General features: G+C 32.1%; 4 protein-coding genes across 4 annotated transcripts in view; 2 read left to right on the top strand and 2 right to left on the bottom strand.

The window, feature by feature from the left end:
* Positions 1-5,374: 5,374 nt before the first annotated feature.
* Positions 5,375-12,862, bottom strand: LOC132716832 (prolyl 4-hydroxylase subunit alpha-3-like). Its single transcript, XM_060700177.1, has 11 exons — positions 12,639-12,862; positions 11,590-11,750; positions 10,679-11,001; positions 10,276-10,449; positions 9,899-9,958; positions 9,039-9,091; positions 8,451-8,541; positions 8,000-8,047; positions 7,579-7,620; positions 6,198-6,266; positions 5,375-5,679 (listed from the first exon to the last, which is right to left on the bottom strand). The coding sequence occupies exons 1-11, from the start codon at positions 12,839-12,841 to the stop codon at positions 5,524-5,526; spliced, it is 1,380 nt and encodes a 459-aa protein (XP_060556160.1). The 5' UTR covers positions 12,842-12,862; the 3' UTR covers positions 5,375-5,523.
* A 1,934-nt stretch (positions 12,863-14,796) lies between these two features.
* On the top strand, positions 14,797-15,459 carry LOC132716835 (keratin-associated protein 5-1-like). The gene has a single exon (XM_060700180.1). The coding sequence runs from the start codon at positions 14,797-14,799 to the stop codon at positions 15,457-15,459; it is 663 nt and encodes a 220-aa protein (XP_060556163.1).
* A 16,422-nt stretch (positions 15,460-31,881) lies between these two features.
* LOC132716834 (anti-sigma-I factor RsgI-like) lies at positions 31,882-33,210 on the bottom strand. Its single transcript, XM_060700179.1, has one exon. The coding sequence runs from the start codon at positions 33,208-33,210 to the stop codon at positions 31,882-31,884; it is 1,329 nt and encodes a 442-aa protein (XP_060556162.1).
* An 11,118-nt stretch (positions 33,211-44,328) lies between these two features.
* Positions 44,329-54,765, top strand: part of LOC132716837 (myosin heavy chain, striated muscle-like) — a 19,695-nt gene continuing 9,258 nt past the window's right edge. The window contains exons 1-17 of the mRNA XM_060700182.1: positions 44,329-44,478; positions 46,651-46,942; positions 47,272-47,415; positions 47,885-48,041; positions 48,828-48,855; positions 49,130-49,253; positions 49,410-49,502; positions 51,139-51,202; positions 51,418-51,516; positions 51,722-51,825; positions 51,951-52,089; positions 52,234-52,502; positions 52,663-52,833; positions 53,023-53,202; positions 53,419-53,542; positions 53,745-53,812; positions 54,289-54,494. Coding sequence (XP_060556165.1) covers positions 46,745-46,942; positions 47,272-47,415; positions 47,885-48,041; positions 48,828-48,855; positions 49,130-49,253; positions 49,410-49,502; positions 51,139-51,202; positions 51,418-51,516; positions 51,722-51,825; positions 51,951-52,089; positions 52,234-52,502; positions 52,663-52,833; positions 53,023-53,202; positions 53,419-53,542; positions 53,745-53,812; positions 54,289-54,494 — 2,168 coding nt within the window. The 5' untranslated portion in view covers positions 44,329-44,478; positions 46,651-46,744. The remainder of the gene's footprint in view (positions 44,479-46,650; positions 46,943-47,271; positions 47,416-47,884; positions 48,042-48,827; positions 48,856-49,129; positions 49,254-49,409; positions 49,503-51,138; positions 51,203-51,417; positions 51,517-51,721; positions 51,826-51,950; positions 52,090-52,233; positions 52,503-52,662; positions 52,834-53,022; positions 53,203-53,418; positions 53,543-53,744; positions 53,813-54,288; positions 54,495-54,765) is intronic.

Here is a 54,765-nt window from a genome sequence, read left to right as displayed (position 1 = left end):
ACTGCTACTGCTGTGCTACTGCTACTGCTAACTTCACGTTTCCTACTGCTGCTACTGCTACTGCCTACTTCCCATACATATGATCAGGCTATTTCTTATATAATTAAAATATAAAAGGAAAGTAAAAGACGGAGTTATATGAATAAATATTAGTAATACATGTAGTTACACAGTTATGTAAGTTGGGTTTTGTTGTTGTTGATTTTTATGATGGCTAATTTTAAATGTTCTTAGAATTTCATCCATGTTTGGAAGAATTTTCTTTCCGTGTATTCTTAATTAGCATCATCCGTTATAAGACCGCATATGTAAGCACGCGGTCTAGAATGGAAGCGCAAGTCGTATTTTTGGTACTGGTATACAAAATCCAAATTGTAATGTAAAAATAACTGGGAAAAATGAGAAAAACGGTCGTATACTTAAGATGAACTATACTCTCACTGAAAGTAATATTTTGGGAAAGAAAGATGCAGAAGTTGACTTTGATTCGATATGCACCAATAATATAATCGTCGTATATATCCTATAATGCAGAATTGTTAAAATAATGCAGGATTGTGCAAATTCAGACATAGTTGTGGAAATAAATGCCGAAAACTAGTATCTTATGAAGCTATATAGTTCGGCAAATGTGTTAGGTATACCGAAAAGCAAACTTTAAAGAAAGGCTTTATATGCGTTGTTATACTCATTAATATGGCGAAACACAAAACTTCAACACCAGAACAGTAGCCAGTTCGTTTTTCTCACAAATAATCTGGAATATAAGTTATGAGGGTACTTACAGCCGTATGCGCTAATTTATTTCGATTTATCTTTAAAATATATATCGACCCTTTTTCCTATTCAAAGTGGTCATTATCCCCACCCCCCTCCCCCACAATTCAGCGTTATTTTACGGTGAATATTGTGTACTGTAATGCACGAGTTTCTCGACTTCACATATTTTCTATTGTATAGAGAACAATAGAACAATAACCGGTCGGTATCTATTTGCAGACCTGTTAACCGGTCGGTAAGTGATTTACTAGACCGCTTTTAACAAAGGAGCCGGTAGGTAACGATCTTTCTGTTTAGGAAAGACCTGGTCACGAATTTCATGAAACACCTCGAGCGCTACGCGCTCTCGGTGTCACATGAAAGTCGTGACCAGGTCTTTCCTAAACAGAAAGACCTCGTACTCGGTCGATATCCTATACATAAACACGCATTATACGAATTTATGTAAAACTATGATAACATTCATACAGCTGTATATATATTGTTTTGCAGTATTGTGACAATACTGAAATTAGAATATGAAACAATTCATTATTACGCCACATGACTTTATGTAAATACGCTTGGTTATATTCTTTAACTAGAAAGAAATGAGTCGGAGAAATATATTTTATAGAATAACATCTCAATGTAAAGTGTTTACTAAATACACCGGGGAGTATTGTACAACAACATTGACCTGGCACTCTTGCATTTGACCCTGTAGTCGGTATATTCCGTAAACGTTACGATCCACTTGTAAATCGATATAAATATAGATATCAAAATTTTCAATATTGTAAAACAAAAATCCCTCTTAGCGCAGTTGGTAAAGGTATTTCATTTGAGGAATGTAGACGTTAACTGGTAAGTTCGAAACCTAGTTCAGCGAATTATTTTTTATTTTAATTTTTAAATTGCCATTCTCTTAAAACTATTGCAAACGTTTTATCTGTGTTGTATCTTAATAGCGTGTATGCGCTAAAGTATATACGATTGCATAATGTCAACAAGAGAAACGTTGAAAGATACTATAAATACAATAAAAATATATGACTGTGTATAAAAACCACCACTTAAAATGTATTCTAAAAGCAGTTGTAGTAAACCGATTTCAAATTTAATTCTTGCAAGTAAATTAAAAAAAAATAATCATAACATGGTGTTGGTAAGGAATCGAACCAGTGACCTTCAGATCATTAGTCCGACATCTATACCAATACACCACGCCTCTCTGACGAGTGAAGTTAGCAAATATATCGATATATTCGATAGATACTGGTCAGTGTGTATTCAAATGACCTTTACGAAAGTTAATGAGGTGCGAGGTCAATATTGTTGGACAATAGCAATAATTCGATGTGCTGATAACAACTAATCGTAGCTATCATAGTAGCATAATATACGTGAAATTCAGACACGTGGTAGCTTGACACATGAAACCAGAAGTTCGTCTGCTCTCTGTATTTTTGTTGTTTTTTTATAAACTCCAGATCTACTTCTCGTTTTTCAACCCATTTTTTGTGATGCGAAAAATGTGAAGAAAAACATACAATGTAGCTCTTTGTTACACACAATCTAAGCCCTGTGAAACAAGTGTATATTTAAACGTCGTTTGATTTATACATGTATATAAACAATATCATCATTACATCATGTTTTTGAGCGGGATAGTGTGCAGTTCTATGATGTAATGTGTTTCTACTGTTACAGTTAATATAACAATATTTAGGTAATAAAAGAAAAAACAATAAAAAGGGTATAATAAAAAGATGTACGCAAACTAAAAAAAGGAGAGCAATGTTCATCAAAGTGTTTTATTGTCAAATAATGAACAAAAATAAGATAGGTCAAAGAAACATTTCCTCCCCACCCCCCCCCCCAAACAAAAAAGAATTATTCTGTATTTGAATACTAATAAAAGGGTATAGTGTAATGAACAAATTTTCTACCAAATTTCAAATAAATCTCTTCAAAAGGTATCTTGAAAATAAACAACTCAATTAACGGCGAAGAAAATTTCGGCTTCTTTCTCTTTTAATAGTGGTAAATAAAATAAACAGAATTATATATATGACAGGGTATACGGGGTTCTGTGATAAAAACATCTTGATACAGGAGTATCATCCTGTTCATTTTATGAAACCACTGGTGAAGGAAAATCTTCCTAAATGGTTTCTAAACAAATTCATTTATTTGAAATTCTCTCGAGTCCGCATCCTGAAACAAACTAGTACCGTTGCACTATGGGAAACATGGCCGTCACCTCTTTAAGGCTCGAACTCTAGACCTCTGGGCTGAGAGACAGACACCCTTAACCATTACATCTCCTGGTGAGTTGTATTATATGTCTGTACTAGTCTCCTCCGTCCCATATCGTTATACGAAACACATATAGAATGAGATCTGTAACATTTTTTTTTAAATATTTTCTTTATTTTAGCAAAATACGTATCGTTTTCTGGTTCAAGAAATAATATTGAAAGTTTTTCAAACAGTCTTAATATAATTATAATGATGTAAATACATTGTATTCATACATAAAATTTTCAGATTAAAATTCATGACTTGTCCATCAGTTAATTTCATTTTCTAGACAGCTTACAAAATTATTGAAAAGGTGAGACCAATGAACCGGAGATCAATGTAGACAAAATTAAATAAATTAAAATTGCAGAATCGTATTGATTGATTGGTTGGTTGATTGATTGGTTAATTGATTGATTCATTGATTCATTGAATGATGCAACATCTCTCATGACTCCCTACACAAGTTAAGACATTATTATGTCCTCAACAATAAAGTAATTAGTTTACAAAAAGCCGCTCCTGAGAAATCTAAATTCCCACCAATCCTGATACATGAACAAATGAATTCGCACCTTGTCAGTCAATATATCTAGGCAAACAATACATATATACTCGTATGGCATGTGAAACGTTTCAAAATTCAATAAATCTATTTTTGCCTATATCCAATATTTATATTGTATAACTCTAATTTTATACCACGATATATATTCAATCCTACTGAATATTTGTTCATCATAAAAAAAATATTTGTGTGCGATAATTTTCTATATATATGTTCTATATTTAAAAATATATATTGTTTAATTGAAAATATTTATTGTAGTATTAAAATATTGAAAAAATATTTATTCGATAATTTGAATCATGGGATAGAACACTTAGCATATTAAGCACCGCCTATAAATTAAGCACGAATTTCTGATAAAGCGTTATCATCCTGATTAAACTGTAGTGGCCATGTGAATGTCACTTGTAAATAGTGCATGTTTAATCCTCCTTATAAATATATACGTATGTCTAAAAAATGGAAATAAATTTTAAAGTCTTCAGGACATACGAGGGATGATAAAAAATAAACCGGACTTGGGCTGTCAATTGAAGAATGTTCAAACTATCACTTATTGTTATATATCACAATTAATTGGAAAACAATACCTGTAAACTGATGCTTTATCTAATCTGATAACGCAAAACACTTGTCCGTAACAGCGAATTAAATTGCGCTGACAATAGAAGCTTTATGAAGCGTATATTTTACAATATGGCACACTTTGATTAAAATACTCCGAAACGTTATAAGCCATATTTGACGTTGTCGGAAAAAATGACTTCACTTAAACCGCATTTATCGTTGCAATTACAATTCATATGTCACTTGTAAAAGAAAAAACTCGCGCCGGAACGTACATATGTGGGCTCCAGTCTCACTAGGTGTTTCCAGTAAAACATTAAAGAATAAAGCAAAATTCAGTAATAAACCTACCGACAGCAACAAACGGCCATATTTTATCCGCCGCTTCTTGCGACGAAATCTCCATCGCCGCTGCGATGAATCCACCGCTTATGCGAAAGCTATGGCCAGTGTGATAGTTTACAATTATATAAATCATTTTACTATACTACGTAATGGTCTAATGGTGAATTTTTTTTAACAATGTAACCGTCCCGTTCAAAATTGGTTATGCGTAATATTTTTGTTTTAAATGATGACAATTTTGTTCTTAGTTGTATTTTTTTTTTATTTTCTCGTATGTATGTTGCGTTATCATGCAACAAAATTATATTACAAAATGTAATATAAGACATATAATAGTTTATTGAATGTGCGATTTTCCAAAAATCAAGTTACAGAAGGAAAGTACGGAAGTTTGCGTCATTACAAGAGCTCATTTATAATCATACAGTCGATTACAATACAGTTTGATACCGATTTGTACAGATACATATAGTACAGATACATATATATATAGGCTGTGGATCCGCCGCAACCAACAACATATGAAACACGTAATGGCCTACTTCGTAAATGAGTAAAGAGGTGCCGTTTTATCAACGATCGTACGCCCGGTTGTAGCTCTAAGATTTGGTAGTTAAAGACAATACGTATGCGACGTCGTTAACGTCAAATTTTAAAGTTATACCGTGCGCCATACAATATATATTTTCAAATATAGAACATATATATATAGAAAATTATCGCACACAAATATTTATTATGATGAAAAAATATGTAGCAGGATTGAATAAATATTATGGTGTAGAATATAGAATTAGAGTTATACAATATATATATTGGATATAGAACAAAATCAATTTATTGAATATTGCAACGTTTAACATGCAAAACATATATATAATAAACAATATTTTGTCTCCACAGAAACTTATCAACACTGACCATATATTTGACCATCTCAATACTATACATGTGCAGTCAATTAAAATAAATTGTCAGTTAAACAAACGATTAATAGTGCATTGTTTGTCATTTTGTATTACAACAGTAGCTACCCATTTGTCTTGTTTTGGTGCAGGGAACTCTGTCATATTTCCACCGTTTATCGTTTTATTGTTGGACGCATGATTGTACCAGAATACTGCAGTACCCTGTAAAAATATAAGGTAACCCTTAACCTGATTTATATATGTGTAATGAATTTACTAATGTTAGCATTTAGAACAGTTAAGGATTTCAATATCAAAATAAAAGATCCTGTTACTTAAATTCTTAATGTTTTATATAAAAAATCTGATTCTGAAACTCTGAAAAAGGGAGGTAATTAGAAAATCTATTTTGGATAAAGTCAAAGCTAAATTGTTCAATAAGTTTATGAATGCATAAACTTAAATGATTACTTATAATGCGAATAAACATTTGCAGTACATATTTAACACATTCTTGTATGTTTGAAAATTGTTTCAGATACATATATAAAATTTCACTTAAAGTGTTACATCCTTAATTACAACGCACAGGATCTTTAAGCTGCTACTGACAATATTAAGCCAGACCCGACTGCAATGATACGCAGACAGACCCGGTTTTGCACTTGCGGTTAAGGTAATCATTTTTTGTTTTAGAAATTAAGGCATAGTCTAAAATTTCACTTCGGTATTTTACTTACCGCTACAGGAGACACAACGTGTCCAAGATCTGTGAACACTGTTGCTCCGCCCATTTGTACGTCAGTCAGCTGTTATTAAAATCATTTTATTTATTGATATAATTTTCAGTTAGGCGTTTATCCTTCAGCAACAATCAGAATGTGTTAACTGTATTATATCTTTAAGTTAACCGAATACATTTTAGAAATGAAAACTGAATAGTTAAAAAGACCTATTCATTTAATCAAGTTTACTGCAATTTAAATCACAAGTTCTGTTTCATCTCGCTATTACTACTGTACAAATTATTATTCAAACTGACTGCCATTATCCGTAGACCTATTTTAAAGCTGTATTCCTCCAGATGAGCGAAAATATCACACTTTAAGTTTAAGGAAAAAAATCTAAAATTAAGGTAATCATTTACATGTTATGTCCGACTGATTTTGCACTATTTATCACCACATGTCTACTGCCTTACTCAAACAATAAGGGCTATTTTTACATATTTTGATCTCTTTTTGGTAATTTATATTTGTTCCGTGCCGTTTGCAATGTGTAAATTATTTTCTTTGTTCACTTCACAATATTTTAAATTTTAGATACATTTTCAAAATTTTCATGAAAATTAGCATGAATCTGGAGGCGTGCTCCTTTAAATTCAATGCTTTAAATAATGTAATATATTTGTAATATATTTGTATTTGTATGTCAATGATTACATTTTTAAATATAAAATATGATGATAGATTTATTTTTTTATACTTTAATTTTCATCATTTTCACTTATTACTTTTTTTTTATTTTCACTACAACAACGAAAGCTCTTTAAATTATTTTTACTAAGTTCAATCATATTCAATTATTTTTAAGTGTATAAAGCTATGTATATATTCCACTTGTAGCTTACAAAAATTTGTTCAAGGTCGGGAAAGAAATAATTCCGAAATACCTGTTTGAAAAAAGAAATAATTTTGTATGATTGTTTTCCCTTAAGAGCCAATGGCGCATATACGAAATTATTGCTAAACGGTTAAAACCCTACTTAAAATGGCAGCATAATATTTTGCTTTTACAGTACTCTTTACATTAGGTGACGTATGCGCTTGCTTATATAAACTATATAATATATTATGCAGCTGAAATTGAATCACCTCATCGGTGCATGTACGTCGCGTATCGGAAGAAGATTTGGAGAACTCGGATAGCGATATATAAACAAAGTCCAGAACTTGTACCTGCGGACCAGCTGCCGATGTCCTGACTAAAGTCGAGAGGATTGGCCCTACAAAGTAGCCAGGGATGGTAGGGGCGCGCGAATGTCTTAACGGGCGGATGTACCCACATTTAAACACAAAATACATGTACATACATACAAACATGAAACCGATTGATACATACATATATCCTGAAACTGGCTATATCAATGGAGTCTCGTATTACCTGTAGGAAAAATAACATATCCATATAAATCAATAAGATTTCAGAGTATACGTCCATTTAACTAAACTCGTTAAAGTTCGGAATATTTCGACAATTTCAATGTCTTACAAAATTACAATGATAGTTTAGAGGTAGTTTAATAGTATTTTATTGCAAGTATTTAATAATAAAATATGTAAAAATACATTAATAATACAAACAAAATTAAAATTGTGTAAATGAGTAAATTATATTGATAACATTAACAGCAATCTTCTAACAACATATCCCACACATTCATTCAGAGATTTTTGAAACAATATCGATGCTATTTCTGTCTCATATTAAAAAGACTTTCATAGTTGTACTTTTCTTATATATTTCCACATTTATAACATACTTGATTATCTTGATAGGAGAGATCCTTGTAATACTTGCCACCACTTATCTGGAAATGAATTATATAACCATATAAAGGGAGGTAATATATTGCTTTAAAGTGCAACACAATCCTACAAAGTTAGTACCCTTTGTATAATCATGTAGGGTATTTTAAATAAATTAACGGCGAGAAATATTTGCAGATTGTGCAAATTTACATCGGACGCATCCTTAATCAGTTCATGTTTCATTAAGTATTTATCTTAATCTGTGTGACAGAACTATGTGCATGCATATATCGAAAGATAAACTGTATTGAATCATTTTATCATCAAATAAATCGTTATTATATTCTAATTATTGATTACCTCCCTTGATGACAAACTCGTTCATCATTAATACCTTCATAAAGTTACTTGAAATTAAATTGAATGTTGTTGTTTGAAAATACATATACATCGGTAAAATACCTGTAAATATTTGAACGTGCCAGATTTCAATGACGTCAGTGCTTCAATATATCTGTATATATATTCCCTCTCCACTGAATGCTCGACCGTCCTATCAAATTAAAAAGAGGACTATTCTTTTAGTTCAACACTATTTTCTGCTGGTCTCCGTTTCATTACATTTTGCAATTACATGTACCTTTGTTTTGCAAGAAAGGTGTCCGGTTATCAAACGTTATATGTGTATTATTTTACCGGGAAAACATCTGCTGTAAAATATCGTTTAATCTATTATAGTTATGGGTACAGATTATAAATTAAACATATTTATGTCAATTGAAACTATGAAAATCGTGGAACTAAATAGAATTAAACAGAAACTTATCATATGAGATGAATATGGTGGCTGATTTGTGCCATTTGTGTTTTCGCTCCGCGCCCCCGCCATCTGCTCGATAATTCTTGACTTTTCGCTTGGCGGGGTCGCGGGGCGAAAACACGAATGGCACAAATCAGCCACCATAGATGAATACATATTTTTTAGCATTCTCTGGGCCACTGATTTTCCTGGAAACAATATATTCGTCCGATACAAGAAGCACACTTCACCTTACACCTAGTTTCTCTTGATCTTTTTGTTTCTGCCACGTGGACTTGTTGACCTGTTAGAGATAATATATATAAAATTGAATTTATTTTACTATATTTGATAACATTTCTTTTCCTGTAATCATATACATAAATGCCATTAGACATCTTACAAAATACCTGCTTATATTTCAAGGCATTATGTAAAATTCCAGAAAATTTTAGTTATTTTATAAAATGACGAAAACACCTAGTTATTTTACAAAATATTTAAACATTTCAGGGATTTTTACAAAATGCCTACTTTCTAAAAAATGCCTGTAACATATATAAGATTTAGACGCGATATTAAATTTTTAACAAGGTTGACTGATTATACAAATGTCTATATTTGTGTGTATGCAATCACGTGCATACAATGTCCCTATGAAGTTCGTAAAGTGATGTTCAGTCATTACTTATGGTTGAAGATCTACTGTAGCTTTGGGTACGAGCGGAAATTTAAGTAAAACCACTCATATTCAATTGTAGTAGATCTTACGGTGACGTTTTAGGTTAAGTCTGCATTCAGGATATCATATAAACTTTCTCAAACTCTAAAATAGTATTTGCATTATTTTTATTATAAAGAATGATTTGTTATGTGAATCGCATGACGATATAAATAATATGTTGTTGTTGTTTTTGTTGTTGTTGTTTTGTGTGGGGGATATAACTTAACAATAACAATATAAAAAGTAAACGTGCATTCAATTTGCAGACATGATGGAATTTAGCGGAGTATTTAAAATGTATCTCTTTTTTAATCTAAGCATTATACCACGTTTATTTTAAGATATAAATCAGTAATTAATAAAGATGATGGGTTAATTAAAACCTACCCGTACTCGACGAACGCCTGATTTCGAACTAACCGTTTTCCGAAATGGTTGTCTGTTTTGCTTATAAGAAAAAAAATAGCATCAATTTATACAGAATAAAAAATGCATTATACAAACAAATAAACCCAATGATAACAGGTGTACTCTTTAAAAAAATTGACTAATTGAAAAATATCTCTGATAACTAATTATTAGAATAGTGTGCGAAATACATGGGATGTTCGAAATATCCTATATTTTATTCCAAAATGATTTTGTTACTTATTTGACTGAACTAAATATTTTATTAGCTGGTTATTCCTACAGCAAGAAATAATTGTTTACTTAAAATCTTCTACAATTACTGTTGCTATGAAACAATTAAAATAGCGTTTTACCCCTTCTGTGACGGATTTCATCAGTTTTGTTAGAATATCTCGGCTAAACAATTCGTGATACACAGCAATAACAGGGTCCAAGGACAACAGTTCTGTTTTCACGGGGCGGTAAATAAGTAAAGGGTGATTGTTTGAGATATATTGACAGAATAGTAGTGTAGTTTGCGCTTGTGGCTGAAATGGATACATGTAAAACATGTTTTAAAAACCAACTTGAATTGTTTTAAGTTCTTATCATGAAAGTAGAAAATTATACATGATTATATATAATACGAATCAAAAGTAACGATAAAAGGTACAAAATGTAAGCTCTGACTTTCTAACTTTCTATAGTTGTTATTCTTAGGTTTTATCAAAGACGAAAACATTTTTTGAGAACTGTCGTAAAGATGCGTTATTATACCTTTGCAGCCATCTCAACAGCTTTGTTTAATATGACATCTGAACTTGTACTGGTATCCCCTCTAGATGTCTTCATCAACGCCTCCCCCATCCATTCGAATGCCAGGTCATGTTGTTGTAATTGATAAGCCCCCACCATCATATCAAAGCATTCTTGTGCGGTCATCATATATCTAATATCCCCGAGGGATATACCGCCAGCCATATCATTTGTGTGTATGTCATACTCTATTTGTAGCTCCAATATACCACGAACTGTTTCTTCAATGTCGTCTGCTTGCACGGCGGGTAAATTGCTTGTGATTTTGTCCATTTCTTCACGTTCTGTTTAAATGCATGTTATTAAACGCGGAAGCTGAATATGACTTGCGATCAGTGCCGTCTGCTAGTCGCCATTCAGTCAGTAAATAACAAGAATTTTTTCTCCTAATACATGTATTTGAAATGTTTTTGTCCAGTTTAAAAGGACAAGTCCATTTAAAATATTTAGCGTGATAAGAGTAAAGAATGCGAAATCATAGTTATAATTCCAGCTTATATTTTAAACAAAACAATAAAATAAAACACACAAATACAACAAAATTATGAAAAGGCTTCTAAATTTTTTACAGATGGCTCCATAATTTACAAAGCCATTAGAAATCTTACAGTGAATAATTTAGTTTAAAATGAAGGAAAACATTTATTTTTTTAATAATATTTAAGCCGGATATTATCTAACGCTCAGAAACTTGTTATCATTCAAGTAAAAACGATCCAATACGCCAGTAATAATATTGTCCATTTAGATACCCCCAATAACAACTATTACCATAATTTTATGTATGAGTTATATACCATTTTTTAATTTACATAGAAAAGTAGAAAAAAAAAAGATAATCAAAACAACAATAAATAGACAATATAAAATACCTTGCTCGTATAGGCTAACTTCTTCAAGCAGTTTCATGGCCGTTTGATTGTAAATAACTGAATGGTTCCTTATGAACCTGTAGGCGTTCAGTGGGTGATGAACTGTGAAATTAGGGTTCCGGATCTCTTCGCCTGATAAGTCATCTAACTCGTTTACTAATCTGAAAAAAATAGACCAGATCTGCAGTTGTTTACAATGGTGAGCGAGTTAAAGAAACTTTAATACACAAATGTTTGCACCCATTTCTAAATCTACAACCTCATACACATATACAGTATATCTTGTTTAGAATATAATAAAGAAGGTGCATGTATATAATTTGAGGAGCTATTTTGAATTATTATGAATAAAAAAACAAAGTGACATATTTGTCTTCTAAAGTCATTAAATTTATTCATATGGTTGCATTGTCTTTCAATTCGTGATCCGTATTCTTTGGTGACTGATTTGTGCCATGTCGAATTTTCGCTCCGCGAGGCGTCAGCCAACATTTTGCCTAACTTTTGTAATGCTAAAACACGAAAATACGACAGTCGCCACTTTGTCTTATTTTCGTGTTTTCACCTGGCCTCCCGCGGAGCGAAAAAACGATATGGCACAAATCCACTATCATAGTAGTCCCCGAAACACCATCATCTGTTTCATAAAAACAAAATATACTCTGAATATTCCATATGGTGACTCTGGAGGTTTTCACTGGACAGGTTCATAATGTTGCACATGAGCGGGAAACGGGTAGAGTCATCTACCTGCCGAAACCTAGCAGTGTAGTATCATTACATTTAATGGTATTATTGTAACCCCTAGCCGTGAGGGGAAGTTAAGCAATGGCAGTGACCTTTACCTCTCTCCCACAGGATTTGAAGCAGTAGTTTTGAGGGCCTGGTGATTCAAAACCAGCGGCTTTTAACTTTATTAATGATGATATCTGCCGTATTTCTTAAAAGAAGATATGATTTGATCTATCATTTCAAATGCTTAGAATTCTAAAAATGCGGGTTGATCTATTATCTTAAATGCTTTAATTGATAAGAAATTATTTACGTACCCCTTTATAGTATTAAGTCTCCGTTCATGATTATACACCAGCTGTCTAAGCTCAAGAATTTGCCCCTGTCCGCCCGACTGTAGCTCCAATACCTTGGCTACAAACTGTGACATTGATACACATTCTTCAATCAACACTACACTAAATATTCCAAGTACCAGTAACAAGGTCAATGAACGTATTTTGAAAATTTTCCCTATCATTCCTTCTTATTTTAGATTTTCTTCGCGATACATTTATTTTATCGATCGAAAATAGCGAAATAATTATTATATTTTATACATATGGTAACATATGTAGTGTCATTTATAATGAGATATTTCATATCTTTTTTATCATTTATTTAATGTTTATTTTCTTTCTTCTTGTATGTCTTCCTTTTTTGTCTTTTTTGCTTTTTTCTGTTTTAATTTATTTCTTTTTCATGCTCAATTTTTGTTTGTTTGGTTTATCCTCGGTTAGGATCGTTCTGTTATCAACACACATATAAGCTGCGTCATGACAAAACCAACATAATAATCCGCGCAGTCTGATCAGGATCCATGCTGTTCACTATCAGTTTCTCTAGTTATCATAGGGTTTGTAAGCAAACAGCATGAATCCTGATCAGACTTCGCGGATGCGCAGGTTGGTCTGGATCCATGCTGGTCGCAAACCCATTATGTTGGTTTTGTCATGGCGCTACTCATATATGTAAGGGATTGTAAGTCACATAAATGCATGAATAAATAAAACCTTTGTAATAATAAAGAATATATTTGTCTGTTTCATTCAACCTTGAAATATTGAAGAGACACTTAAATATAATGTGCAATGTTAAAGTGGTCTACGTTTGTTTCGTTCCAAATAAAGTAAAGTCATGCTGCTTTACATACTGTTTTAGGAAGATACTGAACACATGAATGAGATTATGCACCAAAAGAAATCAACGTTTAATTACTTTCTTCTAGAAAGTATAAGACATTTTTTAAATTTGAATTTTGTACTAATTTAAATCACCTTGGCATAATTATAGTAGTCATTTTGCATATGGATGTTTTTGTACAAACAATTTAGATTGTTTTTCTTTTTAGGCCTCTACAATTAACATATATACTTTAATTGCTTTAAGCATTTCCTTTTTCATCTCAAATAAATTCACATACACAGAATCAACAAGAATGACACATCTTAATTGCACACAACCAAAACCTGGTGTTCATGTGTTATAGCACCTATAAAATCACCCGTAAAGATATAACCATGTATAAAAATGTTGAAAAAATACATTCTTGATTTGGTTAAACTATTTGTACATCAGGAAATTTTCTACAATTTAGTTCTATCATTCAAACATAACCATATTGTCTTTTCATATATTGGCTAATTTCTTGGAAATTAGATTTTAAAAATGTTTACCTCACTTAAAAAGATACTAAAAAAATTTCGGTTGCTTGCCACAGACTACTTAACATTCTTAGGAAAAATATCCTATCCCTACAATATAGTTATCGGGAAAGAGTCATAATCAACCCAAACTATTATAAATAGGAAATATATATACATGTATATTTATCATTTCGATGTATGATATATATTACTTCCAAAAATAAATATCAATGTCATTAAACTAATCTTTATATTACAAATAATACAGGCTTACATAATATCTGCAAGTGTCGACTATTATTTTTGCGTGCATGTCTGTATTGCCATTATCGATTATCGATTATTAAACTTAATACTTATACATCGTCTGTCTGTCCTTATTTTACAATACTGTATTTATAATACGATTTAAATATCATAATACTTGATTGACCACGTGTATATTTATGTACAGTAACTAACCAAAAGGTATAAATATTTGGTAGGATACTCTCTTAAATATAGAAGGATACTATATTTCACTTTGTTTTTAAAAAAGATTTATGTAGTGAACGGCAATTTAAGCAGACGATACATTTAAATTCGGTATATACATTTGAATACAATACATTCAGAAACGGAAACTTTTATGTTTCAAGAATGAAAATCCTTGAATTTCAATTATTTTCAAGTTCTAATCAAAGAAGAATTAGTGTGTCACATCAGATAGATATTAATTAAATGTGACAGTTGGTTACCGCGCGGTCTTTCATATTGACAGAAAAAGATACAAGTAAAGAACACCTTGGTAATGACGTCAGTTGCACCAATTACAACACAACCTGGAGCGTTCCCAGAAGGAATAAGTTTAGAACATTTAGTTAGCGAGCAACCTGTATCAGGAGAGGCCTTGACAGATAATGACGTCATAACACAACAACCTAGAAGACGTTCTTGTGATAAAAATAGTGCTAACTCGGGATGTGGTGATTGCTATGGACCCCATAATGACAATTGTTGTTGCTGTTGCTGTTGTTGTTGTGTATGTGAATGTCATTGCGATCAACATCATTGCTGTTGCTGTAAATGTGATGATGGTGGTTGTTACTCAAACTTTGTAGAGAAGTCATGCTTTGATAGTTATATTGGGTGTTTAGCGGGATGTTGTGATTGTATACAGTGTAAATGGCACTGCTGCGATGGATGTTGCGATAACTGCCAGAGTAGCTGCCCTTGCGGACATAACTGTAACGACAATGTATGCCACTGTCATAACCCGTGCTGTATATGTCTAGATAAGTTGTGTAGTAAAGGATGTTTCGGATTGTGTGAAAACGATTGCGATTCGTGCTGTTGCGATGGGTGTAATTGTTGCGATGGTTGCGATGGTTGTGATGGTTGCGATGGATGTGATGGTTGCGATGGATGTAGTGGTTGCGATGGATGTAGTGGTTGCGACTTTGGTGGTTTTTAATTCATACATGACTATGATTTACATGTCCTGAGATTCAAAACATTCAAAACAATCAACGGTGACGGCAGCAGTTCGAATGTATTGAAATATGACACTGACGATGTTTAATGAAGGAGTGTTGGTGCACATGTGCCAAATGTAACAGACAAATAGGTTGTAGATCTTGTTTTTGTAATTATTCATGAGACGATTGAGATTATCTAAAGGTCTCCTAAACAAATATGGAATTCGTATCAATGTACAAACAACAAAATGCCAAGTATTAACGGTGTGCGCAAAGTGAAAGGGAGACAAATGTATAATACCTGTCCTTTTAAACAAAGTTAAAGTTAGACATTGTAAAAGACTTTTTTCATATTTATATATTGACTATGATCATTTATTTGTTTTCTGTGTTTCTTTTATATATTTATTAACGCAATAATATTTGTGAAGCTAACGTGTTCAGTTTAGAATTTTTGATATTCACTTATTTTAAGTGATTTTTACAGATAGACTAGTTTACGTAAAATAACTGCTACTACCTGTATTTATTGCAGATTTAGCATTTTTATAACATTTATACATTAAGATCATAAAACTATTTAACTTTTAAAGAATCTGTTGTTTTTGAACCCATACATTTATATACAATACAATATAGGCTGAACTTCACATATATATTGTGTGTTGCTTGAGAAAGATTGCATTATTTATGCGGTTATTGTAAAGAAGTCACTGTCAATTGCAGAGGTTGAATTTCATTTCTAATCGAATACACGTGGCGACTGGCGACAAGCATTGGAAGTATACTTTTACGAGCCTAATATATGAAGAATCTATAAATTTAAAATATTAAATATAACAGTAAAAAAAAATCTTACCAGCTGACAATATACTCATGTAGACTACCTTTTATCACCTATAGTAATGACTAACGTTAACTTCGTCGAATTATAAAAATTACATCAGCAAGAGGAAATAAATGTATTTCGAGTTTCAAATTAATAGCTGGTGCAGTTCTAGTTTTGGTATAAAAACGCATATTTTTAATTTGTTCTTTCATTTTTACGGCACCTGCACCCGTCACAGTAAAAAAGAACGGTAACGCTGAAAATCTTGCTAGTTAACACGTTGTAAGGCAGTAGTTATGAGTCATAATCGATTCAGAAAATTATCAAAATCAAACTAGAAGGAAGTATCTACTAGTATCTTACTCTTAAACTGGTTAATACCCAGTTACATACCATACCGCTTGTACGTAATCTTTCTTAAGCCCTTAAACACTTTCAAAACACGCGGAAGATAAATTGTTATTTGGTTAGTGATATCCATTTAAACAGGATACTCGTTCAATAAATTACACTACGAAACATTACATATATCCTCCATGGATCATTTATATGAGTTTATAATTATGAATTACTGAAACTGTTTATTGAATGGACAACAATCAACCGTTCATTGTTTGTGTAATGTCTTTATAGTATTTTTTGATGGACTATACTTTTGTGACACATTATATCAAAGCTTAAGATCTAAAGGACGTAAGATGGCAAATGTTCCGTGAAAAAAAGGCAAAAACATATGATATACATGTATTCAAATCATGGAAACAAGTGGAAACGATAATGAAATTATTAATAACGAAGAAGAGAACGTTATTTTAAACCAACCTGGGGATACGAAACCACAAGGCACAGTAACATCAAATACGACAAATAGTATTACCTCTACCTGCCATACTTGTGCCGAGTGCTGCTTTGACTTTTGTTGTGGCTGGACATTTTATTTCAGTTGTGCTCTCTGTTGTTTGGATTATCGCTGTGAAATTGACATGTTGACTAAATCATCATCGTGTAAATGTTGTAATCATGATGATTTATCTGATCTGATATTAACTTATGATGAGGATAACGTGATTTATTAGGTAAATGTTTGATAATTCGGATATAAAGTTGATCGGATGGGTAATCATGGATTTAAAATCAAGTTAATGTAGTTAAAATAAACTTTAAGTGATAAACATGTATATTGATTTGTTTTATGTACAACTGATATATTCACTTATCTATCAGTTATGATAAAATTTGATCAACATATAATTAAATAGCGAATTGTAAACAGGATTAACACCTGTGCTACTTAATTAACATATTTACACTTTACCTACATGTTTTTGTTTGTTTTACTTAGAAATTAAATGGGATTAAAAAATGTAATTTAAAAGAATAAGTTTTGTTCAAAAATGTTATATCTGAATATATAATGAGAGGAAGCCAGTTAAACAATAGCTAGTTTAGTCTGTGTTGAGCAAATCAGCTTGTGTTTGGAAATAAATAGTTGTAAGATAAATCCTTTCATTCATCAAATGACCTCATTTTTATGATATATTTCAGATTCAAACAGTTTACATACTAAAACGCGTACATAAATGTATAAGAGAAATGTCAACTGAGAAAGAAAATACAACTTCTGAACAAGGTGTCTCACAAGAAACGTCTATCTCGGAAAATTGTGTTAATGATTGTGACATCATCAATGACCAAAAACATCTCGCGGGCCCTTGTACTGAAGCAGACGACATTGTTGTCATGCAGCCGATAAGTGACTTGTTGACAAACGCCGAAGACATTCACAGGAATCCTGAAAATGTGCCTCTAAATCAATCACCAGTTGTTACAGATCAGCCTCGACATAAAAGAGAAAGAAAAATTAGAAAACGATTTAAACAATACAACACAGAAAATATAAAGTGTTTCTGCTGTTGCGATAAAACATGTCAAAATCATTGTGAGTGCTGCGTTAAATCATGCTTCCGGTCACATATCCTGTGTAGTTGTAGCCATGGTGACGAGGAGTGTTGTACATGTATGATAACCATTTTTGATCTGTGCTGCAATGAAGTTTGCTGTACAGGCTGTTCCAGTAACGATAGAAACCGTTCAAATGACAGTACCGGCTGTTCTAATTGCTGTACAAGCTGTACAGATTGTTGTAACCTCTGTTCAGATTGCTGTGACGTCTGTGCAGATTGTTGTGAACTGTGTGACTGTGATGATTAAAAACTTTTCAAGTTATTCGATGGAAAATACTAATTTTTTTTCTGAAGATGTTATACCATAACTTCCATTTCAACATACATTACACAAACCTAAAAGAATCGGGAGGTGTGAAGCAAGAGCTGTATAACAACTTCGTACTAGTACACGTTGAGAGACACTGGGTTTCAATTTACAACAATCACTACATATTGGTCATAAATGATTCTATTGGAATGGAATCATTGTTTTTTTATTTCCTTAAAACACAATTTAAAATTTACAACAAAATATTATTATATTTTATCTACAAAAAAACTGAGTTATTTTATTCTATGTTCCATACTTATTTCTGTATTTGCATCCCGAAATATCAAAAACAGATTATAGATCAAGACCCGTGATGAATGTAAATATCAAAATAACTGTTTACACCACCCAGCTACACCAGTCCTGAAATTATAATAAAATACACCTGCTTGCGAATATCTTTTACACATTGCAATTTCTTTTATCTGTTATATGTATCTGTTTGATAATGATTCTGGTTAATTTTATACCAAACGATGATAATTTAATATAATGATCATTATTGTTTGGATGATGGTGATGACTTTACATGATAATATTGGTTGATGATGATGGATGTTGTTATGATGACGATGAATGATAATGACTGATGATGATGATGATGATGATGATAATGATAATGGTGGTGATTGTGATGATGATGATGATGATGATAACGATTATGATGATGACGGTGATGTTGACGATGATGCTGCTGATGATGATAATGATGATGATAATGATGATACTGGTGATGATGATGATGATGATGATGATAATTATGATGATGATGATGATGATGATGATGACGATGACGACGACGACGACGACGACGATGATGATGATGATGATGATGATGATTATGATGATGATCATGAAGGTGGATGAGATAATTGTGTTGAAAATAATGATGACCTTAATGATGATGGTCTCGATGAATTTCTTATCTTATAATGGTTATGAAAATGGTGATGATGATGATGATGATGATTGTTTTAGTTATAAAGTAATTATGGTGATAATAACAGGAGTGATTATGATGTTGCAGAGATATTGCACATTAGAAAGGAAAATAAAAACAAGGTAAGTAATTCAGGTTAAACATGTTGAGCTTGTAAGCTAAGAGTTACTTTTCCTTATATTTGAAGAGACTGCTTGAACTAGTGAAGCATTTGAAGCCGTTATACATTTTACATTTATTTGAATGTTCTTATGCTTATAAACACGATAATACCTGCTTTAGCAGCAAGTTCAAAAGTTTGGGTGTTTAATAAATTATCAGTCTAATTTGCCGGTATAGGCCATTGGTTTTCTAGGACTAATCATTTGCCCCGATGATGCACCTTATTTTCTATATGGTAATTTGTTTTATAAATATTTTAACCAGTGCTCAAATATTTAAGTCAATGAATTTATTTAAGGGTCAGTGAAGTTCACACGAAGAGAGAAGAAACCACAAAAAAAAACTTACAGTGGCATCTCGAATCTTTCTTGTATACAATTATAAGCTTGGTTTATGCCAAACTTGATTTAAGCAATTTTGTAAAATATTGTGATTTAAATGGCCATTTATTACCGGAAAGTATAGTATTTTTTTACACATTTACACATTTGTAACACACGTAAACTAATGCGTATGATCAGTTTCGTCACAGGTGTTGCACAATATGAATACGAGATATTCACTCAAAGTATAGTTTGCTTTTCATAAGATATAACTCTCAAAACATTAATTCAGAAATTACTATTTTATACCTATAAAGGTGTTACTGCAGATAAATCAGCATACTTATGTATCAGTTCTACGTACTTATTTTATCTATCCACGGTTATCTCCCTGTGTAGACATACCATATAGTCACAGACAACATTGCAGAGAGATACCAATCAGAATGTTTGACATTGTAAATAAGCCACCAACCATCTATCAATAAATCAAACTTGTACCTAGTCATAATGATAGCAAACAGATCACTGATGTTACTGTAATTCTGGAAAATGATACTAAGTAAAATATATTAGCATACATCACTTTAGCTCTTTGAACCCTTTGACCGGTCACCGGTCTTTGGACAATCAGAACTGCATGACTGTGCCGTCTGAAAAAATACGTCGTTATATAATGATTTATTACTTTTATGTTACTATTGACAAGGTCTTTTTCATAATATAAGTGTGATAATTATTAAATGATATATTATAATATACACCCAACTTGTAGTAATATGATACATGTTGTCTGCTTCCCACGTAATACTTCGCATTGTTTTGTTGAATCATCAATACTGTATATGTGCATAACACGTTGCTCTTTACAGCGTTTTGATCATTCCAATCATGAATGCTATATCAATCTCAGAATAACCCTTTCCTGCCGATAATATGTAAAGGACTGATATTGATTTGGAGTTGGACCTACTTTTTACTTTTTTATTTTAATTTTTTTCATAAATTTTATTGAGTACCATTACAAAATTTCAAATCATAATTTCATACAAAGAGAACATTTTCTATACACTTACCCGAATTATTTACTGTTGAACTGACAATGCTGCTCTAAAAAAAATCGTCCATACCTGGCGACATGTAAATATCATTTTTGACATTGTCGACAAATGAATTATAAGTTTTGGTAAAACAATATACATGTAGTTTAGCACTAAATGCAGACGGAGAGTACATAAGCTCTTAATGCACACCCTTTGAAAAACTCTACCACTTAATACTATTTTAACGCCTAGAGCTAAACATATCTTTGCTTTACAGAAACCTTTTTCTTAGAAAATGAATAGAATAATGTAATGGAAAATCAGAAGAATAAGATAAAATTGAAATATTCACATCACAGAAATTCTCTAGCATTTAAAGTTGATATGTCTACAATGGGTACATTTACCATTAGTATTCCAAATACATGTATTGATAAAAACAATAGAAATGTTTCATTTAGATATTCGTATAAAATGCTGCGTGGACAAAAATGAATGTCGAGCTCAATATTGTGCTGAATGTCTAGCCATCTTCACATCCAAGCTCGACATTCAAAATGAGACAAAAAACGAATGTCGAGCTAGATTTTGAGCTGAATGTCTAGCCTGCTTCACATCTCAGCTCAACATTCAAAAATATACAAAAAATGAATGTCGAGCAGTTGGTGACCGCGCGGTCTTTCATAATGACAGAAAAAGATACAAGTAAAGAACACCTTGGAAATGACGTCAGTTGCTCCAATAACAACACAACCCGCAGCGTTCGCAGAAGGAATAAGTGTAGAACATGCAGTTAGCGAGCAACCTGTATCAGGAGAGACCTTGACAGATAATGACGTCATAACACAGCAACCCCGAAGACGTTCTGGTGATAAAAATAATACTAACTCGGTATGTGGTGATTGCTATGGACCCCATAATGACGATTGTTGTTGCTGCTGTTGTTGTTGTGTATGTGAATGCCATTGCGATCAACGCTATTGCTGTTGCTGTAAATGTGATGATGGTGGATGTTACTCGAACTTTGTAGAGAAGTCATGCTTTGAAAGTTATATTGGGTGTTTAGCGGGATGTTTCGATTGTATACAGTGTAGTGCCATGGATGTTGCGATAACTGCAAGAGTAGCTGCCCTTGCGGACATAACTGTAACGACACTGTATGCCACTGTCATAATCCGTGTTGTATATGTCTAGATATATAAGTTGTGTAGTAAAGGATGTTTCGGATTGTGTGAAAACGATTGCGATTCGTGCTGTTGCGATGGGTGTAATTGTTGCGATGGATGTAACGGTTGCGATGGATGTAGTGGTTGCGATGGATGTGATGGTTGCGATGGATGTAACGGTTTCGATGGATGTAGTGGTTGCGACTTTGGTGGTTTTTAATTCACACGTGACTATGATTTACATGTCCTGAGATTCAAAACATTCAAAACAATCAACGGTGACGACAGCAGTTCGAATGTATTGAAATATGACACTGACGATTAAGGAGTGTTGATGCACATGTGCCAAATGTAACAAAAAAATAGGTTTTAGATCTTGTTTTTGTAATTATGCATGAGGCGATTGAGCTTATATAAATGGCTCCTAAACAAATATGGAATTCGTATCAATATATTTATCGCGAGTACAAAATAACAACAAAAAGCAAAATATTAATACTTAAAGGGAAAGGGAGACAAATGTGTAATATAGTTGATAAATAGGAAATCACTGATTACCTGTCCTTTTAAACAAAGTTAAATGTAAAACGAAAAAGTTAAACATTGTAAAAGACTTTTTTCTTATCTATATATTGACTATGATCATTTATTTGTTTTCTGTGTTTCTTTTATATATTTATTAACGCAATAATATTTGTGAAGCTAACGTGTTCAGTTTCGAATTTTTGATATTCACTTATTTTAAGTGATTTTTACAGATAGACTAGTTTACGTAAAATAACTGCTACTACCTGTATTTGCAGATTTAGCATGTTTATAACATTTACATATTAAGATCATAAAACTATTTAACTTTTAAAGAATCTGTTGTTTTTGAACCCATACATTTATATACAATACAACATAGGCTGAACTTCACATATATGTTGTGTGTTGCTTAAGCAAGATTTCATTATTTTTGCTGTTATTGTACAGAAGTTACTGTCAATTGCAGAGGTTGAATTTCATTTCTAATCGAATACACGTGGCGACTGGCGACAAGCATTGGAAGTATACTTTTACGAGCCTATCATATGAAGAATCTATAAATTTAAAATATTAAATATAACAGTAAAAAAAAACAAATCTCCTTCTTACCAGCTGACAACACCCATGTAGACTACATTTTATCACCTATAGTAATGACTAACGTTAACTTCGTCAAATTATAAAAATTACATCAGCAAGAGGAAATAAATGTATTTCGAGTTTCAAATTAATATCTGGTGCAGTTCTAGTTTTGGTATAAAAACGCATATTTTAATTTGTTCTTTCATGTTTTACGTCACCTGTACTCGTCACAGTAAAAGAAAAACGGTTACGCTGAATACAATAAGCTAATGCACACGGAAGTTATCGATGTAGAAAATTGTCAAAATCAAACAAGAAGGAAGTATCTTTTTATTGACTTAGTTCTCTAAAACTGTTTTATACCCAAGTTACATACCATACCGCTTGCTACGTAAATCTTTCTTAAGCCCTAAAACACTTTCAAAACACGCGGAAGATAAATTCTTATTTGTTTAGTAATATCCATTTAAACAGGATACTCGTCAAATAAATTACGCTATGAAACATTATACTTTTCCTCCATGGATCATTTATATTAGTTTATAATTATAAAATACTAAAACAGTTTACGGTTTATTGTATGGACAACGTTCAATCGTTCATTGTTTGTGTTTTTGGTAATGTCTTGTTAGTATTTTTGATGGACTATACTTTTGTGACACATTATATCAAAGCTTAAAATCTAAAGGTGACAAATGTTCCGTGAAAAAAAGGCAAAAACATATGATATACATGTATTAAAATCATGGAAGCAAGTGGGAACGATATTGAAATTATTAACAACAAAGAAGAGAATGTTATTTTAAACCAACCTGGGGATACGAAACAACAAGGCACAGTAACATCAAATACGACAAATAGTATTACCTCTACCTGCCATACTTGTGCCGAGTGCTGCTTTGACTTTTGTTGTGGCTGGACATTTTATTTCAGTTGTGCTCTCTGTTGTTTGGATTATCGTTGTGAAATTGACATGTTGACTAAATCATCATCGTGTAAATGTTGTAATCATGATGATTAATTATCTGATCTGATATCAACTTAGGTTGATCGCGTGATTCATTAGGTAAATGTTTGATAATACGGATATAAAGTTGCTCGGATGGGTAATAATGGATTTAAAATCGAGTTACTGTTACAGCATATTATGTTTGTTAAAATAAACTTTAAGTGATAAACATGTATATTGATTTGTTTTGTGTCAAACTGATATATTCACTTATCTATCAGTTATGATAAAATTTGATCAACATATAAAATAGCAAATTGTTAACAGGATGAACACCAGTGCTACTTATCTAACATATTTACACTTTACCTTCATGTTGTTGTTTGCTTTACCTAGAAATTAAATAAGTTTAAAAAAAAGATATGATTTAAAAGAATAAGTTTTTTTTTCAAAAATGTAATACAATGTATCTGAATATATAATGAGAGGAAGCCAGTTAAACGATAGCTAGTTTAGTGTGTGGTGAGCAAATCAAATCAGCCTGTGTTTGGAAATAAATAGTTGTAAGATAAGTCCTTTAATTCATCAAATGACCTCATTTTTATGATATATTTCAGATTCAAACAGTTTACATACAAAAACGCGTACGTAAATGTATAAGAGAAATGTCAACTGAGAAAGAAAATAAAACTTCTGAACAAGGTGTCTCACAAGAAACGTCTATGTCGGAAAATTGTGTTAAATATTGTGACATCATCAATGATCAAAGGAATCTCACAGACCTTTGTACTGAGGCAGACGACATTGTCGTCCAGCAGCCGACAAGTGACTTGTTGACAGACGCCGAAGACATTAACAGTTATCCTGAAAATGTGCCATTGAATCAATCACCAGTTGTTACAGATCAGCCTCGACATAAAAGAGAAAGTAAAATTTAAAAAAGATTTAAACAATACAACACAGAAAATATAACGTGTTTCTGCTGTTGCGATAAAACATGTCAAAATCATTGTGAGTGTTGCGTTAAATCATGTTTGCGGTCACATATGATGTGTGGTTGTAGTCATAGTGACGAGGAGTGTTGTACATGTAGCATAACCAAATGTTTGATCTGTGCTGCAAGGACGTTTGCTCCATAGGCTGTTCCAATTATGAAAGAAACCGTTCAAATGACAGTACCGGCTGTTCTAATTGCTGTACAAGCTGCTCACATTGTTGTACCCTCTGTTCAGATTGTTGTACCCTCTGCTCAGATTGTTGTTCCGTCTGAGCAGATTGTTGTGAGCTGTGATAATTAAAACATATTCAAGTTATTCGATGGAAAAGACTAATTATTTTATTATTTTATTATTATTTTATCATATTATTTCCTGAAGATGTTATAGTATAACTTCCATTTCAACATACATAAACCTAAAATTAAAAGCATCGGGAGGGGTGAAGCGAGAGGTGTGGATGGGTGCTGTATAACAATTTCGTACGAGAACACGTTGAGAGACACTGGAGTTCAATTTACAACAATCACTACATATAGGTCATAAATGATTCTATTGGAATGGAATTGTTCTTTTTTTATTTCCTTAAAACACAATTTAAAATTTAAAACAAAATATTATTATATTTTATCTACAAAAAAACTGATTTATTTTATTCTGTGTTCCATACTTATTTCTGTATTTGCATCCCGAAATATCAAAAACAGATTATAGATCAAGACCCGTGATGAATTTAAATATCAAAATAACTGTTTAAACCACCCAGCTACACCAGTCCTGAAATTATAATAAATTTTAGAAAACAAATACACCTGCCTTTACTGTTTACACATTGCAATTTCTTTTATATGTTATATGTATCTGTTTGATAATGATTCTGGTTAATTTTATACCTAATGATGATAATTTTATATAATGATTATTATTTTTTGAATGATGATGTTAACTGTTTTTTGATAATGATGGTTGATGATGATGATGATAATGGTGGTGGTGATGGTGGTGGTGGTGATGATGATGATGATGGTGATGATGATGATGATGATGATTATGATGATGATCATGAAGGTGGTTGAGATAATTGTGTTGAAGATAATGATGACCTTAATGATGATGGTCTTGATGAATTTATTATCTTATACTGGTTATGAAAATGGTGGTGGTGATGATGATGATGATGATTGTAGTAGTTATAGTAATTATGGTGATAATAACAGGAGTGGTGATGATGTTGCAGAGATATTGCACATTAGAAAGGAAAATAAAAACAAGGTAAGTAATTCAGGTTAAACATGTTGAGCTTGTAAGCTAAGAGTTACTTTTCCTTATATTTGATGAGACTGCTTGAACTAGTGAAGTATATTTGAAGCAGTTATACATTTTACATTTATTTGAATGTTCTTATGCTTATAAACATGATAATACCTGCTATAGCAGCATGTTTTTTAAGAGTTTGGGTGTTTAATAAATTGTCGGTATAGGCCATTGGTTTTCTAGGACTAATTATTTGCCCCGATGATGCACCTTATTTTCCATATGGTGATTTGTTTTATAAATATTTTAACCAGTGCTCAAATATATAAGTAAGTGAATTTATTTAAGGGTCTGTGAAATTCACACGAAGATTTGTTTGTTTGTTTGTGTCACTTTACGCCTTTTTCCAACAGTATTTCAGTCATATAGGCGGGTAGTTTCTTAACCATCGTTCCTGGAGAGTTACACCAGTACTTGACTACCTTCCTCCGCGCTAAACTACCAAAGCATCTCCCGGGGATCGAACCCACGCCAGAGAGGTAACTGGATTAGAAGTCATCGACTCTAACCACTCGACCACGGTGGCGCACGAAGAGAGGAGAAACCAAAACAAAACTTACAGTGGCATCTCGAATCTTTTTTTTTACAGTTATTGGCTTGGTTAATGCCAAACTTGATTTAAGCAGTTTTGTAAAATATTGTGATTTAAATGGCCATTTATTACCGGAAAGTATAGTATTTTTTTACACATTTGTAAAACATGTTAACTAACGCGTATGATCAGTTTCGTCACAGGTGTTGCACAACATAAATGCGAGATACTCAACTCTCTTAAAAGTATAGTTTGCTTTTCATAAGATATAACTCTCATAACATAAATTGAGAAATTCTTATTTTATACCTATAAAGGAATTCGGCGTTACTGCAGATAAATCAGCATACTTATGTATGTATCAGTTCTACGTACTTGTTTTATCTATCCACGGGTATCTCCCTGTGTAGACATACCTTGTAGTCACAGACAACAATGCAGAGAGATACCAATCAGCATGTTTGACATTGTAAATAAAGCACCAACCATGTATCAATAAATCAAACTTGTACCTAGTCATAATGATAGTAAACAGATCACTGATGTTACTGTAATTCTGGAAAATGATACTAGTTTTATTTGTTTATTTACGTCTCATCCATGCATATTTACATAGTACAAAACATTTACATAATACATATATAAAAAGCATGGCCAATCTATCGCAGATTTATAGGAGACTATCGTTATACAACTTTAAAAATACTAGATAAAATCAAAAATACAAATGATTAAACATTTTTGATTGTTACTGAGTATATTCTTTTCTTATTTATATCTTCAAAACTCTTAATGATATACATTTTGTATTCCATCCTGACATATAAACATAGATAAAATATCATGTTGTAATAAATGATGTGTGAGACAGTAACATTTCTTTACTTTTACTTGTTTAAAAAAAAATAAAACAAATAAAAATAAATAGAATAAAATTTAGATTACCATTGCTAATCCATACTTTAAGATCTGCCCTATAATCATGAAGATTAATATAACTGTTTAAAAAAAAAAAATAAAAATAAAAAATAAATAAATAAAATACACCTATAAAGACCTATATCAACCCTGATCAGACCAGAGATGAACTGATTAGCAATGACTAAATGGTTATCTACGTTTAGCTACAAACATATAAGAAATTTCCTTTTAAAAGTTAATAAAATGCTACAACATTTTATGTACATTTTTAAAAGAATTCTACATTTAGATAATATATATTTCAGTAAGCGTAACCTTATTAATGATACAAAGTATCAAAACGTGAGAGAAGTATATTATAGCAGGTTTTGGCAGTTATTTTGGCAATTTCGGGATTTGAGAGTACAAACATACTTTTTTGTTCATCATTCATATTAATAAAATCAGCATTGATATCTTTGGCTTTATCAAATAAGACATTTCTAAGAAGTTGGTACGCAGGACATTGTGTTAACACATGTATTTCTGTTTCAACATTTTGTTTACAAATTGGACAAATCCTGTTATTAACATCTAAATTCTCATATCTTCCTGTTTCCAGACGGAGGGGTGCAACTACACATATAAATTTTGCTAATGCTATCAATGTTGTGTAGGCATTGGTAAATATACATATTTTTCAGTTTTATACTGATGTTTAAACAATTGATATGTGTGTAATTTCACTAATTTGTTTCTTGTAGAGCCGTTGGACTAGATTAATGTAGTTTCCATTTATTAATAAATTCATACTATTTTGCCCAAACATGTCACAAAATGTACTAGAAGTTTAAACTTTTACAGGTATCTAATAGATGCGATAAATTAATCAAGTTGAAATGTTCTACAAAGTTGAACTGCCAGTTTTTACATCCAGTGCTAGATCTAGTACAACAATATGCATACACTTTATAATTCAGTCTATCTCTATTCATTATATGACATCTATGCCACAGCCTAGCTACCGATACCCACTGTTTCACATGCGGTGGTTGCCAAGCAAGTTCGCCATATAGAGCTGCAGTTGGGGTGTACTTTCCCAAACCTAAATAAAAACGCATGGCTCGATTTTGCACTGCGTTTATACATGAATAAGACTTAGTACCCCATATGGAAGCACCATAAGAAATAACAGGCCATACCATGCTGTCGTACAATTTGGTGAAAACATTGTATGGCATGCCACCAAGACTTTTGGACTTTGCAATAAGGAGACCAAGTGCTCTTCCAGCACTTTGTGCAACAGATTTTGCTGTTTTACAAAAATCTAAATGTTCATCTAAAAGAATGCCTAGATAGGTATACTGAGTGGCAACTTGTAGACTATGGGTACCGCAAGTGAAAGCATGAGTGGTTTTTACAACAGATGGTGGTCTAAAGTGTACAATATTGCTCTTCTGTGGATTAACTATCATAGAGTTTACATAACACCAATTTGACAAAACATCTAAGAGATCTTGTAAATCATTTTCATTTTCAGCTATAAGTACAATATCATCGGCATACAGTAAAATACTGACAATTTCATTATCTATAGACACACCTTTTCCTAAAGCTTTAATCTTAGTGACCAGGTCATTTAAAAACAAATTAAACAATAAAGGTGACAACGAACAACCTTGACGTAAACCACATGTATTTTCAAACCAATCTGTATAATGACCATTTATTCTAACACAGGATGACACCATTTTGTATAGGGATCTCAAGGCATTAAACATGCTACCCTCAATGCCAGTATCAAAAAGTTTTTTTCCATAACAGACTACGATTAATAAAATCATATGCTTTTCTAAAATCGATAAAGGCACAAAAGGTAGACTGTTTAAGCTTTTTCCTTGAATCAATAATATTACTTAGTGTTGAGACATGATCTATGGTATTTCTATTTTTTCTAAAACCATTTTGTTCATCAGCTAAGATGTTATTATTTTCCGCCCAACTAGAGAGCCTATTATTTAATATAGAACAATAAATCTTATACATAGAGCAAGATAGAGCTATACCCCTGTAAGATAGTGGATCACGAGGATCAGCAGTACTTGACTTGGGTATAGGGGCAATAACAACTTTTCCCCAATTAGTAGGTATAGTTCCTGTTGTAAAACACACATTAAATAAAATATGTAAAAATGAAACACAACCCTTATTTCTGAAAATATCTAATGGAATATTGTCAAACCCACTGGCTTTACCTTGCTTAGCTTTAAAAATGGCTGTTTCTACTTCTTCAACAGTGATGCCACAATTTAAAATCTCATTATCAGCATCTAAATCATTTTCTTGACCAGTAAAAGCAGATGAACTGTGCGTAGACTTGTTTATTCTTATTTAAAAGATTACTAAAATCATTTTTCCATCTGTTCATAACATGTAATATATTGCTAGATATGCTACCATCAGACATTTCTACCTCCATTGGTATCCCTTTATTTCTTGACTGTGCAACACCTATTTTACCAATGGATTTCCAGAATTCCTGTTGATTTATATCACAGTCCGAAGCCAAATCTTCTTGAAATGAGACCCAATAGGAACGTTTTGCCCGTTGGACTGCTCTGTCAAAAGTTTTACGGGCTGTAATAAATACATTTTTTAAAATTGCTTTTTCTGACTGCGAAACATTCGGACATTTAAGCCAGTTTTTTTTCTGACAAGCATAGGGAATTCCAGAGGTAAGATAAGTTATCGTTCCACCATGGTTTAGCAATACGGCGCTTTTTATTATAAGTATTCGACAAATGCACAGTTTTATATTGGATATTCTTATACATTTCATCTTTCAAAATCTTACATAGATCATTATATGCATTATCAACATCAGACTGACATCTCATACTTTGCTCAAGTTTAAATACAGTGTCATGGAGCTCATTTACAACAATATCCGAGCTCAAAAAGTTAACAGGTATTTCTTTCAAATTAAACTTATCATACATTACATCCTGCTCATAAACATGTACATTTGTGTTATCATGATTAGTGCTATTCACTGGTAAATTAAATGTACATGACAAAACAGAATGATCAGGTATCGAAGCTGGTGTTAAACCATTTAATGTATGAATGCCTGATATTAAATCTGTAACTCGTGTGACATTAACTTTGTCAAACATACTTAAATACTCTTGCTGAACAATGAAATAGTCTACCACTGAACACCCTTTAGTTGATATAGAAGTGAAATCATTGCGTATAAAATTTCGACCATTTAACACACATGTGTTACTATCAATTAAAAATTGTATTAATTTTTCACCGTGATTATTTGTTGTAAAATCAACAATATTTCTTTTTGGTAAACAATCTACCCCAGAAATAAAATCATCATTATCTCCAATTCTACTGTTGAAATCCCCGCCTATAATAATTGGCCCATCATTTTGGTATGTGTAAAAAGATGCTAACAACTGATCATAAAAATTTTCAGCTTCTACCTGCCTAGATGAATTATTAGGCGGCAAATAAGCCACACATGTCAAAAACTTAAATTTTGTCCATTTACTTTCAAAAGATAACCACAATATACCATCAAAAGTGTTATCAACAACATGTACCATAAAATTTCTTAAAAAATCATTTTTAACTAAAAAACCTACTCCACCAGATCCAGATCTGGCATTAACATGTAAATGTTTTCTGTTATTACCTAACCATGTATAATGTTCAATATCTAAAACATTTTCATTTTTAAGATGTGTCTCTGCTAAACCAATAATATCAAAATTTAAATGATGTACACAATGTTTCCTTAAATAAAAGTTATCACAGTTTTCATTAGAACTCCACCCATTAATGTTCCAAAACCCGATGTTGACCTATTGTTGTTGTCTTCTACCTCTGTTGTTATTATTGTTCTGGAAGCCACGTCCTCGAGCTCGTCCACCTTGCCCGTGATTTCCACGACCTTGACCCCAATGACCTTGGTTGGACCTATTGTTTCCACTACTGTTATATGACGGATTTCTATTTGAGCATTGTGAGTTTAATATTGAGCTGTATAGACCACCATCGGAATTTGAGGTATCAGATTCACTGCTTCGATTATTAACACTAGCTTCATTAATTCGGTTATTAACACTAGCTTCACTGCTTCGATTATTAACTCTAGCTTCACTGCTTCGATTACAAACACTTGCTCTATCGGTATTTACATTCACATTATAATGATTATTACTAGCTGCAAGAACAACTCTGTTTCCCCGTATTGACATTTGCGCGCCCTTATTCATTGCATCAACCACAGTACGAAGGTTCTGTGTAGCAAGCCTCTCCTCTCTGGTACGATCTACATCTATATATATGTCTTTGAAGGGAGTATTACGGAGTGCTGACTTAGCTTTCAGCACTTGGTCTCGTGCTTCACTGTTTTGAAGAGTTGCAACAACTACACCAGGATATTTGGAACTATCATTCTTCACACGCCTTGCAGTCACAACTTCAATATTAGATAATTTCAATATGTCATGTATCAAAGTCTGGACCTTATTCACAACATGTTCATTATTAGTCTCTGGTAACTTTCTCAGTATAATGTTATTGGAAATATCTTCAGTAGCTTTGAAAGCTCTAACAGTATCACTGATTGATATGAGCTTAACCTGTATTTCATCCATATCATTATTCACATCAGCACGAACAGTATCAAGTTTTTCATCAACAGCTTTATTCACTCGTTTTATTTCTGCATTTATTCTCTTATCAACTTGCTGACAAATCTTATCAGACAGTTTTTCGGTCAGTCTTTTTTCAAGTTCTATTTCTAGCTTATCGATTCTATCGGACAGATCATGGTTTACCTTTTTGATGTCATTCGAAATATCATCCAGTTTCATCATGATACACACTAAGCTTGGCTGATCACTGCTTTGAACTGCACGTTTCCCTTCATTAACTATGAATTTTTCAGGTGTATTCCCATATAAAACTCTCCGTGCATTAGCCATGACTCTGTCTGACACGTGATCATCATCTGATTTAGCCTTCTTTGTAGATACCATATTGCTACGCACACCTGAATCTAAACAATCAATATCAGTCTCTGAAAAGTTTCTCTTTCGTTCACTTTGAGCAAATAGCACGGACTGTACTGGCTGAGTTGATGGAAGAATATTAGAAACATAGTCTTTTGCTCCTTCAGGATCCATCATTCGTGGTTATTTAATATCAATATCAATATCAAAACAATATCGGGAAAAGTGTCCAAACTATGTTCAAATACTGTGTCGAAAATATTGTCTATCCGAATACTCGTACACCATAAAGGTAATAATTAACCTTTACACCGTCTGCGCTAAATGTTCAAAATTTTACTTTTTTCCTCAAGAAAATCAATCTTGACAGCTCAACAACACTCTCCGAAAAAGTATCTTTACCATATGCAATCATATAATAACCACCACACTGTCTGCAAACTTACTAACTTAATAAATTTTTCTGCCACGTTTTTCGAAATATGTTTGTAAGGTTTCACACCACATACTAAGTAAAAATATATTAGCATACATCGAACCCTTTGACCGGTCACCGGTCTTTGTCATTAATGTTGAGTCAATGCCGTCTGAAAAAAAGTACGCCGTTACATAATGATATATTATTTTTAGGTCTAATATGAGTACAAGCTGGGATGTATCGTATGTTCCAGGAACAAGTCAATTTCATAATTATTAGTGTGTGAAAATTATTTACTGATATAATATATGATATATCCACATTATTGTATATCACATAGTAATAATATAATACTTGTTGACTGCTTTCCATGTAATATCTTTTGATAGTTTTGTTAAATTGTCAATACGTTGCTCTTCACAGTGTTTCGATCATTCAAAACATGAATGCTATTTCAATCTCAGAATAACCCTTTATTGCTTTGGATTTGGACCCACTCTTTTCTTTTTTATTTTGATTTGTTTGTTTTCCACTTATTTTACTGAGTGCCATTACAAAATTTCTAAATATAATTTTCATACAAAGACATTTTCTATACACTTACCCAATTATTTTCTGTTGAACTGACAATGCTGCTCGAAAATAAAGTCGTCCATACCAGAGAAGTGAAGCCTAGCAGAAAATGAATATCATTTATGACATTGTCGTCAAATGAATCATAAGTTCAGGTAAAACAATATACATGTAGTTTAGCACTAAATGCACACCCTTTGAAAATCTCTAAAATGCTATTTTTAACGCCAAGAGCTAAACAGATCTGTGCTTTACAAAAACCTTTCCTATAATATGAATATAATAATGTAACGGAAAATAAGAAGAATAAGATAAAATTTAAATTTTCTAGGCCAATTATTCGCTAACCAACCAATGTCACAGAAATTGTCTAGCATTTAAAGTTGATAGGTCTACAATGGGTGCAATTTACATTGGAATTCCAATTGAGGCGCGTCACGACAAAACCAACATAATGGGTTTGCGACCAGCATGGATCCAGACCAGGATCAATGTTGTTCGCTTACCAACCCTTTTACAAGGAAACAGTAGCGAACAGCATGGATCCTGATCAGACTGCGCGAATGCGCAGGCTGGTCTGGGTCCATGCTGGTCGCAAACCCATTATGTTGGTTTTGTTGTGACGCGGCTCAATTTTTGATAAAAAGAATAGAAATGTTTCATTTAAATATTCTTATAAAATGATGCGTGAAAAAAATCTTGATAAAGTTCTAAGCGATTCAGAATGAACATCGAACATTTGTTAAGTCTAATACTAAATACTATCAGTGTAACTTTTCACTGTATTACAGACCTTAGTCACTTTTATAATACCGCCATATATTTATATAAGCAAGAAAAAAATTTTTATGTTTCTTATATTTTAAAAGACTGCTACTCTACTGTGTATGTATTCCTATAAAAAGCTAAAACAATTTAATCTAAACATTTTCGCAGCTAGAGTGATATCACCATAGAAAGTGATTTTTCTATTAACAGAAAATGAGGTCTTCTACTTTGAATTAGTGATGAAGGAAAGTATCAACATGATAGAAAAATATCCGGCATGATAGAGTCTCGTCGTCAAACTGCTGGCTTGACAATGTTATTTTATTATTCTCTCTTAAGATCGATTGGTTAATACCACACTTATATGTACGTTCCATTAATCACTGTATAGTACTATATGAATATCTACAGGTATTATAATAAGACAACTGTTTGCTACATATCTTCAAGTCAGGCAAACGCTTGTTTTTTCTCCCGACAAGCATGATTTTGCGTGAACGCGCAGGTTTACTTGGTTATGATATCACTCCTGACTTTCATTTCTGCTTATTACGCAATGAGCTTCTGTGTCGAAAAAGTGATCCCTATATAATATATTATTTAAATACATTGTATGCAGTTATATCGAAATATGTATGACTCATTTTTACACAATAAATTCGTTGATAGATTTAATAATAAATTGAAGTTCTTTGTAAAAACCTATAGAAAGATACATAATATGCATATGTTATTTTTGTTACTTACACATTATCATTATTAAGAATCTTTTGTCAACTTATTGACGTTGTTCTTACATATTTCAAGATTTTCTAATTCAACCTTTAAAAAAAATAACTGCGAGATTTAAAGAGCTCATTATTTCTTTTTATGCTACATGTATCGTTTTAGAGACTTCCTCGCATAGTTCTAAGTATACACAACAAACAAAACAATTGGACAAATACAACACAGATCGAGTGACCAATATTCATTATATTGCACGGGTGAGCTGGACCATGTGAAGGATAAGGTTGAGTTTCACCGATTCAACACCGGAAGTTAAACGTACACAGTAAAAACTAAACACATCCGAATAAAATAGCGCGCGTGCACGATGTTTCCGCTCTACTAAAACTACGGAAAGCTACAGCTGCTATTAACAATCTGTGAAAATTGTGTATTTTAAATAAACGATTTTTACTTTTGTTTCCTTATTATTGCACAAGATCCTCACAAAATGTTTTATTTAACTGTTTTATGCTGCCCATGTACGCCGACGATCTATGGTCGTTGTTATCCTTTTAAAAGATATGGACTCCTGATATCGTTACTCAAATTTCGAAGACATGCCAACTCTTATACATAGAAAGCATTTTGGAAGCCTTGATTCGGAACATTTAATGACAGAATAATGATTGTAATACATCATATCAAAAAATGACTCCCTGTCATTTGTCATTTCAACTAGAAAACGCATGTGACTAATTTCGCAAAATGCCTCATTTCATTATTTTGTAATTTTGATCAAAATTCTTGTAAAATTATGCTTTAATAGGACCAGCTGTTTGTTAGTATGATCATTTAGAGCTTAATCTGCATTTTACCAAATTATAGTGGAAGATATAAAAACAGACAAATACTCACCGTCTTTTCTGTACGAAATCTGCTGTGGTCATAGTATTATTTTTACAATAGGTTTATCTCTTAGATTTGGTTTGCTACTGTATTGCTAATCATGGTCATGCAACTACATAGTTAGGTGAAGAAGCAGGCGCTTGTTTTGGTTGAGTCTATTATGTTTTGTTTAGGGGGTGAGTTGTCATACACAAATTTACAATTTATATGCATTTATTTTTTTCCAATGATTGTTATTATCTTAAATGCTTCTGGGATTATTGTTTTATCAATTCATTTGTAAATAAGATTGTTATATGTCTATTAACGGAATAATTTTAATGAACACGAAATTAGTTCACACCTTTATGTGTATTGATAACGTGATGGTTTAAGCCAATGAAAACACATCAATATTATTACAATCAGGCAGAGAAAAAGTGTGCAAAGAGTAAATCGATAATCTTTATGTAGCAAACAAACTTTGAATTGCAAGTATTTTTTCATATCTTTTCGGCAGGATAAACTGTCCGAGGAGGGCCAGGCATTTTCGTATCTTAAAATGGCTGCCATTTACAGTATCAAGTGATTATCCCAAGCACCACCGCGACTTTGCGCGGGAATTTTAATTATAGCTAACCTCGGCGCGTCGCATAGGATGGAAATACCCTTTTCATATTTTATTGTAATAAATATTTACAAACTGTGTCTTTCGTTTTTTTATCAATATATAACCAATAATGATGTTAATATAAATAAATAATAATATCTCAAATTTGTGACTATGATTTACAATGAAATTCTACCTTAAGTGTATTAAAAAGGTTTTTTAATTTCCTGTAATTTTATTTTGTGATTATGCTTCAAAGCAGTCAATTGACCGTGAATTTTCTTTTCATATTTTGATTTTCTTGAAATCATTTTTCTCATCTGAAGGCATGCAACTTTAATATGATGATACATTAATTACATTCCATGAAAATGTTTAAAGATATAAAATATCTCATGACATGTTTGTTCATTTTACATTACACCTTTAATTCAGCAAACATAAAGTCTTCACAAAAAGTAGTATGCAATCGTACCTATATTACATACGAATGTATGTAATATTTTCTTGTTATACATACCCTCGGTGTACATGCATGTAATAGTACTGCCGTTGTCGTCGCATTTAATTGTATGAACGTCAGTTTGGTAGGTTAGTTGATAGAAGGTAGTTGGATATTCAAATAAACAACTACCTACCAGCTTGTAGTTGCTTAGTCGTAATACCCAACTATTTAACAGCTGGTAGTTGGTAATTCAATCCACTATCACCAGCATAAAATGTTCGAACATATCATACATTTAAACACAGAATAAAGGAGGGGATCTAGCTTGTTATACGCGTTAATCCCTAACTACCTACCAGAAGGTAATTTCTTATTCGAACATTACTCATGTTTCTCTCTAAAACACAAAGTTATTTTCAAGAATAAAAGTATAGATGTATGACATGATAGATTAATTCTACCAAATGGTAGATCAGCGGACTCTAACTGTTGCCATCCTTCTCGAACCTATATATTTAAATGTATGATGATTTACATGAGAGGTTTGACATATATTAGAATACCTAGCCTGGGTTCCAGTCTGTCGATTTTTTATGTGCTTCTGTTCGGCAAATACTATCAAAACAAGAGATGTTGTGTTATCTATGACGATTGAGCATGTTAGATGTGAGTATGTTATGAATAAGCAAAAAATATCAACGCCTGAATCCCAGGCTATAGAATACCAACAAATGGCTATAATGTTCAGTTTACAATACATGTTCACATTATGTAGAGCTCTTCAGACAGATATAATCTAAATGCATGGATAATGTTCCGAGATAATTAATGAAAAATCTAGTTACCTGCATCATTTATTAATTCTTTGGCATGGTTAAAGCAAGTGAATTTCCAACTCAGTTACGTTTCGTTAAAACGTTACTAATTCTTAAAACTGCCATTTATTTCTTAAATCAAGCCAAGTATTTATTATAGCAAGCCAAACAGCTTAGAATCAGCATCATTTAAACAAGCATTAGGCTATAATATACACTATATTGGCACGCCACTTAAATGTTAATAATTGAAGGTAAGATGTTTGCAAATAGACCCAGTTTCTCCCAATTATGAAAACAATCGTAATATCAAACACTGCTATACCTAATACATGGACTACTGATACAATTTATATTTAAATAAAACAAATATTAATATTCATTATTACTATTAAAGACAATACTTCATTATACGCACAAAGTAAATGTGTGCAATTTCGAATGAGATAGAGAAAAAAAACATGAATCAACGCTTGAACAAATTCAGGAAGAAATTTTGCAAATATTTGAGCTCTATTCACCATTCAATTTCGATGTTTGTAACCCTCATTCAAATATACAAAATATATGGCATAGAGATGTACTGTGATCTAAAAATACATGTGCCTCGTGTAATGAAAATGAAGTAGAAGATGAGTACCACTTTGTTTAATTATTTACTGTTTAATTACTCTGTTGTAGTAAGCAAACGAAGCTATTAAAGTTGAAATGTTTAGACATCCCGAGGAGCTGTTTTTTAATCACTCAAGTTGAATGTGATGGGAAAACTATTCAAGATTGACTTTATCTACTGTTAATGTTGTTACTTGGAATTTATCATCCCCATTCTTTAATTATGTTGTGTATATATCTAATTGATTATAGTTGCATTAGTTTCTGTTACACATAAAATGTTATTCAGAAAGTTTATTTATCTCTCTCTGTACTCATGCTGTAATTGATTTGACTTTTGTATTATATGTATTGTATTTATATAGACGAGGAGCGTAGTGCTCAAGTCTACAATAAAGATTTTGTTCTGTTGTTCTGTTCTGTTCTAATTGATTATAAAAAGTCTGTGACAATGCTACTGCATCTAAGAAAGTTCATAAGCTCTGTTCTGTGAGAAAAGTACATCTGATTGACTGACTATACACAAGCTATTGTATTTAGTTTTAACTGTATTATTAATACTTTAATATTGATATTAATTTCTTACGGATTCTGAAGCTTTTATTCAGTCTCAACTTTGCGCCAAAGAAATTTAAGTTCAAGGTCATTTGTTATTTAGAGAAATGTTGACTAGCATATACTTCAGAAAATGTTGGCACTTTCTAAAACTACTTAAACATCGCTGCCAAAATTATCTTGGGGAAAAAAAGATTCGCTTTTCACTGAATATCCTATCTTAGTTTAATGGAAGCATAAACCAGTAGTAGGTAGACAAAACAAATAGGATGCTGTGTGTTTTAATACAGTTTACAGGTATGTTGTTTGTACTTTAAACCAGATAGGAAATGGAAAGAAATTTTCGAAATAAATTCATGCTTTGAGGAAAAGTTACATGCATAATTTATATTACCTGAGATATTAAAAGTTTTATGGAAGAACAAGAACCCTGAAAGAAAACATTTTGACGTTTCGATGTAATGAAAAAACGTATGAAAAATATTTAATAAAATGTTAAGACATTTAAAAACACTTTCATGTTTCCTATTCATCAAGTTCAAAATTAGAAAAAACTTTTCGAAGATGTCTCAATATTTGCTGAGAACACCTAGGTCTTCATCCAACGTTATAACCTGAAAGTAGCCACACGGTCCCATTGTATTGTGACATGAAATTGAAATTATAAATAGAAGCAGAATAAAAACTAATTATCTTACAATATCTTTTTTTTTAATCATTCTGAAGTTCATATTTTATTTTTAATGCCAGTTACTCTTTGCATAAATTGTGTTATTTTCAAAGGCTTTAATATGGAAAAAAGTTTAAAAAATATACAGTGTATATGTAAAATAACGTATAATCACTTTGCAAGTACATGTCATTATGTATACCATGAATATTTATATGAACATGGGCATCACAACTTCACAAATTCCACGTGACCGTAGAAAACGGCACGTGACTTCAAAAATGGAAGTTACGTAAAAAACTGTTAAGTCGAAAATGTCATCTTTGTAGCTGAAAAAAGCGAATGGAACGAAACTTATCTATAAACTGAATACAATTTTGAAGATTTTTTCTTGGATTTCAACTGACCGAAAATGTCTGCATAATAATATACATGTTGTCCTTTTAATTTTTTTATTGCATTTTAGCAAGCTAATAGCGAAAAGCTACCTTTATAAAGTATATCGCAATCAAAATATTTTTTGTGTATTACATTTTGTCTAAATTTTGATAAAATAACTTGTGAGAGCAGTGCTCTGTGTAGGAGTTTGAGGTAGTACAGAGTAGGATGGTAAATGAATTATCTAGCTAATATCTCGTCAGTTATGATAAAATGAGCGTCCATGTTGCCGCCACAACTTCAAACAGATTATCATCTACAGGTTAGGCTAGGTAAATAGTATAACACCGTATCAATAGGCAGACTTTACGTTGATCCGTACGGTACATGAGATAAGTTGGACTTGATCACAGATGTATACCACTGATATAGTCAATACACTGTTAGGAATCTTGTTAATGTTGCCAGTGCAATAATGTCATTGACACATAATCTACATAGAATGCAGAACTCTTTTAGAATCAAGCTTTCTCTTTTCGTTCTATTATCCATGCTTAAAACTATATACTGAGATAATATAATTACTAAACAATTCTTTTACAAAAGATATTTATTCAAATATTCGAACAATCTATTTCTTATTTTATTCAGTATACATTGAACTGGACTTTGTTACAAAGAATCGCGTTTGCAAAGAGAGTTTTGTTGGGTGTTTTATTAATTACTCCTTAAGTCGTACTAAACAGCATGATTTTTCAAATTTAAAAAGAAATGGTCATATCTATAAAATAAACATAATAATAAGTAAAGATACATGTCAACATCCCACTAGCAATACATATATAACTTCTTAGTATCAATTATAACTTAAGGCAATGAATAACTCGTAATTATCGCGAATTTAAATATTTCATATTGGAAACAAAATTAGCCTAGTGTAAGCAAATGTGTTACATTTCGGACAAAAAAATATATGTTAAACCCATCTCATTCCACGCTAAATTGTGCCGAAACTTTCATATTTCATGTCATTTATTTGTCTTAAATACAGGCATTTGGCACTTCCTTCGTTAAGCTTTAAACTGCTGCCAACAGTGTTCTACGAAAGAAAAAAAAAATGATTTTTTTTACGCTCCATACATTCCAAACAGCATGCAAGTTTTTGCTTGGTACTGAACAAGATTATAATGATTTTACCCAGAATCTGCTATACGCTTGTAAAAGATTAGTCCTGTGTTGAATTTTTGGCTGTCCATCCAAAGTTAAGAGATTTCAAAATACAAAAATTGAACTAAGTACATTCTGGAGCCTGGTGGCTTAGATTCATCACTTTCGGTCCCACAAGTTAACTGATGAATCTGTAAATGTATGTACATTGATAAGTACAACTAACTTTATAGATGATATTTTTTATGTAGAACCACATGCTGCATTATCATTTTTTAAAAGCTGAATTCGAAAGAAGATAATTGTATGCTTTCAATGATAAAACAGAAATAAGTAAAGAATATATTAAATCTACATTTCATTGCAAAGGTTAAAGTTCTTAACACATTTCCTCACATTCGACGGTAACAAATACATTTTGACTTTGCTTTTTTAAAATTAGATTTGCTATACAACTTATATAAAGCAAGTGTTTTTGTTGTTTTTTTTTTTCTTAATAAGTGCATATTTCCAGAAACTCTTTCATTTTTGTTTAAATTTTCAATATCTGTTCCAATAAGCATAATTCTGATATAAGTGTGAGAGCTATATGTAATTGAGTATGCAACAAACATTTTCGTTCTCGTGTGTTAGAATACCTAGCATATAGGAAAAATAACTCCCCCCTATTAACACCCCTTAGCGCTGTCAGTTTAGCATATTTTTATGGAGAAAAAGATGCCAGCTATTCATACAAATATTTATTACAATACAAACACCTTTCATATTGTTTGTCTGATATTGCCTGTATTGTCTGATATATTTCATTGTAATGATATGTTTCGGAAAGATATAATGCCTGTAAATTCCAAAAAGTACTAATTTCATTTTCTTCAAACATTATTCAAGCGAAAGTATGCTTGTTTTCAAAAAGTATCGATTTCATTGTTTGTTTAATTTTATTATTATAATAACTAAAGTCAGATATTTGCTTACATTAGCAAGTCTGTAAATATACATCCTAAGGCATTTATGTGATCTAATGTAACCGCTATCAAATGGATTCGACACAAACGCTGCACGTGCACCTAGCAGTAGATGTAGTTTATCAGCTTTCATCATCAACCCCGCGGTTATCATCAGTTACGATCTGAGACAATATGAACTGAAGCTGTGCCAACTAACAAAAATATTCCCCGTGTTATACACGATCTTTTCTCGAATAATCATTTTATTTTCCCTCCGAAGTGTAGATTTCATACCTCGACCTATCAAAAGGGCTAGTCATGACATGTATTGTTCTATTTCTCGAAAGTCATGAAGATGAACACGACAAAAGCAGCACAGTTAGTGTCTGAAAAAATTACCTTTAAATTACTTTAATGGAGAAGAATATTTTACGAATGATTTATCTGAAGAAATAAAATATGAACGACGAAATGAAATAATTAAGCGCATTTCGTTCTCGTAAATATACCCAGAGTTTAGGACTTCCAGAATAAATGAAGAAACCATTTTTACCTAGGTGAATAAAGTAAACATTCTTAAATAAAAAGATGTTATTTGAAATGATCTTAAAACAAATTTCGTATTTCTTTCAAATCTTTTCTACACATAGCCAACATCTGGCGAGAGTCTTCCCTTTGACCTTTCTCAAACAAATCTCGAAATTCTGATTATTCACTTAGAAACATATTCACTTGTTTTTTATTTTTTGTTATAAAAAAATAAATACCACGCATACTTTTTACAAATGTGACCTTGAACAAACGAAATTATTCATATTTTATTTCAATGCTGTTGATGCCAATATCTAAGAATTTTATGCTTTTATATGCCGCCTACGTATACTTAGTGTAGCTTATTTTTCCTTGCATATGTTAAACTAATTACATCTCTTTGGATGACTAAATTACTAAAAACGTCTTATATTTACCTTTATTTATGTTCTGGGAATATTTAACGGTAAGTATGTCTTGTAACTATGCCGAGTAAATTGTCGAGAGACACAAACGCATTGCGCTCTTCCCTATTGTTAATAAACAATAAAAGCAGGTGTATCTATACAAATAAACGTACGATTAAATGTCTTAATATTATTATTTCAAATAAACAAATCTTCTATATATGTAGTGAATATAACAACTATTTGTAAACATTGAAACTTAATTCCAAAATGTATTTGTAGTTTGGGATATTATTCTACCAAGAACAATTATTTAAAATAAACCCGATATGTTATTTCAAATTAATAATATGAAGGTTCTGAGAAAAAACAATGGAAGTATTTTAATGCACATATTTGTGACGATTTTCAATTATGAAAAACTATGCAAACATTGACTTAAAAAGAAATGACAAATCAAGGAAAATATTTATTTCAGACTAATTTGTACTTTTCTTAGATATCTATCACATATTCTATTATTATAGTTAAGCAATATATCACCAAACTTATCAAGACAGTCATCTTTATTTCCATGTTCCTTATTACCGGTGAATTATCGTTTTATATCTCATCACTCATATTCTTCAAATAATCACATGTGTAGCCCCCAGGTAAGTTATCTTTATTCCAAAGAGATCGTCTGCAAGTTAAAAGTAAATCTGATCAGAAGCAGACGATCATATGACAGTAAAATTCTTGTTTTCTTGCAGCAGACGATAATCGGAAAAGCCAAATAGAGAAATCCCGGGTCCTGTCATAAGATACATTTTGATTGGCCGAGATACATCGCTTTCAACGGCTCGACCAATCAGATTCCGCGTTACTTAAAATACGGAAGTTGATACCAGGAAGCGGTATAAAACAGATTGATATCCTAGCAGCGCTCACAAGAACTAGCTCTTCCAACCGTAAGTACAAGTTATTAATTTCACCCTTTCTTCCTCTGTGTGCCCATTTACCTACAACAAATCCTAACTCTTCACACCTAACTTTACTCACACTCTTCCTGAAATTTTCAAACCTTTGTAATTTGAAACCTTTGTACATTTCTTTTACTTATTCAAAAGTGTTTTAATGAAAGGAAAAAGCAATGGACATACTGTGTTTATTAATCGGATTTTGGATTTACAGTTATTCGATTATTTTCTCATAAATATCCTAACGTTTATCTCTGTTTAAAGCATGTCGCATTTTAAACCAATTAAAATGTTTTAATAGTCAGCATAATTTTATAATTTGATATGCAGCGATTGATACAATATGATTTTATACGATGTAAAAAAAACACACACTTCTTTATATAACGAAAAATATTTTAATCATATTTCATTATTAAAATATTATGACTTAATTTTTGAAGAAGAAAAAACAACTAAGTTCATGGTCACAAATGAACAGTGCAAGCGCTATCAGTTAACAGAAAGTTGTACCTGCTACTGAACATACGAGTTAATGCTGATGCGATAATGAACATTAATGTACAGGTTTTGCCATGTTGTATTCCTGATGCATATCAATTAATTAACAAAAAAAAGTTAATTTTATTTTGCAATTCACGTGATTCGAGAAATCCTAGTATTACAAAAAGTTCATTTAGTTGTTGATATATCATAATACTAGATATAAAAAAATCCAAATGTAACTATACATATCACGTGGATGTTAATTAAACTTTATAGAGTTAGAACAAGAGTTTCTTTCATGCAACATCATCGTCAAGATAAGCGTTAAATGAAAAAATTTAACATAGCAAACGATCGGTCAAAATAATAATGGTGCAATATTTCATTTTCTATTGAACTACGCGTAGCATTAACAAGAAGAAAGAATTCGTATTGTTATTATAATATAAGCAAGCAAAGAGTAAGATTATTTAAACAGTCAGTATGTATTAAGATCGTGCCAATTATTGGTGATAAGTAGTGAAATGTTTTATAAAAAAAATTATCAACCATTATCCGGATGAAACCGGAAGTGACCTTTATCAGCAGGCCCATTCTATAGTAATTTAAAAGATATTATATAGTTATTAGTGTTTATCAAATAACAAGAATGTTTATCTGACTGAACCGTAAAATGATTAGAATCGTCAATGATTAGCCTTTACAAACAGCTTGTACAGTCGTGCAATCTGGCCAGGCTCTTTACTGTTGCTACATTTTATTTTATTTTTTTTTATTTTTGTATTGAAAACCTTTAAACTTTGAATGAACTTGTCTTAATTCAAGGGAGGGCAAAGCCATAACATAACACAACAGCAGGCTGTAGGTTAATGTTCACTTTATGACAAATAACGGAAACGAACAATTTAAGAGTTTAACCAAGTGGTTGTTGTTTTAAAGATATTAAACCATGTAGAATTACGTTTGTCAAAAAACAAAAACAAAATTCAAATTGTAACAAAATAAAATTCATATATATAATCTCTAACAGCCCTTCATATATGCCAATCTTAATAATTACATATGATGTTTCTTGCAGATTACTACATTAAGTAACAGCATTAGTCCATCTGCTTAGCTAAATATGTAAAGCATCAAATGAGTAATCCTGGGGTCGCTGGCTCGATCATCGGGGGGGGGGGGAGCAAAATTTCACCGTGTCGATAAGTCAGATATTCAGTCTAAAGAGTAGTTGTCTTTCACCATTGAGTCAGAACTCACGTGTTATTTGTAGTCGTTTTAAGCGAACAAATTTTGTTCTCTTTCTAATAAGTTATCCAAGAAAACCGGTTAGTTGGATCGACCGCCGATATATGAGCCGTGTCACGACAAAACCGACATAATGCGTTTGCGACCAGCGCAGTCTGATCAGGATCCATGCTGTTCGCTATCAGTTTCTTTACTTGTTATTGGGTTTGTAAGCGAACAGCATGGATACTGATCAGACTGCGCGGATGCGCAGGCCGGTCTGGATCCATGCTGGTCGCAAACACATTATGTTGGTTTTGTCGTGACACGGCTCATATGTCAAACATGTGTTTAAATAGACGTATAAACCAGGAAAATTATCCTGTAATATTTTGCATTTTCTTCAACGCAAAATTATTGAATAATCTTAAATTGTTTGTTTTATTACAGTGAAGTAGCTGTTCGAGTCTTGGCACTATCCTGAGGTTGTCTTGAAACTTTCTCTTTCGTTTTTTGTTGCCGTTCGTCACTAAAAACCGTAACAATGTCGACTGACTGGTCACAGGACCCGGACTTCAAGTACCTGGCGGTAGATCGTATGAAGTTGATGAAAGAACAATCCGGGGCTTTTGATGGCAAGAAAGCGTGTTGGGTCCCTGACGAGAAGGAAGGCTTCGTCAGAGCAGATATTGTCTCATCTAAAGGTGATGAAATCACAGTCAAGGTTTTGAGCAACAGTCAGGTATTTCATCTTCAAGTTCATTATCTATTTCCGTAGAATTAAGTGATATTTCAGATGTTTATACCAATCTTTTTTTCTGTAAAAGTAGAATTTATTATAGTAGGAACTAGATAAGTGTCAACAGAACATAATTTAAACCGTAATCGGTTCTGTATGACTAGTTAGTTAAACATAGTAACATTAATGTTTCTTACTGTAAACACTTGTCGAGTGTAAGTCAAACGATCTTTTGGGCATTGAACTTAAGTATTTTAGTATTCAGGGAATTCTTATCCATTTGTGAAGTCATGTATCAAATATCTTACACAATATTTATTTTCCACGAACAGAATAGAACAGTGAAGAAGGATGACCTCCAGCAGGTCAACCCACCTAAGTTCGAGATGACAGATGACATGGCCAACATGACCTACTTGAACGAAGCCTCTGTGTTGAACAACTTGAGACAGAGATATTTCAATGGATTTATCTATGTAAGTTTTTTATCTGTGAACTCCCTGCTTCTCTTTAACAAAACCATCTAAAACAGGTTCACTATTTATTGCTGATACATCATGCACAAGTTTATTGCACATTATGCCTTAGAAATCAATTTATTTAATTCTTTAAAAATGTTAAACATGTATTTAACGATGTTTTAATAATGAATCAAGACCAAGTTAGATGTTTCACAACTAAAGTTAGTAGTGCTGAATGTACAGTAATGTGTCGTAGAGGTTAAAGAATATAAACAAAGTAATATTTTGACTTCCATATACATACTAATTAACTATAATAAAACCATTACCAACGGAGATAAATGAGTATATTTGTTTAAAAATTGTAATAAAATACCAAAAAAAATGTTTTTGAGAAATAAAAATGATGCATTTCTAAGGCATAGTATATTGCTACAATATTCGACTATTAAATCTGATTAAAACAAGCAAATTATCATTTCAGACCTACTCTGGTCTCTTCTGCGTCGCTGTGAACCCCTACCGTCGTCTGCCAATCTACCTGGACTCCATCATCTCCAAGTACCGTGGCAAGAGGAAGTTAGAAATGCCACCCCACTTGTTCTCCGTATCTGATAACGCTTTCCAGTTCATGTTGCAGGGTAATGATATTTTTATTGACAACATGTTTAATATACAATGTACACACGTACTATTTAATCTAATATGTAATGTATATGTTTGTTATTACCAAGAAAACATATAATCAACAACTGAACAGTATATACATGCATTCATAAAAAAATTAATAATTTATGTGGCCATTATTTTCATTTTTTCAAATCCGAAGATATAGCATAAATAAAGGTGATACGCGACTAAAACTACTACGTTTACCTTAAAATCGGGAAACAATTGTATGCACCTTTAAGAAGTCAAGCAATAAAATGAAAAAAAAAAAAGAATGTTAATCAACCTAGGTAGAAGCATGTACATGTTAAGTTATCTGAAACGAGGCTTTAAGCCAACAAACCTGTGGGCATACCGCGGCCAATTAAACAAGCTAATACAATTTCTGGATCATAGGTAAAATATAATTGATTCTAAGCACTTTCTCCCTTTTTTCCTACAAAATGCATTTATTTCCATGGTAACACACGGATTACAGACAAGAAGAGATTATTGAAGGAATGATTTATTTTTACACGTATCTTCATCATGGGTAAAGAATCGGCACTTAAAAACATTGTATCTATTACAAGAATGTGACAATTTCTGTAACTTTTATAACTTTTATTTATATATTGTCACCTATATCTGAACAATTTAAATGTTTAATTTGTTTTTTAAATAATTTCTTTTCCTTAAAATTTCGCACGTTAAGATAGAAACATAATTCTTGTTTATGTAAAAATGTGCAATACTAAGTTTAATGTTTCTTTTTACAGATCGTGAAAACCAGTCCATGTTGATCACGTGAGTGATTTATTTATCATATACTAGTCCAATTGATACTTTTTGATTGCAATTTCAATTGCAGATATGATATTGCCAGAACATTGATATAAGCGAACACAGAAAAGTTATATATACCATATATGTCCAAAGGCACATGTTTATGTACTTATAAATACAATGTTATTCTTAGTACGATGGGTTTTTTTTCCTTTCCTTTTTAACTATTTATCATTCTAAAGAAATTAAAACTTAATTGATCATTTTTCAAATACACATGTAATACTATTTGCAGTGGTGAGTCTGGTGCCGGTAAGACTGAGAACACAAAGAAAGTAATCATGTACTTCGCCAAGGTCGCCGCTCAACTCCAGAAACAGACAGAGGAAGAGAAGGCAGCCGCCGCGGCCTCCAAGAAGGTAACGTTTTCTAATAACTGATTTCTTGTATTCTGTATTGAATGTCTTGGTATTATAAAGAATAATTATGTTGAGATTGTTCTCTATAATACAAAAATACCTCATGATAATGACAAGTTTACATCCTATATTATATAAACATAATATATATTACAGGGTACCCTTGAGGATCAGATTGTGCAGGCTAACCCTGTACTTGAGGCTTACGGTAACGCCAAGACAACCCGTAACAACAACTCCTCTAGATTCGTAAGTAATAATTGTTCGAAATTCCCTCCCCTTCACATTGGCATGTACAGTCTGTGAAACATTACATTTTCATCTCTTATAAACAAATACCAGAATATTTGTGTCAATTATGGATATGTTTTTTCACACTCTGTGAAAATTCATGACAAATTCAAATCTTATTGATTGCACACGCAGACATGGCAGCCAATATGTGTAATTTGATGCTCTTGTATATGGACATTAGGTTAAATTGATAATGACCGAGACAAGTTTACCTATTTTCCCACGAAAACCCTTATTCAAGTGTGTGAAATTATCGACCATAAAATTCAACAGAAACAAAATAAAAAAAATAATTGAACCAAAGATAAACAATAAGTTCGAATCTTTAGAAAACATTCTTCTCCGGTTGATAATTTCATATACATTGTATCCTCACTGTTTTAACATATGTTTGAGTGATTTACCTTAGAGTGATTTACCTGAGAATGATTGACTTCCGAGTGACTTCCTTGTTAAATATTTGCTTTCCAAACCTTAACATAACTTTAACTTTTGTGTGAACCTTATTGTTGAGCGTGGCTCCGATCTAATACTGTTTATATAACTTAATTTTCTTTTTTCAGCTCCGAAACCTGATTGTTTATCATTTACATCTGGCATAAAAGAACATTTGAAAAAAATACCTAATTCTTTGTTTAAGAATATCATTTTCTTATAAAAACATTTTTATAATATTTCATTTGGGCAAATTTTAAAATTTGTCTGGAAAAAATAACAACAACAATGTTTGTGTTTAAGTTTTGTTCAAAAGTTCTTTCTATTAGAAATAAATCAGCATTTTCACGCACATAGTCCCATTATCATTTAACAATTCCCGTAATAGTTGAGTCAAAAATTAGATTCTTACTCATTTGAGCCGCGTCATGACAAAACCAACGTAATGCGTTTGCGACCAACATTGATCCTGATTAGCCTGCGCATCCGCGCAGTCTGATCAGGATCCATGTTGTTCGTTATCAGTTTCTCTTTTTGTAATAGAGTTTGTAAGCGAACAGCATGGATCCTGATCAGACTGTGCGGATGTGCAGGCTGGTCTGGATCCATGCTAGTCGCAATCGCATAACGTTGGTTTTATCATGACGCGGCTCAATTTACCTTTAGGTTTCTCAGGACATGTGTGAGAATGAAGATTTATTTTCAGTTCCCAAATTTTACCAGAATGATTTTACCCTGTCAAGCATTGAGCACGTTGTGAACTCCATTCATCCAGAACACCTTCACAAATCTAATACTGTTTACCTTTTAAACTTCTGTTTTAGCTTGTACCACCTGGATAAGATAACGCATATCAAAATATCCTACCAATATCATGTTATGTAAGTATTCCAATTTGAAATGTCTTCCAGACTTTTGTGCAAAACTTTTAACATAGTTTGTACTTAAGTATTTCCTGTTAAAATCATCGGCAAACGAATTATCATATAGTTTTAATGAAAATTCATGTTTTATATATGGTAAAATTGTGTTCATTTCCAATTTAAAAAGATAAAATTAAGCATATATGTTTACCTCTTATTTGACAGAAATCACAAGACAGTTTAATACATTTTGTTTACCAATAATTCTTAATTGACTCCCTTTCCATCCGTAGGGTAAATTTATCCGTATCCACTTTGGTCCTACTGGCAAGATCGCTGGAGCCGATATCGAGACTTGTAAGTTAATGTTCACGTTTCATTTTATTTATAAAGCATGCCTTATAACTAGTATTTTATTAATGCTTGCAATTGTCTACAGATATTGTATTCATATCTGTTAAATTTAAGTAAAAGAAGATGAATTGAATTGACTTAGAGTAATTGACCTGTTGACAAACTTTAATTATTTAAAGTTATCTTAAATGACTGTATTTTTTTTTAAATTTTTCAAGACCTGTTGGAGAAGTCTCGTGTAACATACCAGCAATCGGCTGAGAGAAATTACCACATCTTCTACCAGATGTTGACAAATGCAATTCCAAAATACCATGGTACGTGTTTTTCTACCTTAATCTGTAAATATTATTTAAATCATAAGCGACAGAAACGCAATAACAGTATTATTGTTTCATACAGTCAGTCACAGTCATTTAATTAAACATACACATTTTCCAATTATATATTTTTAAAAGAAAATGTCAGTGAAAAAGTAATTTGTGTTTTAGAGCACATCGTATTCTTTTGTTCCTTTTCCAGAAATGTGTCTGGTACAGCCCGACCCAGGACTCTATTCTTTTATCAACCAGGGTGTGCTCACTGTCGATGGTATTGATGACGTAGAGGAAATGAATCTTACTGATGTAAATATATTATTTTTCAGAAATATTAAAAATATATGAAATTTCTGTATCGGTATCTTTAAAATTTATCTAATTTTTTCGTTGGAAAATATTCGGCTAATTTGGGTGTTTATATATATTTATAGGATTCTTACGACGTGTTGGGCTTCACCCAGGACGAGAAGAACAGTTTGTACAAAATCACTGCCGCTGTCTTACACGCTGGTGAGATGAAATGGAAACAACATCCAAGAGAAGAACAGGCTGAAGCCGATGGCACAGCTGGTAAATAACTTTTCTTTACATATTAAAATGATACTAACTGATTTGTTAATAAATATCAATATTTGTGATATAAGATACGGTTTTGTAATTGTTATGTTTGCAAACTATTCAATTGCATTGATATGATATTATATAACATTGCAGAGGCTGAAAAGGTCGCGTTCCTTCTTGGTGTTAACAGCGGTGATTTGCTCAAGGGCTTCTTGAAACCCAAGATCAAGGTCGGCACTGAATTCGTCACTCAAGGCAGAAACAAAGATCAAGTTGTATATTCCGTTAGCGCCATGTCTAAGTCAATGTACGCTCGTATGTTTGACTGGCTGGTCAAGAGAGTCAATTTGACCCTTGATACAAAAGCAAAGAGGAATTACTACATTGGTGTGTTGGATATTGCCGGTTTCGAAATTTTTGACGTAAGTGCTGCAACTATTTAATACTTAATTGTTATACCCGGAATTAAACTTTATAAGTCTTTTTTCATTATATTTTACATTTAAGTTAAGTCACTAGATTTTTTAAATTTATTATTATTATTTGTAAGTATCTGTGCTAATAATTATTGTTTATAAACAGTTCAACAGCTTTGAGCAATTGTGCATCAACTACACCAATGAGAGACTCCAGCAGTTCTTCAACCATCACATGTTCGTACTGGAACAGGAAGAATACAAGAAAGAAGGCATTGCCTGGGAGTTCATTGACTTTGGTATGGACTTGCAGGCCTGCATTGACCTTATTGAAAAGGTAAATCGTTCTTAACAAAACACAAATAAATTCTTTATGTATTTGTCACAGCGCAAAAATGTCATATTAAGATAGAAGACGATGTTTACATTCGAAGCGTTTTTCTCTCAAGAAATTACTATTTATCAATTAGCTGCTTTCAAATTCACTTAATGAAATCATCTTACTTACATGACTTCTTAATTTCAGCCTATGGGTATCTTATCCATCCTTGAAGAAGAATGCATGTTCCCTAAAGCCAGTGATAAAACATTTGAGGAGAAACTGATGATTAACCATCTTGGTAAGACGAAGAACTTCCAGAAACCTGTTAAGAGTCGTAAGGGAGGTGGAAGTGCTCACTTTGAGTTGGGTCATTACGCTGGAGCAGTAAGTGATAGTATTTATATTTAAAAAAAAATAAGCGTGCCTCGGTTTTAGCTTTGCCTAAATTCCATTATGTGATAATAAATCTTGACTTTTGATTGAAGTTCATACCACTTAATCATTAATTGAGCAAATTAACTTTATTTAATTAAGTTATGTAAAAGGGGTGACATTAATCCCCGAACGGCCATAATAAATATTTCATAACTATAATTTCAGGTACCATACAATATTACCAACTGGCTTGAGAAGAACAAAGATCCAATTAACGAAACTGTCGTTGGAATCCTCGGCGAGTCAAAGGAACCTCTTGTTGCTGCTCTCTTTGCTCACCCAGCTGCTGGTAATTGAGTTTCTTTAAAGTAAATATCAGATGATGAAAGCTGAAATGTAGATATTAGATGACACAATTTTCATGCAGTAACAATATATAATCTTCATTGCTGTGCATAATATTCTAGTAAACATAATTATATTTACTGTAAATTTAGTTTTGCGTATTTAACTATGTTCATCTATCAAATATTTCCTTTATTTGTTTACAGCCGAAGGTGGCGGTGGCAAGAAGAAGGGAAAGTCCTCTGCTTTCCAGACCATCTCAGCCGTGCACAGAGTAAGTTCTGGAACTACTATTTATTCAGTCAATTTGAATCATTTAAACGCAAAGTGTTATTTCAATTGCCATGGAGTCCAGAGATAAAAGAATATATCTCATTTCGGCACATCTCATTAATAAACTGCGTTAAAAAAGTCATTTTTGTGCATTTTAGAATGACATTGTATGCCTACAATGACGTCATTTCGCCGTTATGAATGTAATTGTAAATCCATGCGCTATTGACTACTGTAATAAATTGTTACGGATGTATGGACTTGATATTTTATAGAAAATTAATTTATAGTTGTAAACTCCTCAAGATATGGTAGAATTTGCAACCCTCGTTACTCTAGGGACATACATTCCCATCCGAACTGCAATAAATAGCATATACTATCAATTCAGTCACGTTTTTCGAGTCATTGATTTTTTAAAAAGCTTTTATAATCATTTTAGTGATTGGTTCTTTAAATGTTTTTTTTTTACAACAGGAATCTCTGAACAAGCTGATGAAGAACTTGTACACCACTCACCCCCACTTTGTACGTTGCATCATTCCCAACGAGACCAAGTCTCCAGGTGTCATTGATGCCGCTCTTGTACTCAATCAGCTTCAGTGTAACGGTGTACTTGAAGGTATCCGTATTTGTAGAAAGGGATTCCCCAGCAGAGTACTCTACGGAGAATTCAAACAGAGGTCAGTTTATTGTAATCTGTGATTAACATGAAAGCATCGTCAGATAGACTTGTTAAACCTTATCAACTAATCTTTATCGGATTTGAAAAAAGTACCGTTAATAAGAAAAATTAATTGCATATGGAATACCTAAAAAACTAGCTTTATTAATTCACCCAAATGATAAAAAGAACAAGAAATAAGTGAAACACATGATAAAGGGGATATATATCAACATTATTTTCTCTGACAGTTAATGATATTGCCTTCTTTTTATTACTAAATTATAGGC

The sequence above is a fragment of the Ruditapes philippinarum genome, unplaced genomic scaffold, assembly GCF_026571515.1.
Source record: "Ruditapes philippinarum isolate M1 unplaced genomic scaffold, ASM2657151v2 ctg604_1_1_1_1, whole genome shotgun sequence".
NCBI classification, from domain to species: domain Eukaryota; kingdom Metazoa; phylum Mollusca; class Bivalvia; order Venerida; family Veneridae; genus Ruditapes; species Ruditapes philippinarum.
Note: the sequence above shows the minus strand (reverse complement) of the source record. Positions and strands in the feature narration are given on the sequence as shown.

Bases quoted from the DNA above. Each gene is read 5' to 3' on its own strand.
- LOC132716832 (XM_060700177.1), bottom strand. From the start codon at position 12,841: ATGATAGGGAAAATTTTCAAAATACGTTCATTGACCTTGTTACTGGTA. The intron at 9,959-10,275 runs GTAAAACGCTAT...TTTTCTTATAAG, and splicing joins TGAAATCCGTCACAGAAGGG to CAAAACAGACAACCATTTCG. The intron at 8,542-9,038 runs GTGAAGTGTGCT...TTAATTTGATAG, and splicing joins CAAGAGAAACTAGGTGTAAG to GACGGTCGAGCATTCAGTGG.
- LOC132716835 (XM_060700180.1), top strand. From the start codon at position 14,797: ATGACGTCAGTTGCACCAATTACAACACAACCTGGAGCGTTCCCAGAA.
- LOC132716834 (XM_060700179.1), bottom strand. From the start codon at position 33,210: ATGGATCCTGAAGGAGCAAAAGACTATGTTTCTAATATTCTTCCATCA.